General features: G+C 66.9%; 10 protein-coding genes across 14 annotated transcripts; 5 read left to right on the top strand and 5 right to left on the bottom strand.

The window, feature by feature from the left end:
* Positions 1–544: 544 nt before the first annotated feature.
* PCIF1 (phosphorylated CTD interacting factor 1) lies at positions 545–13,602 on the bottom strand. 2 transcript variants are annotated; one of them, XM_084296480.1, is made up of 18 exons: positions 13,489–13,602; positions 13,105–13,213; positions 10,351–10,489; positions 10,034–10,158; positions 9,438–9,575; positions 8,374–8,504; positions 7,981–8,135; positions 7,594–7,741; positions 7,309–7,392; positions 6,443–6,542; positions 6,083–6,245; positions 5,226–5,398; positions 4,641–4,727; positions 3,955–4,139; positions 3,346–3,439; positions 2,959–3,134; positions 1,881–2,121; positions 545–977 (listed from the first exon to the last, which is right to left on the bottom strand). In XM_084296480.1, the coding sequence occupies exons 3-17, from the start codon at positions 10,472–10,474 to the stop codon at positions 1,890–1,892; spliced, it is 2,115 nt and encodes a 704-aa protein (XP_084152606.1). In that variant the 5' UTR covers positions 10,475–10,489; positions 13,105–13,213; positions 13,489–13,602; the 3' UTR covers positions 545–977; positions 1,881–1,889. The 2 variants fall into 2 exon arrangements, with proteins under 2 accessions (XP_084152606.1, XP_084152605.1); XM_084296479.1 differs by lacking the exon at positions 545–977 and having other exon boundaries at positions 1,083–2,121.
* Positions 13,603–15,994: 2,392 nt separating this feature from the next.
* Positions 15,995–19,290, top strand: PLTP (phospholipid transfer protein; the record flags this gene model as incomplete). Its single annotated transcript, XM_084296577.1, has 15 exons — positions 15,995–16,103; positions 16,257–16,356; positions 16,422–16,550; positions 16,660–16,815; positions 16,981–17,044; positions 17,215–17,278; positions 17,370–17,461; positions 17,593–17,769; positions 17,907–17,966; positions 18,063–18,227; positions 18,366–18,433; positions 18,518–18,560; positions 18,759–18,822; positions 18,895–18,971; positions 19,074–19,290. The coding sequence occupies 15 exons, from the start codon at positions 15,995–15,997 to the stop codon at positions 19,212–19,214; spliced, it is 1,509 nt and encodes a 502-aa protein (XP_084152703.1). The 3' UTR covers positions 19,215–19,290.
* A 468-nt stretch (positions 19,291–19,758) lies between these two features.
* CTSA (cathepsin A) lies at positions 19,759–24,041 on the bottom strand. The gene is made up of 15 exons (XM_084296591.1): positions 23,990–24,041; positions 23,682–23,857; positions 23,462–23,573; positions 23,324–23,374; positions 22,937–23,023; positions 22,705–22,860; positions 22,279–22,370; positions 21,874–21,958; positions 21,674–21,765; positions 21,382–21,460; positions 21,095–21,243; positions 20,948–21,023; positions 20,767–20,856; positions 20,542–20,643; positions 19,759–20,380 (listed from the first exon to the last, which is right to left on the bottom strand). Exons 2-15 carry the CDS (start codon positions 23,855–23,857, stop codon positions 20,297–20,299), a joined length of 1,431 nt encoding a protein of 476 aa, XP_084152717.1. The 5' UTR covers positions 23,990–24,041; the 3' UTR covers positions 19,759–20,296.
* A 606-nt stretch (positions 24,042–24,647) lies between these two features.
* Positions 24,648–27,307, top strand: NEURL2 (neuralized E3 ubiquitin protein ligase 2). Its single transcript, XM_084296917.1, has 2 exons — positions 24,648–25,349; positions 27,097–27,307. The coding sequence occupies exons 1-2, from the start codon at positions 24,662–24,664 to the stop codon at positions 27,210–27,212; spliced, it is 804 nt and encodes a 267-aa protein (XP_084153043.1). The 5' UTR covers positions 24,648–24,661; the 3' UTR covers positions 27,213–27,307.
* Positions 27,308–30,150: 2,843 nt separating this feature from the next.
* ACOT8 (acyl-CoA thioesterase 8) lies at positions 30,151–32,504 on the top strand. The gene is made up of 6 exons (XM_084296828.1): positions 30,151–30,259; positions 30,352–30,488; positions 30,826–31,051; positions 31,304–31,461; positions 31,801–31,992; positions 32,089–32,504. Exons 1-6 carry the CDS (start codon positions 30,177–30,179, stop codon positions 32,205–32,207), a joined length of 915 nt encoding a protein of 304 aa, XP_084152954.1. The 5' UTR covers positions 30,151–30,176; the 3' UTR covers positions 32,208–32,504.
* A 119-nt stretch (positions 32,505–32,623) lies between these two features.
* SNX21 (sorting nexin family member 21) lies at positions 32,624–35,025 on the bottom strand. Of its 2 annotated transcripts, none has more exons than XM_084296826.1 (3): positions 34,581–35,025; positions 34,322–34,480; positions 32,624–33,975 (listed from the first exon to the last, which is right to left on the bottom strand). In XM_084296826.1, exons 1-3 carry the CDS (start codon positions 34,858–34,860, stop codon positions 32,948–32,950), a joined length of 1,467 nt encoding a protein of 488 aa, XP_084152952.1. In that variant the 5' UTR covers positions 34,861–35,025; the 3' UTR covers positions 32,624–32,947. The 2 variants fall into 2 exon arrangements, with proteins under 2 accessions (XP_084152952.1, XP_084152953.1); XM_084296827.1 differs by having other exon boundaries at positions 33,167–33,975; positions 34,326–34,480.
* A 1,699-nt stretch (positions 35,026–36,724) lies between these two features.
* TNNC2 (troponin C2, fast skeletal type) lies at positions 36,725–38,637 on the top strand. Its single transcript, XM_084296639.1, has 6 exons — positions 36,725–36,832; positions 37,612–37,663; positions 37,771–37,914; positions 37,990–38,104; positions 38,182–38,318; positions 38,392–38,637. The coding sequence occupies exons 1-6, from the start codon at positions 36,821–36,823 to the stop codon at positions 38,421–38,423; spliced, it is 492 nt and encodes a 163-aa protein (XP_084152765.1). The 5' UTR covers positions 36,725–36,820; the 3' UTR covers positions 38,424–38,637.
* Positions 38,638–38,755: 118 nt separating this feature from the next.
* LOC311215470 (uncharacterized protein) lies at positions 38,756–40,179 on the top strand (the record flags this gene model as incomplete). The annotated part of the gene is made up of 2 exons (XM_084296640.1): positions 38,756–39,587; positions 39,676–40,179. 2 exons carry the CDS (start codon positions 38,756–38,758, stop codon positions 40,086–40,088), a joined length of 1,245 nt encoding a protein of 414 aa, XP_084152766.1. The 3' UTR covers positions 40,089–40,179.
* Positions 40,180–40,349: 170 nt separating this feature from the next.
* UBE2C (ubiquitin conjugating enzyme E2 C) lies at positions 40,350–41,590 on the bottom strand. 2 transcript variants are annotated; one of them, XM_084296373.1, is made up of 6 exons: positions 41,439–41,590; positions 41,258–41,285; positions 41,095–41,181; positions 40,780–40,984; positions 40,639–40,698; positions 40,350–40,545 (listed from the first exon to the last, which is right to left on the bottom strand). In XM_084296373.1, the coding sequence occupies exons 1-6, from the start codon at positions 41,537–41,539 to the stop codon at positions 40,487–40,489; spliced, it is 540 nt and encodes a 179-aa protein (XP_084152499.1). In that variant the 5' UTR covers positions 41,540–41,590; the 3' UTR covers positions 40,350–40,486. The 2 variants fall into 2 exon arrangements, with proteins under 2 accessions (XP_084152499.1, XP_084152498.1); XM_084296372.1 differs by having other exon boundaries at positions 40,501–40,698.
* Positions 41,591–41,802: 212 nt separating this feature from the next.
* On the bottom strand, positions 41,803–45,933 carry DNTTIP1 (deoxynucleotidyltransferase terminal interacting protein 1). 2 transcript variants are annotated; one of them, XM_084296885.1, is made up of 13 exons: positions 45,802–45,933; positions 45,656–45,726; positions 45,453–45,549; positions 45,271–45,369; positions 44,942–45,010; positions 44,574–44,630; positions 44,288–44,349; positions 43,818–43,863; positions 43,324–43,382; positions 43,081–43,141; positions 42,674–42,745; positions 42,411–42,466; positions 41,803–41,997 (listed from the first exon to the last, which is right to left on the bottom strand). In XM_084296885.1, exons 1-13 carry the CDS (start codon positions 45,886–45,888, stop codon positions 41,823–41,825), a joined length of 1,011 nt encoding a protein of 336 aa, XP_084153011.1. In that variant the 5' UTR covers positions 45,889–45,933; the 3' UTR covers positions 41,803–41,822. The 2 variants fall into 2 exon arrangements, with proteins under 2 accessions (XP_084153011.1, XP_084153012.1); XM_084296886.1 differs by lacking the exon at positions 42,674–42,745.
* Between the last annotated feature and the right edge of the window lie 15,015 nt (positions 45,934–60,948).

Here is a 60,948-nt window from a genome sequence, read left to right as displayed (position 1 = left end):
TCTGCCTGCTGAGGAGGCCGAGGGAAATGAACAGCTGCTGGGCTCTTGGTGGGCTGATACAGAAAAGGCAAAGCCAAACCCTTCACAGTGGCAGACAATGAATCAAGAGGGTAACAGGCAGACTTTTAGGAGACTCAGGCTGGCCCCGAGGAAAGAAAAATCACCCAAGGGCAGGGCAGCCCCGACCAGGTCACCCAGAGGCTGCGCCACCTCTGTCCTCGGGTGCTTTCAGCAGCCTGCTGGAACCACAGCACCTGACCCAGTGCTGGTGGTGAACCCACGTGGGATGGCTGCACAGCAAACCTCGAGAGGCCCCTTTCCACCAGATCTCATGAGCAGCAGTGAGAACGGCCGATGACGGTGATCTCTCCTGAAGAGCTGCTCGTCTCTGGCCGGGTATTTATGATGTGTCTCCATCAGCTCGCTGGCTCAGGCAAGAACAATTCTTAAAGCTGTCTCCATCCGGCACCACCTCCCTCTGCTTCTGCCACCTCCCCCTGCCCCCCCCCCCCCTCGGGCCACTGTGGCCTGAAGCTGCTTTTACTCAGGCCTTTGGCAGAGCCTCTCCTCTTCTCCGTGCCATCAGTCCCCTTCTCCAAGGCCTAAGGCTTCTCTACACCGCACAGGTCCCGCTGCCGTTCCTCCAGGTGGACAAAGGTATGAGAAGATGGCATCTTGGTTCTTCCAAGTCCTTGAAAACCTGCCTCCCTTCTGCTGTGTGGGATCTGGAGCTGATCTCCGTTACGGACTTTCTGAGCCATCACGACACCCAGCGTAGTCCTCCCCTCATTGTGGCATTTGTTGTCTTAATATTTGGACAAAGCTGCCCATATTTTCATGACCAGCAACCGTGTCTTGTTACTCAGAGTACCTTCTAACACTTAATGTTCTGGGTCTTACACATTTTCCAGTATTTTTCTAGTGTACTGTAATTCTGTAATTGTATCAATTTGGCAGGGAGATTCAAAGGATGAGTTCTGCAAAAAAAAAAGAACCCAAAACATTTTTCCATTATTCAACCGGAGAGAGACTGAGGCAAGGGCAGGGGCTGACCACAGACGAGGAAAGTCACGGACACGGGGCAGAGCTGTATGCTGGTTTTAATGTTCCTAAGAACTAGGAAACGGAAATCAAAAATAGACTTTGCTCTTCTCGATAAAAGTAATAAAATGGTTAGCGGTGTTAAATTAATCCTTACAAAACAAAACCCAAGGAGGTTAAATACAGCCCGGAGGCTCCGCATAAAAACCACAACGACTACAAAACAGCTGCAAAGACGTCTTTACACACCAAAGAACTCCTCTCCTCCGCTCCTCTCCTACACGGTAACACAGCGGCGGCGAACACGGGACTCACACACGTGGAAAAGAAACGCGGGGGCGATGGGAGCAGCCCTGCCAGGAGCACGGGCGCCACGCACACAACTATTTACACTATGGACACGGAGCTGCGCTGGGGCCAGTCCGGCCGCGGGAGCCCCCGCGCTCTGCCCGCGCTCCTCCTGCCGGCGCCGGGGCCCCTCCGGGCGCGGCGCCACGCGCCAGCCACGGCCGGCCCTCCGGCCATCCCTCCGGCCGGCCTCCTGCTGCCCCTTCCTTCCCTCCTTCCTTCCCTCCTTCCTTCCCTCCGTGCTCGGGCACTCGTCCTGCCGCCCACGCGTGGCTCCCTCGCCCTGCGGCGTGGCTGCAGCCCAGCTCCTCTCCCGGCCGGGGGCTCCGTGGCGCTGCCGGGCGCGGGCAGCGTGCAGTTCGCAGGGCAAGGCGGTGCCGTGGAGCCGCCGGGCAAGAGTCCCCCGGGCCGGTGCTGCGCAGCCAGCAGTCTCTCCGCCTGCCCCGGCGAGCCTCCTCGGGGCCGCCGGCGCCTCCCCTGCTGCCTCTCACCTCTGCACCTCAGTTGGCATTCGGCTCCCGGCTGCCGCTCTGCTCGCGGCCCAGCTCCCGCTCCTTGTCGCAGGAGGACGAGGACGACGAGGACGAGGAGCTGAGGGTGCGGCCCGAGTGCTTGTAGGCCGCAACGAGCTCCTGCAGCCGCTCCGGCGTGGGCTCCCACTTGGCAAAGCCTGCGCTGTTCTGCAGGAAGAGGACGGCGGTGTTGTGCACGGCCTTGTAGTACATCTCCTCCCTGTGAGGAAAGACAAGAGGCGCTCAGCACCTCCCCCTGGCCCACCAAGAAGGCACACGACTACAGGGGAACACCTTTCCTGGCACCTGCCTCTCCTCTTCCTGCGTGTCATTTTTAGGATGACTTTTCCTCCCCCTGTCCTTCATTGTTATGAGAAGTTAGGAAGCAGACTGAATGAAGGCAGAGGCTCGCTGTGTTTCAGAGAAGCACTGAGCCAAGCAGCTCCCTGGCCAGCAGGTGCAGCAGGACACTGCTGTCCCTGAAATACTCAGTGAGAGAATGCATCTCACAGCAACCCTGACCAGATACAGAAAACTTAGCACTCAAGTACTTGTTGCTTAAACCAGCCGTGCCTTGAACTTGTTGCTTAAGCAGCAGACCAGGGGCCACTTGCCCCACTGAAGGCCAAGATCCTGACTGCTCCCTCTGCTTCCTTCGGAGCGGTGCTGAATGACCGAGGCACTACAGCATGTGGTAGCCCAGGAAAGACTCCTCAGCTGTGGCTCACCAGAGTGGAGAGCTGGAGGGACACAGGTGATCACCACAGCACCAGATGGCATGAACCGTTCAGGCTGGACTGAAGGAATACCTCACTCACGAGTTTTTTAGTTAGTGAAATACCTCAGCAGTCATTAAATGTGTGCGAAAATCCACAACACTCTGGATTCCACAACTCCTCCCTTTAAAATCCAGGATGATTACGCATTGCATTTTTCCTTGCCTCTTCCCTACTTTGCACTGATTTCCACTTGGGCTAGGATGTTTCTGTCACACGGCTCTCCTAAGAGGCTGCTCATCAGAAACGCATCCCCAGAAGGACCCCAGAGGAAAGCCTACTTTTTGCAGACGTGCTGAGAGCCGCTGCGGTACTCGTGATCGAAGGCTGACAGGATGAGCTGGTGCCGCTTGAACTTGCTCTGCTCCATGCGGGTCAGGGCTGGTGTAGGAGGGTCCCTCCACTCAGGGATGAAGACAATGAAGGAGAGGGGCTCACTGGAACTCTCCAGCAGTTTCTAGTCCAACAAGAAAACAAAACCCCAGTTAAGCAGTGACATGTCTAATGACTTCTACAGGAAAGCAACATTTCTGCTTCCAGAGCAGTGCAGCAGCAGTCACAATCCTCTGCCTTCCGAGTAACAGCCCTGTCATGAGGGTACAAGAGCAGCGGGGAGCAGAGGACGACTGCACAGCTCCGTTCAGAACAACATGGGTGAGCGAACATACCTCAAAGTGAGAGACCATGGCATCCATCAGCTCCTCGCAGAATGGAGGATTTGCCTCAAAAGACCCACTTATAGGGAAGAAATCCAGGCACGGGCTAGAGGGAAAAGGCAAAGATCCCTGTCAGAGAGGCTAGAATTCTAACTTTCATACCTTAAAAAGCAGCCATGTAATCAGAAAGGACACTCATGCTCTCGGAAGGCCTGAATTCCCAGCAGCATGAGGCCTGCCACTTGTGAATAACAGAACTGTCGCTGGGGACATATTCCAGCTGCAGCTGCTGAGTGCTGACTGCTGATGCAAGCTGATTGCTTTGGGCTCAGTTCTCCCTTTCACCAGAATAAGGGCACGCGCCAACAGGCTCACAACGTGCACCGTGTGGGGACCGGACACCTCCAACCAGACCAGCGGCACGCTCCTGGCTGCCCCACGGACAATCTAGGTCCACTCGCTGCCTTTCAGCAGGCCCAGAGCACACAGCTTTCTGCACAGGCACCACCCAGCCTGCTACAGCCATGAGCTCCCAGAGCTGTCAGCCCTGTCCGGAGCCATCGCACCGCACACGCACCCACACAGGCACACAGCAAAGGGCACTGGAACGTTAAGACTCACCCCCTGGATCCAAAATACCCGTCTGTATCCAAGAAGGCCGAACAGTACTGTTTAAAATAGCAATTCAGAGGCGAGGCAAAGCATTCAAAACTCACTCCAAAGAGCTTGTGGAGGGCTTCAAAGACGTGCACGGGCAGTGCCCCCTGCAGGCCAGTTCCTTCATACAGACCCACACCAAACATCATCTGAGGAGAGCAAATCCCGGTGAGAAGTGCCTGCACTCGCTGTGCCTTCCGTTCCCTTCACTGAACACAGACCAAGGGCCACATGTCCATGCACCCACTCCTCTAGGTATGCAGGGCCTCCTCATCCTTTCTCAAATTCGTGCAGGTCCCCTGCATGTACCCAAGAATGCTTCTTTAGATACTTTCTCTAACTCAGGCCCCACAAAGCAACTGTCAGTTTTTACAGACTCCCCACGAACCTTCAGTTAGCCCTCACGGTGATGCCACGAACTACTGAAGGTTTTTTGTAACCATTTATCTTCATCCCCACCAAGGTCTCCCCTCAAGATCACAACTGCTCCCCAGGCTACACTCCTACCTCAAAACAATGGGGGCAGACAACAGCCCCCATGGGAGCCGTTTTGCACCAGGCTCCCAGAGTTGTGGACCTCCCAGAATAATGACAGCCAAGTCCCCACTATTACTGGGGCTTTTTGACACACAACTGTGATGAGACAGTACCTGGTATCGACGGAGAAGGCACCAAACCCTGGGCAGAAACTTTTCAAAGCCAGAGTCATCAATGCAACTGTACCGATAGAGAAGCCACTGGAAGAGAAAGCCCAGACGTTAAAAAACAGCGGCACCCACAAAGGTCGGACAGCCAGCACACGGACACGTCATGGCATGAGAGACGGTGACGTACAGAGGAGCAGGTGGGGCTCTGCACAAAGGTTTTTCAGCACATCTGCTTTTACTGTGTGAACGAGCCACCAGCTATTTGCTAGCATGCAGGAATGCAGCACATCAGCAAGGGTCTCTCAGCAAGGGCAGCCTTGTTGTGAGTACAACTGTTCTTGCTACACAGCACGCACCCAAAGCACACACACAGCGCCTTTTAAGTGCTCCCAGCAGAAGGCTGCCCCTGACGAAGGAGAAGGAAGCTGTGCTCGTGCCTGCTACTACTCGGGCAGTATCAGGCAGCCCCCCCCAGGTCAGCGCTCTGCCCTGCTGCACAGTCCCTCCGCTCAGAGCAAGAGGAGAAACAGAAGCTCTCACCAAAGAGCGCTTTGCAACGAGTCACGCAGGCCTGCAGCCAGCCCTTACCAGCTTGCTGAAGTAGTTGCGGCTCACTTTCACCATTTCCCCCTTGTACCGCACACACGCCACATTGTTTTCCATGTGCATTTCCACACTGGGGAGTGGAGGGGAGGGGATGGCCAGTCGCACTGGGTAACAGTACACAAGCCTGTCCTGGACTTCAGGAGCTTCTATCTCAGCTACGGAGAATAAAGATCAAGGCAGTCTGTTAGAATCCAAGGACATCTGGAACAGATCTTCCTTCCACCTCAAAACAAGTAGTGACAGGAGTAAGGCTAAAAGAGCAGAGTCCCCCCCAAAACGCAGCGGTGGCCCCTCACACACAGCATGCAGGCAGCCACCTAAGATCAGAGCTGATTCCCCAAATTAATCCTATCACACGCTGCTGGAGCATGGAGAGGATCCATGTCACAGTATTTCTCCATCTGTAACACAGGAGACCTGCAGACTGTACACAACCATGCCAGCATCGTAAGGCACGTTCTGGATGAGTAAGACAATTTCCTTGTCGTTATTGTTATTTCAGTTTGCCCCAAACTCGTTCTAAAAACAGTAAACATTCCCAGGCTGTCAAGTGCAGGAGGCAAAGGAGCCTTTCTGCCACCTTGTGGTTAACTATTTTGGACAGCGACTTAGCCTCAGCTTTGGCAGAAAAAAAAAGAGCTCACGGAAAAGATCAGCTGGAGGGAACCACAATCAGGTGGGAAGACAGGCAGCAAGAACAAGCGGCAAAAGAAAGACACTGGGGTCTGGAAGGAGCGTGTCTGAGGAGAGCTAAGGCTCAAAGGCAAAAGGGAGGGTTAAAGAATGGTGGCGATGAAGGAAGCAAGGACCAAGGAGTAGGAAAAAGGTTTACTGTGTACCAGATATATTGTTCTCTTTGAGGATGGCAAGATGCTTCTCCCGGATGCGCTTGACGTATTCGAGGGATATGTAGTAAATCTTACTGCAGATGCCTTCAACAGAGTCCTTTGCTGCAGCAGACACGTGGGGCCCACACTGCTTGCGTAAGTGCTCCAGGCGGTCCTGCATAACCAGAAGAGCCCCTTGCTCAAGGCACCGCCTCACTCTCCGGAGCTATGCAGAATGACCGTGCCTGTGCCACTTCCACGTCACAGACCAGAGGAAGGCAGTCGCAGCCTTCTCAAGCTCCTTTGCCTGGCCCTGACCACCCCATCTGTCCCTCGGCTCACTGCGCTCAGCTGCACCGGGGGGATACTGACCATGTAATCCTCCTTCGAAGCAGAATGGTCCCGTCGCAGCCAGCTGAAGGTGTCCTCCACGTTCCATTTCACCACCTTCCTGCTGTCTGGTGATGCGCTCCTGCACAAAACAGACAAGTGCCATTTAACCCAGAGGGGCCCTGCGATATATCCATACTGTAACAGTGATCCATCAGTGGGGAACACAGCTGCTGACACGTCCTCAGGGCCCTCGCCTGTCGCTCCCCTCCCATGGAAGTGCTCCCAGCCATCTGACTACGGAGTGCCAGCTCCTGCCAGAACACAGTGCAGCTAGCTGCCTGCTGTCCTCTCTGCGATGGGAAAGGCAGATAAAGGATTTATCTGCGAGAGAAATGGCCCGTTTTCATCTTGCCTCTCATTTCCAAATGCAGCCACTGTTAGGAGCTTGTGATTCCAGTGAAACTTCCCTGTTAACAAGCTTTGGTTTTTCCCAACACGGCTATCTTCCTCAATTCTGTCCTGTGGCAGGCCTCTTCAGAAAAATTATACGTGGTGTAATAAAATACCATTCTAAGTTTGTTTCTCTTTACTATCAGTAGGGGCCCAAGCACTCTTGTATTATCTCAGGAATAAACGACAGAAGGCATTCGGTATTTAGTGTCACACAGCTTCTGGCTCATCTCTGCATACATTCACAGCTTCCCCATGTTTGATTTCATGACAACATCACTAGCAAAAGATGCCTCCACCACCACCGTTTTTCTTCCATGTGTTCTTAACCTTGCTTTTCCTCTCTAAGATAATGACCTGTCCAGAATAAGGCGGGACACTGTAGCTCCTCCTAGAAGTTCCTATAAACTTTTTCCCATTTCTGAAAGTGACAGCACTGCGAGAGGAACTCCCACCTGGATTCAATAAGCCTTTTTGCAGCCTCAGCATACTTGAAGAGCAGTCTCTTGGCTTCCTCCCGGAACTTGATTCTGGATAGCCTGAGGCAAGTATAAATTCACATGCATCAGTTTCACGGCTGCCATGAAGGCCCGATCCAGTTCCCAAACTTTATATAAACAGCACCTTAACCACTTCGTCAGTGAAAGCGAAATACGAAAGCAGAAATCCGCAGCAGGTAAATCACTGGACTAGCCCAAGAAAAGAACAACCCAGAAAGTTGTCCTGTCTTTCATCAGTACCTGATGGGAATGTCATTCATGATTTCTCTGAACATGGAAGGCGACACTACTGGCTCGCAGTCACTCGGTAAAAGAGGGTCTGTCCCTTTATCAACCACCTTCCTCTCCAACATCCAGCGGTTAAAAGACTCCCTTGGGGGGTCAATCCCTGGAGGAGCATAGAAAAAGGGTCAAATCAATATGATGAAGAGATGCCCAGAAGCTCTGACAAGAATCAACACTGGAGGTCAACTTAATGAGTTTACAGCCTTAAAACAACATCAAAGAGAATGTAACCATCACAAAAAGAGGAGACCACAGGAAAGAGACAGATGTGAACCAGACGGAAGAACACCAAGGTACCGCAGGACTGAGAAGACAAATACGGGGAGCACAGCAGGAACTTACCTTCTCGCTGCTGGCAGAGCTCACGATAGTGTTGCCGCAGCTTGAGAATGAGCTGGGAACGAAGCAGCTCCACCTCGGGGTGTGGAGAGAGCACTTCAGACGGTGCCCTCTGCTTAATCACTGCATTTGTCTGAATATCCAGGTCCCAGTATACTCTATGGCAGAAAAAAATGTCAACCTGATGGTCAGATCACTGGCTAATTATCAAATATTGCTTCTAAAGATGCTTCCTGGGGCTGTTTTACCAACCAGGAAATCAAACTATCAAGATTCCTTGCAAAGACACGTTAGACTTGTCACGTCCCTCAGGTTCTTCTTCAAAGGCATTTAGAAAATCAGCCGTCTCTAGCCTACTACCAAGAAAAGAACAGAAGACAAATGGACACAACTCACTCAGTTGGTCGTAAAAGAGCCGCCTGCTGTTTATCTTCAGGTGAAACACACCATGCCTTCAAAACAGAGGTTCCTGGAATACTGGGAGAGATGGGGACTGGCTGAGCGGCTGGGTTCCCCGGAACATCCACCTGGGCATGTAGAAGATGAATTACTGCCCCACAGAGAAAGGTAAAAGGGAAGCGTCCCAGCATACCCAACAGCACCTCTCAGGATACCCAGTTGTCCTGGCTTCAGTTAGAACAGAGTTAATTTTCTTCCTAGTAGCTGGTAGAATGCTATGTTTTGGCTTAGGATGAGAAGAGTGCTGATAACACCCCGATGTTTTCATTGTTGCAGAGCAATGCTTATACCAAGCCAAGGACATCTCAGCTTCTTGCTCTGTCCTGCCAACAGGCAGGCTGGGGGTGCAGTAAGAGCTGGGAGGGGACAGACCCAGGACAGCTGACCCCAACTGCCCAAAGGGGTATTCCATCCCATCTGGGGTCATGCTGAACAATATATAGGGGGGGGCTAGCCAGGGTGTGGGGCCGGACCGCTCGGGGTTAGGCTGGGCATCGGTCAGCGGGTGGTGAGCAATTGCATTGGGCATCACTTGTTTGTACACATTATTAGTAGTAGTACCATTATCATCATTATTGTTATTATTATTGTTATATTTATTTTCCTGTCTTAATAAACTGTCTTTATCTCAACTCACAGGCTTCACTTTCCCATTTCTCTCCCCCAGCCCAGAGAGGGAGGCTGTGTGGTGTTTAGCCGGGTTAAAGCACAACAGCAGTGAATTGCCAGGGCACGTTCTGCCTGCCCTTAGCCAGAGCTAACAGGGACATACAAGTTAGCAGGTTATGACAGAAACGCGGTATCTCTCAACTCCCACACTCCACCTCAGGCTGTCAGAGAAACGGCAAATGAGCAGGACCTGGGTCTGCTTCCACTTCTGTAACTCTGTAATTCTGGAGCGTGAACTGTTACAGCTTGAGTTATACCACAGTGGCCTGATCTCGCACAGTTCAAACCAACAGCTGCAACCTTAAGCATCCATCCCACAACACCAGACCCACCTTGGGCTTTTTCACACTGTTGCCGCTCGGGGCAACCTCCTCAGAGAATCTCCTCTTCCTTTGCTTGCTGTCCAGGGAGGTCTCCACCATTCCACCTTCCAGTGGCATAGGAGCCGCGTTCAGTCCCAGAGGGTCTGACTAAGAGTGTCCAAACAACAACAGCACTTATTAGTTCACCAGCTGCCACTGCAGAGTACCAAAGACAATAAAACTTCTTAACTTCCCTTTTCACTGCCACCAGCTCCCAAGTGGACAGAAATAAGGATACCAATGCACCCGCAGAAAGCTGAAAAATTCCCTTCCATGCTTCTGTCCGCATGGTTTATTTGGTTTGGTTTTTAGTTTAAGACTTAGATGAGAAAAATACCACACAAGTCTCCCAGGTTGAGCATTCTTTGAGCAGTGTACTGCACCTGCAACAGCACTATCAGAGCATGCACCTGGATGAGGAACGTTCCCTCAGAACCAAGACAGATGCTGGACTTGGAGAAGAGCTCTGAAGGTAAAGAGGGCCCTCCCCTCCCACCCAGGTAATCTCAGATCCCAGCACAACACCCCAGTGTCGGCACAACCTCTTGAGGTACGCGGTTACTTACAATGACATCATGCTGTCCCAGAACAGGCATTTCCCACAGAGACTGGTTGGTGAAGCGATTGAAGTAGTAAGGGCGATTCTCCCGTTTGCTCCAGCACTTCTCCCAGCCAGCCTGCACCAGCTCATCTGAGGACAGGAGGGGTCAGGACAAGCCCAGTCCTGAGGAGCAGCCCCACTCCTCACGTCCCCGTCCCTGTCACAGCACACTCCAAAACAGGCACCATTCCTAACGCTCTCGGCAGCCCCGTTCCACCTTCCCTCCCGTTACCCAGGCCCTGCAGAACTCCGTGCCTGTCTTCGCAGAAGCAGAGCCAGTACCTGGGAGGTCCTGCACCAGTCGCATCGGTTTGGGGGAGCTGGGCTGGTTCTGGTTGGAAGTGCCAGGTGAGTGACTCATTAGAGATGCTTCTTCCGCGGGGCTTCCGTGATTCTCATTGGCCATTTCTCAGCAACCACACTAGAAAAAATACACAAAAAGTCCACGTTACAGCAGGAAAGAGCCCAGATTCACTTGGCCCACTCAGCCGGAACAGCCTAAGTTCATTCTCACGATAACACGACTTGAACCAGTGCAAACAGCACTGACCCCTGAGCAGTACCTGCTATACTGGGTACAGCTGGCTGTACGGGATGCTGAGCCATGGATGCTCAGGGAGCTCTTATGGACAGCACTGAAAATGCTCCTTTTCCAGCTAGAGCTCTCCTAGACGTGCAGCATTTCATGCCATTCGGCAGCACTGAATGCTTAAGAAATAAAAAACTCTTCTGTGAACATCTACTGCCCTCCACCATGCCAGCACTGCTATCCACACTGGTCTGTTACCCTTGTAGACAGTTAAAATCACTATTTACGCACACGTAACTGCACGTAATTTAAGCAAAAGATATTAATTAAAAAGCTTCTGCTATACAAAACAACCCCAGTGCTTCGCTAATGATGACTGTGGTGGCTCACAGAACCACAGGCCAGCAGTGAGGAGCTCCTGAGTTATTTTCCTCGTTATGTTCCAGCCCCAGACTGTCAGGCCTCAGCCAGGCTATTTTAGCCTTTGCTATTTTCTCATTTGCATAACAACAGCTATACAAAATAAACTCTGTTGAAACAGTAAAGCTTCTCTCAATCATCATTTAATGTTCCCAGCTGCAGAACAGCCAGGTTTCTCCTCTCTTATTCACCCCTCTTCCCCCAGGGAAGTTTCTGAAGCGGCACTGTTGAGTCAGTCCTTACAGACTGCTCCTCTCTGGCAACCCCAAACACGCTGGCAACAAACGGGGAACAAGGCTTCAAATACCTGCTAGCTCCGTGCTGTTACCCAGCTCTATCCCGGCCTCTGGAGGCCACCTGCACATCAGTCAGGGCTGCAGGAGCACAGTCGTGCATGAAGTGTTTCTAACGGGTCTGAGGAGCAGCACCAGCAGGAGGCCTCCTTGTATTTCACCTCTTAAGTAAAAGTTCTGCTTTGTGCATTGAATTATTTCGAATTTACCCATCCCCACTCCCCATCCCGTCCAGAAACCCCCCCCCAGCTGTTCCAGAAGCGCAGAACAGCAGGAGCTGACAACGATCAGCAATCAGCAGGGAGCTGGCAGGCTCTACAGCACTGACAGCGAGAGCAGCGCGATGCACGGCAGGGCTGAGGAACTCTAGGTCCTTGGAAGATGTTTCCACCTTCCTCAATGTCTCCATCCTGCCCTCAGCGGGAAGCAAGGCAAGGTGCAGGGTGTCGCAGAACCCTGGAGTGGCAGCCTCTGCTCAGAACTATGGAGATAACAACGTCCAAGTCCGCAGGGGAAAGCACCTGCTGCACAGACCGTGCCCCATCACGTTTAATCACCTCAGCTCTGGCGTTGCATAACGTTTGTTTACTGACACTTCCTCCTGAACTCCGGCCCTGCCGTGACCCTGCAGGCACCCTGCAGCTGGCTGCCAGGCAGCACGGCCACCCGAGACAAGGCTCAGAACACGTCCCAGGCACTGGGTGCAGGACAGCTCACCACAGACCATGGGTCCCAGGCTGCACGTTGTGAGCCCCGCTGTGTGTTTCTCATGTCTCAAACTTTTTAAACTGTGTTTAGCCCCTCCTCCTTAAAACCTATTGACACACGCAGCCGTTGCCGTGTCTCAGACATCACAGACAGCACGTTACAACGGATCCGTACGGATGGGGCCAGACCTCCTGGCGTGAGCCACGCACGTACTGCAGGAATTACAGAGTGCTGGGTACCGAGATCTTCCCCGACTGGACAGCACCCACTATCTGCAGCGACTTCCAGTGGTTCTTTACCACTGATAGCTCAAAGAGCTGACAGACAGGGCTCGTGGGGTTTGCCTTCTCCCATTTATGGATAAAGCAGACGAGGGAAAGGGGACGAGAAGCTTTATCACTGTATCAATGTTGATGAGTATTAAATGCAAGCATCCTTAAGCTCAGGGAAAAGGAATAAAGCCAAGGAACACCATGCTGACAGAAGGAGCTCTACTTTTATGCAGCTACCGTGGTGTCTTAGGCAGCGAGAGGGACTGGGCGATCACTCTGTGGTGGTTATGGCATTGTTTTTATGCCCCGCAGCGGGGCACACAGCGCTTCACACGCAGCACGGCACCAACCCTGCCCTGAGAGCTTACAGCCCAGGAGCAGCAGCACGGCCAGAGAGCACGGCCAGAGAGCACAGCCAGGCGGCAGACGACACAGAGCAGAGCTGTACAGCGGGCAGGACCGTTACTGGCATCCACTCCAGCAGGGCAGGACTTCAGGCAGGACAGGAGCAGCGCAGACAAAGGCGAGCGGCGGCAGGCAGCGGGGATGCGGTGGCTCCTTCCCTCAGCCCCGCTCCGAGGCCACCCCGCGGGGACAGGGACTGCGGCCTCCCGCCAGCACCGCTCCCTGCCCCAGCGCTGAGCCCCGTGCCCGGCTGCCCGGGGCCGAGGCAGGGAGCGCACCGGGCACCGAGGGGCCGCGTCCGCCGGGCAGGAGGCGCTGCCGCAGCCCCGGGGCCGCCCCCCGGAGGCGCCGAGGGGCCGGGCGGGAGGAGCGGGGCCGGGCGGCGCCCCAGAGGCCGGGCGGTACTTACGGGGCCGGGCTGCCTGCCGGGACGCGGGGCCGTCGCTCCGTGCTGGCCGCTGGCGCCTCGGGGCCGCATCCTCATAGCGGGGCGTCCCGCGCCTGGCCCGCGGGGGCCGCTGCGGAGACGGAGACAGAAACGGGGACGGGGACGGGGAGGGCGCCGTTAGGGGGCGGGGGCGGGGCGGGGGCCGCCGGGGCGCGCAGGCGCGGCGGCAGCGGCGGGAGCCCCGCACCGGGCGGAGCGGAGGGGCCGGGAGGGGCCGGGCCGGGCCGGGCGGCGTCGGCCGCGCTCTAAGATGGCGGCCGCGGGCCCGCGCCGCCCGCCCCGCCCGCCCCGCGCCGCCCCCCGCCGCTCCCAGCCCCCCGCCGGCCCCGCGGCCGCGCCGCTCACCTGGGCGTGAGGCCGGGGCCTGCAGGCTCCGCGCAGCGCCGCGCTCGCCGCCGCCGCCCCACCTCCGCCTCGCCCGCCCCGCCGCCGCCATCTTGCGCCGGGACCGCGGGCCGCCGCTGCGCAGGCGCGGAGCCGCCCCGCCCTCGGCACCGCGCAGGCGCCGCCGCCGGGACGCGGCCCCGCGCAGGCGCGCGGCGCCCCCCGCGCCTCGGCCCCGCCGCACCGCGCCTGCGCAACGCGCGGCCCGCGCTCCGGCGGCCGGCGGCGGCGCGTGCGCGGTCGGGCGGCGGCCCCGCCTGCCCCGGCGCCATCTTTACTGAGGGGCGGCGGCGCCCGCCCTGCGCTGGGCCGGGCCCGGCCGCTCCCGGGGCCGCCGCGTGGCGGGGCCGCCCCCAACCCCCCCCTCCCTCCCCTCCCCCAACCCCCCCCGGCCGCAGGGCGAGGCCCCGGGGGCTGCCCCCGCCCCCCCCGCCCCCCCCCGGGGCAGCCGCACGCAGCGGGGGGGGTTGGGGGGGGGGCGGTGCCGCCTCAGGGCGGGCGGGGCCCGGAGCGGGGGGGGCGCAGCCGGGACCGAGCCACGGGGGCTTCGTGACCCCCCCCCGGCACCGGGGGCTCTGAGCGGGGCCCGCCCGCACGGGAGCGGCCCGGACGTGGACAGAGGGACAGACACAGAGGGACAGACACAGAGGGACAGACACAGAGGGACGGACAGACACAGACACACGGACACGCGGCCCCCCCCCACCCCCACAGCTCCCGGCCCCGACCCCCCCCCGCTGCCCTTTGCCCCCGCTCCCCGGGGCTGTCCCTGCCCCTGTCCCGGTGCCGCTGGCGCAGCAGTTCTGGGGCCGCGCTGTGTCAGCAGCCCCCGGCCCCCGGCGGGGCCCTGCCGAGCACCGGACACGGCCCCGAGCCCCGGCCCGGCTGCGGGGGAGGGAGGAGGGGACAGGGGACACGGGGGGGGCCGTGCGGGGCGCCGGGAGCGCAGAGCCCAAAAACCGCACGGGGCGTGCGGCAGGGGGAGGCTGCGCCTCGCTGTGTCAGCCCCCGGCCACCCCCACCCTGCAGACAGCGCCTGCTGGGTCAGGAGGGCAGTGGGGGTGCTGTGGGGGTGCTGTGGGGGTCCTGCTTTGTGCCCCTCCCGGTGCTGAGCCCCCCCAGGCAGCCAGGAGCGAGCCCTGCAGCCCCCAGGCTGTGTCTGGGAGCAGCTCCGAGGCTCTGGCAGCTGTTGCAGCCTCCCCGCTGGGCTCCCAGCACGGCCGGGCACACAGCAGTGTCCCCCAGCCCGGGGCCGAGGGTCCTGCCTTGCGCTGCAGCCCAGTGCCGAGCCCACCGGGCAGCGCCGGGGCTGGCAGGAGCCTGGCACCCATGGGACGGGGGTGGCACTGCCCTGAGCTGCCCCGGCCAGGCCCCACGTGCGGGGCTTCACCATGCGGGGCCGGGACGCCCGGTGATGCTGAGGGACCTGGTGGTGGCTGCCTGTACAGGACAAGGGCACACCGGGGGTGCCGTGTGCCCGGTGGGAGCGGGGCCTGGACCTCAGCCCGGGGCCGGGGGGTCCAAGCCGCCCGCTGGCTGCCGGTGCTGGCAGGGACCCGCGCTGTGGGGCCGGCATCCTCCCGTCCCGCTGTCTCCTCCCCGCTGCAGGCCCACAAGGGGTGGCGGCTGGTGGGCTGTATAAAGGCAGGGGAACCTCAGCCAGCTCAAAAGAAACTCCTGGAGCCACTGGTGTTCTCCCTCCCTCCCTCCCTTCACGTGATTCAGCTTCCCCACACCAGGGAAGCCGGGGACAAGTCACTGTAAGTACCCAAACCGAGCCGGCTTTGTGTCCGCCAGGCCCCCCCGGCCGTGCGTGGCCCTCGGGGGAGGATGGAGGCTCCGGACCCCGAGCAGGAGGGGGCTTGCCCTCCTCCGCCGTGCAGAGAACCAGGCAAAAACTCTGTGGGGAAACCCTGGACGGTCCCGCAGCCCTGCAGCAGCCCTGCCTGCCTCTGCTGGACGGGGAGGCTCCAGCTCCTGTCCCAGCCCAGCACCCACAGGGCTGTGGGCGGCAGCACATCTCCTGGGGGGCGGCCGGGGTCTGCTCATGGCTGCCGGGGAGGCCCCAGGGCTGGGCTCCCCGCTGCCCCACCACCCACGGGGCTCGTGCCTCGCCCTGTGGTTTGGGGCCGGGCGCTGCAGCCACCGCAGGAGCCGCCTGGAGCACGCCCTGGGGGTGGGCGAGCCCCTGGGTGCATGGGGGCTGCCGGGGGAGCACCCCGGGGAGGGGGCTGCTGGCCCGCGGGCACTGAGGCGATGGGGACCTGGGGGACCTGGGGGACCTGGGCAGTGCTGGGATTTCGGGGTGCGGGGTGCAGTGGAGCCCTGGGGGAGTCCTAGGGTCTGGGCTGCCCTCACGCCGCGGGCAGGGCAGGCAGCAGCCACGTCTCCCCCCAGGTGCTTGGTTCCGCCGGGACCCCTCCTGGGCCGGCCCGCGCTGCCCCCCTGCTCTGCCTCCAGGTGCGAGATGGCTGCCGGCAGCCTCCTCCTCCTCCTCCTCCTGCCCTGCCTGGCCACAGCCTCGCGCAGCCCCCCCGGCTGCAGGATCCGGATTACCTCCAAGGGGCTGGACCTGGGTAAGGGGCCAGCCGGGACCCCGCTCCCGGGGCCTGGGTGAGAGGCAGGCGGTGGGGGCAGCGGGCGAGGAGCCGAGGTGCGGCCGGGTGGGCGACGCTGCGGGGGCACGGCACAGCCCCCCCGTGCCAGCCCGGCCTCACTCCGCGTTGCAGTGAAGCAGGAGGGGCTGCGCTTCGTGGAGCAGGAGCTGGAGAACATCACGGTGTCGGACCTGCACGGGCAGGAGGGGCAGTTCCACTACAACATCAGCCAGTGAGTGCCGCCCTCGCCCCCCACGCGGCGCCCCCCGTGCCGGGCTCACCGCCCCCTCCCCGCAGGGTGAAGGTGGTGGACCTGCAGCTGCCCTTCTCCGACCTGCGCTTCCAGCCGCGGCAGCACCTCGCCTTCGACATCAACAACGCCTCCATCAGCCTGCGCTTCCGCCGCCAGCTGCTCTACTGGTTCTTGTGAGTGCCCCCCAGCTCCTGCCCGCCGGGCCACAGCCCCAGGGGGGCCACGGGCACCTGGAGCTGCTCAGAGCTCCGTGCTCCTCCCGTCTCTTCCCCTTGCTTCCAGTTATGACATCGGGTCCATCAATGCCTCTGCTGATGGCGTCCACATCCACACGGTGCTGCGGCTGGCCAAGGACGAGGTCGGGCGCCTCAAGATCTCCAACATCACGTGCAATGCCTCCATTGCCAGGATGCACGCGGGCTTCTCTGGCACGCTCAGGTACCCCCGACCCTGCCGTGGCAGCCGTGTCCCTCTGCTGGGCCGGCTCTGCCCGCACCCAGCTCACCCTGTGCCAGCCCCCTGCGGCCAGGCCGTGCTCTCTTTGAGGCACAAGGGGTGAGGGGACAGGGCTGGAGGCTGCTGCAGAGCTGTTGTGTCCTGCAGGAAGGTCTACGAGTTCCTGAGCACCTTCATTGTCACGGGGATGCGCTTCCTCGTCAGCCAGCAGGTAGGGCTGCGAGCGGGGACGGGGCACGGAGGCGACGTGGGGCCTCCCCCGGCCCCACAGCAGGAGGGGCTGCCCCCAGGGAAGGTGCAGGAGGGCCCGGGTCCCCAGCCAGACCAGGAGCCCTGGCCCTGCCGCCGTGGTTCCCCTCATCCCAGCCACGTCCCTTTCAGATCTGCCCGTCCCTGGAGCACGCCAGCCTGGTGCTGCTGAACTCGCTGCTGGACACGGTGCCAGGTGAGCGTTGTTGTGCGGGACGGGAGCGAGCCGAGCACAGCCCTGCGGGGCGGCCTGCAGGCTTTGCCGTGACAGCGCCTCTTCCTGGCAGTGAGGAACTACGTGGATGACCACATTGGGATCGACTACTCCCTCCTGCAGGATCCGTCCGTCTCCCCGGACACCCTTGACCTGGACTTCAAGGTGCGCACCGCGTCCTGCCCTGCCTCCCCCCGCTTCCCTCGGAGCCGCCCCGTGCCAGCGCGCACCCCGTGCAGCACGGCGCCGGGCTCGCTGCGCTACGGCTGCAGAAACCTCTGCTGCTCGCGCCCCAGGGCATGTTCTTCTACCGTGCGAGGGAGAGCCAGGAGCTGGAGAACCACGCGGTGGAGCCGGTGATCAAGGAGACCGAGCGCATGGTCTACGTCGCCTTCTCCGAGTACTTCTTCGACTCGGCCATGCACGCCTACTTCCAGGCGGGCGTCCTGGCCATAGAGCTCGAGGGGGAGAAGGTGCGCAGCGAGGGTCACCGCTGGGCAGGGGCTGGGGAGGGGGGAAGCACCCAGCGGGAGGCAGGAGGTGCTGCCCGGGGAGCAGCTCTGCCGGGGGCAGCAGTAACAGCTCTCATCCAGGTTTCTGCTCCCTGCAGGTGCCCAAGGACCTGGAGGTTTTGCTGAGAGCCACCTTCTTCGGGACCATCTTCATGCTGGTGAGGGGAGCTCGCCCCTGGGGCAGGCGAGGCACAGGGGGGACCCTGTGTGTGTGGGGACACGGCCGTGCCCTGGCTCACCCGCTGCCTCCCCAGAACCCTGCTGTGGTGGATGCGCCCCTGCGCCTGGTGCTTCAGGTGTCGGCCCCCCCCCGCTGCGTGATCAAACCCTCGGGCACCTCCGTCTCCGTCTCTGCCTTCCTCAACATCTCGCTGGTGCCTGCGGGCCGCCCGGCTGTGCAGCTCTCCAGCATGGCCATGGTGAGCGCTGCCCCCCCCCAGCACAGCCCCTGGCACACAGGGCAGGAGCGCTGCCCCCCCCGGGAGGGCTGCAGGTCCCAAAGCAAGGGGACAGCGGGGCCCAGGGGCAGCAGGGCTCCCACACGTCTCTCTCCCTAGGAAACGAAGCTGAGCGCCAAGGTGTTCCTGCAGGGGAAGGCGCTGCGCGTGCAGCTGGACCTGCGGCGGTAGGGCCTGCGCTGGGGTCCTGAGGGGGGGCTGCAGGGCCGAGCCCCCTCCGCCCCGGCTCACGGCAGCTTTCCCTCCCGCAGGTTTCGCATCTACTCCAAGCAGTCAGCTCTGGAGTCACTGGCGGTGAGCAGAGCTGCTGACAGCCCAGGGGGGGTCCAACCTCCCTGAGCAGCCCCCAGCCACAGCTGGGAGCAGCGGGGGGGGGAAGCCCAGGACCCCCCCTTCCAGCCCAGCCCCTGGGAAGCGCAGGCACAGCCTGTCCTGCCAGGCAGCCCCCCCGCTGGGCGCTCACCCTCCCTCCTGTCCTCTCCTCTCCCGCAGCTGTTCTCGCTGCAGGCCCCGCTGAAGACCCTGCTGCAGCTCACAATCATGCCCATCATCAACGGTAAGCAGCCCCCTGCCCGCAGAGGCTGGGCTGGGGCAGGGGCACGCTGCTTACTGCGCCTCCTCCCCGCAGAGAGGACGAGGAAGGGGGTGCAGATCCCGCTGCCGGAGGGCATGGACTTCACCAGGGAGGTGGTCACCAACCACGCGGTGCGTGAGCACGGCCGGGACAGCCCGGGCCCCGCAGGAGGCACCGTGCCCGGCGGGGCGCAGGCACAGGCGGCCCCGGGCTGATCGGCTTCCCCTTCGCAGGGATTCCTCACGGTGGGAGCCGATCTCCACTTCCAGAAGGGGCTGCGGGAAGTGATCGAGAAATACCGCGCCGTCCCCGCGACCCCCGCAGCCCCCACCTCGCCCCCCGCAGCGCCCAGCGCAGGGCCCCGCCAGCCGTAGCTCCCCCTCGCTCCTTCGCGCTGGACAGATCCCGGGCTGGACCCGGAGGCTGTAGGTAGGAAGCGGCCCCCCCGGCACCACCAGAACACCCCGCAGGGCACCCCGTGCCCTGGTGGGTGGCAGCAAGGCGGAGACAGCTGCTCTGGGAACCCCTGCTGCACCCCTCTCGTTACACTAATAAACCACTCGACGCCAACCCGCGCTGCCTCGCTGCTTGGAGGATGGGCCCACGGCTGCCAGCCCTGGGGGAGAGCTGAGAGAGGCAGCGCTGCTCCCCCCGGGAGGCAATGCAGCACCAGAAGGGCCTGGAGCCACCGTGCGTTCCCTGCTCCTGGGGGTGGCTGAGTTCTGGGGAGCCCCATTGCCCCTGCAGGAGGAGGGTGCAGAGCCCACAGGCCCCAGCTCCCCAGGACCCCGCAGAGCGCAGCAGCACTCAGCTCTGCTGGATGCTGGGTGAGGAGCAGAACGCCTGAGAGAGCAAAGGAAAGCAAAGCGAAGGGGAGCAGAGAGGGGGGAGCAGCTGGTTAATGAGGAGCAGAACAACCTCGTTCAGAGAGTTTATTGTGAGGTGCTAAGAGCACTGCGTGCCCCAGGCAGGGGGATTGTCTTCACTGTAAGTCACCTTTCGCTGAGATCTGAGAGTGGGTTCAGGGGAGCAGAAAGCCCCTGGGGGGCAGCCCCCACCTGAACTGTGCTTAGCAGGGAGCAGCTGGCTCAGAGCCCGCCTGGGGCAACGCGCGTGCAGAGGCTGCAGTGCGGAGGGGAAGTGGCAGGGACTGCTCCCAGCCCAGAGGGAAGTAACTGCCTCGAGAGACAGACAGGAGGAGAGAGGAAGCCACAGCGCGGAGGCAGCTGCAGGGCCGGGCAGGGAGGGAGCCCCGGGGACTCCTCTCCCCCCTGCCCGCAGGCAGCCCCCCTCCACGCCGCTCGCCCCGGCTGCTGTCCTGCCAGGCTGAGCCGAGTCCCGCCAGCGGCCAGGGCCTCATTCTGTGGCACAGCCAAGCAGCAGCGAGGCCGAGCCATGCAGGAGGCAGCCGGCGCGTGCAGGCAGCTGGAAGCACCACGCGCAGCCGGGGCAGCTCCTAGAAAGGCTCATTCTTAATGAAGCGGCTGAACATGGTGAAGGCAGCGAGGGGCTGGTCCGTGGGCACCATGTGGCCGGCTCCCTGCAGGGAACAGGCAGGAGGAGGGGGGTGTCAGTGCCCCATAGAGCCTCTGGCTGCCCCACGGCAGCGAGCGCCGCTCCCCCTCCACCTCCACGCTGCCTTCCTCAGCGCCGGCCTGCCCGCAGCACGGCCAGCAGCCCCGTGCCCCAGCTCAGCCCTACCTTGACAGTGAGGAAGGCAATGTTGGTGAACTCCTTCACAAAGCCCCCGATCTGGTTCTCGCCTCCTACGGTGTAGAGCCAGGGCCGGCGAGCCACCTGCACCTGGGGCCGGAGGCAGCGCCGTCAGCACCCGGCCCCGGGGCTCCCCCCGCTGCACTGGGCCCTGGGCAGCCCGGAGCTCCCTGGGGCTGGTGCTGAGGCTCAGCCCCTGCTCTGCCCGGTTACCTTCTGGCACAGGGAGTCCACAAACCACTCATCCCCCAGGAAGTTGCAGGCCATGTCGACGTCCCCGTTGTACACCAGGATGCGGTATTTCTGCGGAGCAGGAGGAGCTGAGCACTGCGCAGGGCAGCGGCCCCGGGCAGGCAGGAGGCCCCGTGGGCAGAGCTGCTCCCCCCGCACATACCATGGCTCCGAGCAGCTTCAGGTACTGCTCGTTCATCTGCATGTAGAGGCGCTTGTAGCTGCGGTTCACCTCGAAGCTGGGGAAGAAGCGTCAGCACCAGGCAGCTGCTCGCCCTCCTGGCCCTGGCCCAGCCCGCAGCTCACTCACCTGCACACCTGCCACTCGGGGGCCTCCGGGGGGATGTGGAGAGCCTTCCGCACCTCCGGGGAGTTCAGGTACATGGTAGGGGCTGTGGAGTTGGTGCACGGCGGGTCCATGCGCACCTTCTTACGGGCTACAGGCATCCGGAACAGGTTCTGGAAGGGGCAGGAGAGGCCCTGCAGCAGCTGCAGCTCCGCGCTGCTCCCCGGGAGGGGCTGCTCTGCCCGCTCAGCCCCCAGGCAGCACGGCCGGGCAGAGGGTGTCACGGGCCCCTGTCACGGCACCAGGCTCACCTGCCGCCAGGAGAACTTCAGCGGCATCCGGATGAAGGAGTTTCCCAGGTCGTGGGTGACGAGGTAGTCGCCCTCATACCTGCAGGCAGACCAAGCACGGAGTCAGGCTGAAAGCTCTGGAGGAATGAGGGGCTGGGGAACAACCTGGGGCCCCCCAGGGAAGAGGAGGCCCTGCCAGCAGGCAGAGGCAGCAGGTCCCTGCCCGCCCCACCACGTCCCCCTGCAGGCAGGGAGCCCGCACACTGCAAACCAGTGCCCAAGGACTTGGCTCCGCTGCTGCGGCCGCTCTCACCTCATGCTCCCAGGGACACCGCCAGCACACGGGGCGTAGAGATTGTAGATGTTGAGGCCGGACTCCTCTACAATCTGGATCATCTCCTCCATCTGCAACGAGCCGCAAGAAGGGCTTGGGACTGAGCAGGATGCTTGAGGGACAGGAGCCACTCACAGGCACTGGAGAGGGGCACACGCCTGGGGCTCTGGCTCCCCCACCTTGAGCGTGCAGTTAAGGTTGGAGTTGTCGTGGAAGTTGCACTTCCCCTGGGAGCAGCAGAAGGTCTGTAAGTCCTTCCACAGCCTGTGGGCAGAGACCAGAGAGCCTGCAGTGAGCTGCCAGAGCTAACACCAACACCGACCAGCAGCCACGGCCATGCTGCAGGACCTCTGCCTGCCCTGGGGGCTGGCAGAGCCCCGAACAGCCACAGCCCTTGGGGCCATGCAGGACAAGGGGCCACCCCCACAACCCAAGGATCAGCCCAAGCCAGGCCAGGGATTGCCCAGAAGGCAGGGAGCCAGCCTGTCCCCCACACCGCTCACCCAGCCGGCCCTGCCCCACGCTGTGCCCCCCTCCTGCTCTCCCAGGGACAGAACCAGCGCCAGCGCTCCCCCGGCTCTTACTGGGTTCCCAGCAGGCCGTGGTAATAGGCGAAGTAAACCAGCGAGTTGTCATTGATCTCATAGGAGGAGAGGCCGTTTCCCACGGCGATTCCCTGCGAAGCAAGAAGGAAACAGCTCTGCGGCGTCCCAGCTCCCCGCAGGGCGGCCACAGCGGCACCAGCGTCAGGCAGGAAGCAGATGTGGCTCCAGCTGCGGCCCTGTTTACTCCACGGTGAGGAACAGGAAAGGTTGCGGGTGCCTGAGCGCTGCCCCAGTCCCACGCAGCAGGGACACATCCGCCGGCAGCCGCTGCCAGCACCCCGGGGGAGATGAAAGGCGGCGGGGCCAGGCCCTGGAGCGGGCCCCACGCTGCAGCTGCCGGCCGGGCCCCGTGAGGCCGTGCCGAGCCCCCCGCCCCCAAGCCCCGCGCAGAGCGGCGCCGCTCACCTTCAGGTTGAGGCTGGGGTCCTGCATCACCCACTCGGCCAGCGTGGGGATGTAAACCCCCCCGTAGCTCTCCCCCGTGAGGAAGAGGTCGTTCTTGGAGTACTCGGGGAAGAGCCGGAAGAATTCCTTCAGCGCCAGGTAGTTGTTGTGAGCGACCTGCAGGCACAGGGGGTGAGCACAGCCCGCGGGGCAGGCACAGGGCCGGGTGCTCCCAGCAGCCAGGGTCACTCGCCTCAGTGTCGTTCGTGGCGTACTTCTTGTCATCAGAGTACGAGAAGCCAACGCCAGCAGGGGACTCCAGGTAGAGCATGTTGGCAACCTGCGGGGACAGCGGGGAGCTGCAGCACAGGGGAAGCCCTCCTGGCTCCCGGGGCGAGCCGCTGAGGCAGAGGGCTACTGGCCTTCATCTACAGCAGTGTTTGTGTCTGCTGCACCAGTGCTGCACTGGAGGGCCGCGGTGCTGCCCCACTGGGAGCGGGTTTCAGAGCAGGGGGGGTCGGGCAGAGGAGGCTCAGCCCCGCTGGAGGGCAGCAGGAGCTGGCCCGGAGCCGCCCGTGCCCCTTCAGGAAGCGGCTGCTCAGGCAGACGGGGCCACTCCCTGCCAGCACCCTGCCCCTACCTTGTTCCAGGCGTAGTCGTTGTACTTCAGGCTGACCCCGTCGGGCTGCACCTGCGGGGGGGGGGAGACGGCAGTGGCCACCGGTCAGCGGGCACGGCCGGGACGGAGCCCCCCCAGCCCCCATCCACCAGCACTGACCAGGAAGGGGCCGTGCTCCTTCAGGAAGCCCTCCATGGAGCTGCAGCCGGGGCCGCCGTTCAGCCACAGCACCACGGGGCTGCCGCGGGGGTCGCTCTGCGCCTCCACGAACCTGCGGGAGAGCCCCGGGAGGGCACCGGGACGGCCCCGTGAGCGCCCGCACGGCCCCGGCCCGGCCCGGGGGGGGCCGCCGGCGGGTCCCGTTCCCCCCCCCACGTACCAGTAGTGCAGGCGGGCGGTGGGCCCGGCGCGGAGGTGCCCCGAGAAGTGCCGGAAGGCCGCCTGCTTCGGCAGCCCGGGCAGGGCGCCCACCTCGTGCTCGGGCGGCGCGGCCAGGCCCGGCCCCGGCCCCAGCGCCAGCAGCAGCGCGCACAGCACGGGCACGGCCGGCAGCATCTGCGGGACGGGGACAAACACAGCTGGGGGCGCGCCCAGGGGCCCGGCACGGCCGCGGAGCCCCCCCCCGGGCCCCGAAGCTGCCCCCGGCCCCGCCGCCCCCCCCCGGCTCCCGGTGCCCCCCCCGCTGACCCCGCTCCCGCAGCGGCTCCCGGCGGCGCAGCGCCGCGGGCACGTGACAGCCGCCCATATGACCCCCGCCGGTCACGTGCACGGGGAGTTGGGGCGGGGCTCCGAAGGGGGGCGGGGCTCGCGGCGGCCAATCGGCGTGCCGTCCACCCGCCCGGCCCCGCCCACCCCCACGCCGCGCGCGGGTCCCGAGCCCGTGGGCACCGCGTGACGGGGGGGGGGGGGGGGAACCGGCACGGAGCGGGGCGGCCCCGACCGGCACCGGCACCGGCAATGCACAGCCCGGCACGGCCCCGCACGGCCCCCCCCATGGCAGCCCCACGCGTGGGCTTCGCGCCGCGGGACCGGGCCCAACCCCCCCCGGGCCGGTGCCCGACCCCATCGCTCCCGGTGGTGCCGCGGCCCCGGGACCGCCGCCACAGCGCCCCGGGCAGCAGCAGGGCCATGCCCCGGGACAGGTGGCACCGGGGGCGGCGGGGCACGAGTGGGGAAGCACGGAGGGGTGGGGGGGTGGGGAGGGGTGGGGGGAGCACCCCCGGTCCTGCTCCCGCTCCCGGTCCCGCTCCCGGCCCCGGCCCCGCCGCCCCCCCCGGCCCCGAGCACTAGGACCCCCCGGCCCCGGCCGGCAGCAGCTGCCCGGAGCCGCCCGGGCCGGGTAAAAATAGCGGCGGGGCCATGGCGGAGCCCGCGGCCCCGGGGCGCGCCCCCGCCCGCTTCCACCGCGTGCACGGCGCCAACGTCCGCATGGACGCCGCCCGCACCCGCGCCACGCGCGTGGAGAGCTTCGCCAACGCGCTCTGCTTCAGCCAGGAGCCGCTGGCGCCCGGCGAGATCTTCCTGGTGGAGATCGAGGAGAAGGAGCCGGGCTGGTGCGGCCACCTGCGCGTGGGGCTGACGGCCCGCGACCCGCAGAGCCTGCCCGCGCTGCCCGAGTACTCGCTGCCCGACCTGGTCAGCCTGGGCGACTCCTGGGTGTTCGCCATCACCCGCAGCCACAACCGCGTGGCGCCGGACGGCGAGGAGGCGCCGCGGGAGCGGGGCCCGCTCTGGGCGCCCGAGCTGCTGATCGAGCGGCTGCGGATCCCCCGCGACAAGCTGGTGGGGCGCAGCCGGCCCGGCCGCTACAGCCACGTCCTGGACGAGCTGTACCGCACCAACGCGCTGCCCCCCACCGCCCGGCGCAGCCGCATCGGCGTGCTGTACGCCCCGCGGCCCGACGGCACCGCCGACATGCACATCGTCATCAACGGCGAGGACATGGGGCCCAGCGCCCGCGGGCTGCCCGCCGCCCGCCCGCTCTACGCCGTGGTCGACGTCTTCGCCTCCACCAAGAGCGTCCGGGTGATCCAGGTGGAATACGGCCGTGGGTATCTGCCCCCGCGGGCACAGAAATGGGGGGGAAGGTGGTTACCCCGCAGCCTCATGGGCAGTGTCTGAGCGGGGCACGGGGTGTGGGGCACAGGGAAGCAGGCGGGGGTCCCTGCAGAGCACAGGTGGGACCCCCGGGGACCACTCCTGGGCAGCTCCCGTGGGCTGTGCCGCACCGTGCTGGGGTTGGGGGCATGGGAGCAGCTCCCCCACGTGTGGGCATGGAGCTGGCGGCACTGGGGCAGAGCCAGCCTGAGGGTCTCGTCCCGTTCCATCCCACGGGCACGAGGCAGCCGGGGCCGTGCTGCTGTGGCACGTGAGCTGACAGCCTGCGGTGCCGCCCGCACTTGGGCAATGTCCGGGCGTTCCTGGTGGTGCCAGCGAAGGCATCCCAGGCAGGGTGGGGAGGGGAAGCCCAGCGCGGTCACTGGCTCCTGCGAGCACTCAGGTGCTAATTAGCACCACGCTGGAAAAGCCAGCACGTGCTCAGAATTACGGGAGACGTGAGCCAGAAGGAAACCGAGCTCCTGGCTGGGCCGCCCTCACGCTGCCTACCCCCGATGTTTTATATAAGTGGGAGATAATGAGCTGCCTGCATCACAAGGCCAGAGACAGCTCAGTGAGACACCGGCCCCGGGGCAGGCGGCCTCCTGCACCCAGCGCCTCTCCCACTGGCCCAAAGTTCAGCCACTGCTGTCCCAAGGCTGGAACCCGGCTGTGCGGGGGATGACCGGCACCCAGCTCCCTGCCGAGCTGGGCAGGCCGTGCTCCCTGCCCTCCGCAGATTGTGGCAGCTGCTCTTGCTGCAACACTTCCTCTGGGTTTACAAATCAGTTCGGGGGCAGACAGCGAAGCGAAACCCAGAGGGGAGCAGCCGGAGCGCAGCACTGCGAGGGGGAAGGGAGAAGGGAGAGGGCAGGGAGCTGCCGGGGCCCGGGGCGGCTGCTGCTTCTCACCGAGCACTCAGGGCGCCGCAGCCTCGTGGCCCTGGCACGCAGAGATAAAGATAAGAGCTGCAGACGCCCCAGAGCAGCACAAGGCCAGGAGCCGGCGCGGCGTGCTCACAGAGCTCGGCTTTGCCTGCTGCTGTCTCGAGGCCCCAGCGGCCACGTGAGAGCGAGGGCAGCGTGACACCGCGGGCAGCGTGACGCCGTGGGCTGTGCTCCTCCTCGTGAGGAACCACGACCCGCAGGCAGGGAGCCAGCTCCGGGCTGTGTTGGCGAGCGGGGGCCACCCCACACCCACACTGCTGGGGGCCGCCGCGAGCTCACAGAAGAGGAACGGCCGTGTCACAGCACGGGGCAGGGGCCGAGCCCTGCGGGAAGGCAGGCGGCCCAGGAGCATCATGTGAGCCCTCTCTGCAGCCAGAGTGCTGGAGAAGTTGCTCACGCAGTCTGGCAGGCGTGCAGGCCACCCGGGGGACGGGGATGAAAGGAAAACACCGCGTGGGCATGCGAGCCTCGGGGGGCCCACGTGGCAGCCCGGAGAGAAAACAAATGCAAAACAGCCGGAGTCGGGCAGCAATTTGGGTCAGAACTGTGGAGCTCTCCAGCTCTGCCCCCGGCTGGAGCACCCGGCACAGCCCAGAGCCCTGCACGGCGAAGCTCTGCGGGCGAGAGCTGCCCAGCGGCACCCAAACTCCCCAAATGCTGCCCGAAACCATGGGGCCAGCAGGGAGCCCCCCCCGCAGCCCCCTCGGCACACGGCAGCCCCAGCCCCTGCCTCTTTCTGCTCTCTCGCAGTGCCCTCGCTGCAGACGCTGTGCCGGCTGGTCATCCAGAAGCACATCGTGCACCGCCTGGCCATCGACGGCCTGGACCTGCCCCCGCCGCTGAAGCACTTCTGCAAACACGAGTGAGGCGCCCGCGCCCCGCAGGGACCTCCCCCCCCTCTCCGGGTACGGCTGCGCTCGGGGGCACCGCGGGGCAGAGCAATAAACGCCTCCAGCCACGGCCCGAGCAGTGCTGGTGCGGGGGGCGGCGGAGGGGGAGCGGTGCCGGGGGGGGCCGGGCAGGGGGTGCGGGCGCTGTGTGCTCGAGCAGCTCCTCCTGGAGCCCCGGGCGGCTCAGAGCACTGCTGGGGGCCGGCACCAGTGGCCCCGGCGTGGGGTCCTGTGTATGGTGAGAGCCTGCGGCGCGCACGGGGCTGCCCGGGGAGGCGCGGGTGCTGCCGCAGGGTGTCCTGCCCGGCCCCGCTGCCCGGCCTCACGTGGAGGTAAATTACAGCCGGGCCCTGTCCCGGCCACGCAGTTTCGCTCTTGGGAAAGATGTTTACGCTGAGAAGGGGATGACTGATTTCCTGTGCTCCCCGTGAAGGGTGGGAGGGCCGGGCGCTGCCCCACGTGCAGGGAGCAGCCCCTCGGGCACACGCCGTGCAGCAGGAGGTTGGTGCCCGCTGTGGCCCCGGCTGCTGGGTGCTCCGGGGGCAGCCCAGGGCCCAAACCCATCCCAGTCCGCACCGCGGGCTCTGGCTGCGGGCCTGCACAGACCTTACAGGCTGCTCCCGACTGCAGCCGGTGCTGCCTGCCCAGAGCCACACGGAGCCATCCCCAGGGGCAGGGGGTGCGCAAGGCCGGCAGGGCGGCAGGCAGAGCCTCCCAGTGGAAACGCAGCTGTGAGCTTAGAGAAAGGTGTGTTAGGAAACACGGCGCTATGTTTAGACAGCCAGATTTGATATTATCAGATTCTGTTACAAAACCTCGACTGGGAGGAAATCCCCGGCCACGCGGCACTTCCACCCGGCCAGCTCCGAAGCCGAGGTGTTTGCGGGGCGCTGCCGGGGGCAGCACGGGGTGAGAGCCCCACAGCACGGTGCTGCTGCTCCCCGCTGCCACCCAGACCCCACGGCCACGGGATGCCACCCGCTGTGCCCACAGCCTCGGGACGGCTGCACTGGGGGGAACCGAGCTCCCCCGGCGCAGGGCAGCTGCCTCGGGCCGGGCACAGCCCCGCGTGCTCTTTTCGGTGTTTTTTTGTCCCCCACCCCCGTGTTCAAAGCTCTGCGCTTCGCCGTGGCTTTGTTTGCACGGCTGTGACCCCCAGCGGCTCCCTGCTTCCACCCAGCGCGGAGGCGGCCGTGGGAGGGAGGGCGGGTTCCATTTCGGTTCCATTTTTGGAGGAATTAAGAGCAGCTGCCACGGCCAGACAAACAACTTCCCCGCCCGGGCAGCGCCGCCAGCAGCACACATTGCCACCCACAGGATCCTGGGCACAAGGGCTCACACCTAACTGCAGGGCAATGAAATTAAACGAGAGATGAAATTAGAGAGGCAGGAGGAGGTGTCAGAAACCCTGCCGCAGCGAGGAGAGGCCTGGCTGCCCCGCTGGCAGGGGAGGGGCGGCCACGGCAGGGACACGGCAGCTCCCAGGCCGGTTTATTGGCATTGCACAACACCTCGCAGCTGGATGCTGGAGGACCTGCAGGCGCTGGCCACGGATCACTCAGCTCTATCACATGCTATTATCCCATCACCTCCTGCCCCACGCCACCCTGGGCTCGCTGCCAGCCACGTTTCCTGCTGTCGGGTCAGCAGCTCCTTCCCCGTTATGGTCCGGTCAGGGACTTGTGGAGCTCCTCAGCTCCCCCATGCAGGAGGCAGCGCTCGCCCATCTGATAGAGCAGGCGAGGAGCCGGCTGATCCCTGCCGTGGGGAAGAACCCGGGCAGGGACTCTCCAGGGACTCACCCCAGGAGGCTGCTGGCACTGCCCTCCCAGCCTGGCCGGCACCACGTCCCTTGTGCCACCGCCTGCCCGGCACCTCTGGCTGCGAGGCGTTTCTCCCCGAGCCCAGCACAGCCAGGACGTGCCGGCCGGGCAGCAGGAACGCAGGCTGGGCTGCCCCGTGGCCATCCCCAGGGACCTGCCCGGTGCCAGCCGGTGCCTGTCGGCTGTGCTGAGCCGCCGCGGGGCCACCCAGGCTCCGTGCAGCCATCAGGGGCTGCCTGAGGAGCTGGTCAGCGCCTCGCTTCCTCCCCTCGTCGCCCCTCGGGCGTTCCGCAGCCCCGTCCGGCTGCAGCCCAAGGGCCCGGGAGCACCGAGCGCCCAGGGACCGGCCCCGGAGGAGCCCCCGGGAGCTGCAGCCGCGGGCGGGCCCCGAACCCCGCGGGACTCCCGGCGGCTGCGGCCGGGGCTGGCACCGGGCAGCGCTGCCGGGCTGGGGGTGCCCGGGGGGGCCGGGTGGGGCCGGGTGGGGCCGCTCGCGGCGCACCGCCACGGCAGCGGGGAGCGCGGGGCAGGCCCGGAGGAGCCGCGGGGCGGGCGGAGCGCACGGCACCGTCGGGGGCGCTGCGGGGCGGCGGAGCCCGGCACCGAGCCGCAGGGGGCGGCCCCGGGCCCCTCGGACGGTCCCGTCCTGCCCGCGGCGCTCCGGGAGCTGGCGGGGCCCCGCGCCCAGCCGCAGGGCACCGGAAGCGGAACCGGAACCGGCACCGCCCTGCGCCGCGGCCGGGCCCCAACCGGAACCGGAACCGGCATCGGTACCGGGTCCGCCGCGGGGTGTCCCTATCCCGCCACGCCCCGCCCCCTCGCGGGGAAGCCGCCAATCACGGCCGGGCGCGCCGTGACGTCACGACGCCGGCAGCGCCCCCCTCAGGCGCCCAGCAGAGCCCCCAGCACCGCCCCCGGTCCCGGTCCCGCCCCCCTCCCACGGGCTGGCCAATCACGGCCGTGCTCTGCGGATTGGCAGCTGTCCCGCCAACCGGCGCCGCGCTTTCCTCCGCCCTCCCGCCGACCGACGGCTCGACGGACCAATCACCCGCCGCTCCCGCCGCGTGGGCGGTGCCTCCCTCCCCGCCGCCCGTGCCGGTTCCGGGTGGCCGCGGGGATGGCGGAGGCGGGCGGGGACCTGCGGGGGGCCCTCAGCGACACCGTGCTGAGCCTGGAGCGCCTCGACACCGACCTGTTCCGGTGCGCGGGGCCGGGCCGGGCCGCACCCCCCCCGCCGCCCCCCTGCCGCCGCCCCCCGCCGGCCGCTGACGGCGCCGCCGCTGTCCCCCCAGGGGCCGGCACCACTGGGTGCCCGCCACGCGCCGCCTGTTCGGGGGGCAGATCGTGGGGCAGGCCCTGGTGGCGGCCGCGCACGCCGTGAGCCGCGACGAGCAGGTGCACTCCCTGCACTGCTACTTCGTGAGGGCAGGTGGGCACCGGGGGGACAACCGGGGGGGGAATGGGGGGCACCGGGGGGGAACGGGGGGCGGTGGGGGGGAACCGGGGGGGACGGGGCAACGGGGGAAACGGGGGGGGGAACGGGGGGCACCGGGGGGGCTGGGGGGGAACGAGGGGACACCGGGGGGCACTGGGGGTAACCGGGGGGGAACGAGGGAACCGGGGGGGGCAGGGGGGAACGGGGGGACACCGGGGGGAACGGGGCCGAGCCCCCCCGAGCGGTGCCGCTGCCCGGGGGGGGCCGTGCCGGTCGGGGTGCCCCGAGCTGCGGCCGCCGCACGGTGCCGGGGCTGTGCTGTGTGTGCCAGGGGACCCCGCGGTGCCGGTGCTGTACCAGGTGGAGCGGACCCGCAGCGGGAAGAGCTTCTCCGTGCGCTCCGTGAAGGCCGTCCAGCACGGGCAGCCCATCCTCATCTGCCAGGCGTCCTTCCAGCTGTCCCAGCACAGCCCCCTGCAGCACCAGTTCACCATGCCCGCCGTGCCGCCGCCCGAGGAGCTGCTGACCCAGGAGGAGCTCATCGCCAGGTTCCTGCAGTGAGTGGGGTGCTAGGGGCGCGTGGCGCCTGCTGCCTCTGTGCTGGGCCTTGGGGAGGCGCGGGGACAGAAGCGGATGGGAGAGGATCGCGGTGATGGCCTGCGGAGTTCTCAAACGCGTGGGACAGGGCCGGGACCGGGACCCTCCTGCCCCTCTGGGGGGGGCCCTGGGCTGAGTCTGCTGCCGTCAGCCCTGCCCTGGGCCTTCCCAGGACACGGGGCACTGAGTTCACTTCTCCGTGTTGTCCAAAGGAATCCCAACTTGGCAGAGAAATACAGAAGGCGCCTCAACAAGATCCAAGCGGAAAACGTGCCGATTGATATCAAACCCATCAACCCACCGGATATATTCACCACGGAGCAGCAGGAGCCGAAGCAACTCTTCTGGGTGCGAGCCCGCGGCTACATAGGTGGGCACTGCCCCGAGGGGCTCCCGCTGCTGCACGAGCCGGGGGCTGGGGCTGTGCCTCACCCTGCGGCTGCACAGCACGCTTGTGACAGGGCTGGGGGGGTCACAGCTCCCTGCTGTGCCCCAGGCCTGTGGGATCTCGGGGCTGAAGCACCACGGGGCAGAGCCTGACACGGCGCCCGTTTGGCACATTCAGCCAGGGGCATGGCGAGGGCAGTGGGTATAAAGCTGCATGGTTCTGTTGGGTAACAGCCGGCCCTGGGGACACGGAGCTCTGGAGCTCAGTGCCACAGCTCCTGCCCAGGGGTGTCCCGCAGCACCCCGCGCTGGTTCCTCGCAGGAGACGCCGACATGAAGGTGCACTGCTGCGTGGCCGCCTACATCTCGGACTTCGCCTTCCTGGGCACGGCCTTGCTGCCCCACCGGCAGTACAACGTCAAGTTCATGGTGTCTCTCGACCACTCCATGTGGTTCCACGCTCCCTTCCGGGCTGACCACTGGATGCTCTACGAGTGTGAGAGCCCCTGGGCGGGTGAGTCCTGCCCGGTTCCTGGGCACCGCGTGGCCGAGGCCGGCCCTGCCCCGGCGGGGACTGGAGGGCTCGCGGTCTGACGGGCGCTGCCTGCAGGTGGGTGCCGAGGGCTGGTGCACGGGCGCCTGTGGCGCAGGGACGGGGTCCTGGCTGTCACCTGCGCGCAGGAAGGAGTCATCAGGGTGGAGCAGAAACCGACCCAGAGTAAACTCTAGCCAAGGGCGCCGGCGGCAGCGGTGGCACCAAGCTCCCTGTGCCGGGGCTGAGGCCTGTGGAGGAGCCTGCACCAAACTGGCCGTGGGCGAAGGCAGAGCCCCGGGCAGCAGAGGAAGGAGCAGCAGAGAATGGGCTGAGGGGCCCGGCCTGCCGGAGTGCTGGTGCCAGCACCTTGGCGCTGAGCTGGACCTGCACAGGCAGCAGTGATGCCCCCTTTCACCGCCTGTCAGTGCATAATGGTGTCCTGAGCTCAGCCAGCCTTCACCCAACGTAAATAAAGCCATCACGTGAACGGGCGAGCCGTCCCCTGGAGTTTGTCCCCTTGGCTCTGGGCGGCTGCGTGACTCCGAGGGAGCTTCTCGTGGCAGGGCAGCGTCAGGGCTCTGGGGGCGGCTGTGCCCCACGGCGGATGGGATCAGAGGAGGGGAAAGCGCTACCGTGACAATCGTTAGCTTCCCCTTCTCACTTCTCCTCACCTCCCCGTGCCCTAATGGATGAGCTGCTGCTGCTCCTGCTGCTGCACCTCGGCCTCCTCCTCAGGGCTGGGCGGGAGAGGGGCCCCCAGCAGCTGCAGTGAAAGGGAACGAGGCCGTTCCCAGCTCCTGGCCTGGGAGCCGTGAGAGCTTCCCACTGATGGGTGCCCCCGTGCAGTGCCGGAGGGGGAAGTGAAGCTGAGCAGACACAGCAGGAACCCCTGCTCTTTTTCCTACCAAGACTTTATTAAATAAAGTCCTTTTTATTATGTGTTACTGGAAGCTCCTGGCCAGAAGCCTTCCTGTCCCTTTAACACGGTGCCTCTGTGTGCTGGCTGAACCCCATCTACCTCGGGAAGCCCCCGCAGGGAGCAGCTGGCTCCCCAGCAGGCCGGCAGTGTGGGCAGTGAGCACCCGGCGCTGGAGGAAGAATTGACACAGAAAGTGCATTTTCGAGGGGCAGCTCCCAGAGGGGCTGGCCCCGCTCCCAGCCACCACGCGTGGGTTGTGCCGACACCGCTCTGCCTCCGTGCCCCATCCTGACCCTCGCTGCCCCGGCTCCCGCCCTGGTGCTGCCGCCGTGCTGCCCCCACGGACCCTGAGCCCGGTGCCGGCCGGGGCCTCACTCGAGAGGCTCCTTGATCAGACACTCCTTCAGGCTGGGCTGCTGCTGCAGGGGCAGCCCGGCCTCTTGCAGGCCCTGCAGCCGGGCCTCCGAGCGCCGCTTGTCCTTGCCCACCTTCCAGGCCAGGTGGACGTGAGCCTGGAGGAAGGGCCCCAGCAGCGGGTGGCTGTCCTGGGCCTCCAGCAGCTGCAGCGCCTGCTCGCAGCAGCCGTGCGCCTCGCCCAGCTGGTCCAGCTCCTGGTGGCACACGGCCAGCCCGGCCAGCGTCAGGAGGAAGCGGCCGGAGCCGCAGACCCCCAGCCGCTCCTGCAGCCGGCAGGCGTTGGCCCAGGTGGCCAGGGCCTCGCGGTACATGCCGGTGCAGGTCAGGCGCTGGGCGGCCCGCAGGTCCTGCAGGAAGAAGAACTCGAGGAACTCGGGGGAGCGGCGGATCTCGGCGATGGAGTGCAGGTGGGACAGGAACTGCTCGAAGGCTCGGCTCCGCTTGGCGATGGTCTCGGCCGTGAAGTTGCGCCGCAGCCTCTTCCTGGGGAAGGCGATGCCGGCCATGTCGCAGCCGAAGCGGCTGCGCAGGCGGCGGTTCAGCCGCTCGAAGTCCGAGTAGCGCCGGGCAATGGTGGCGGGCGCCTTGTCGAACTGGCCGGAGCGGATCAGGTAGATGGTGTAGAGCTGCAGGCAGGGAGCCGGGGGTCAGGGGGGCGCCGTGGAGGGGGACACGGCCTCCCGGTGGGGCCGGGACACAGCCAAGCGCACGCAGCAGAGGAGCCGCCGGGACAAGGACAGGGACAGGGACAGGGACAGGGACAGGGATGCAGTGCCCCGCGCCGCCCTGCCCCGGGGCAGGGTTTGGCCCAGCAGAGCGAGCAGGCCCAGCCGGCTGTAGTTACCTGAGGCTCATCTGAGCCGCCAGCACCGTCAGAGCAGCACAGGGAGAGACAGAGAGAAATCAGCGCCCACCCGCCCCGGGACGCCCGGCCGCAGGGGGCCCCGCGGCACGGCCCCGAGCGGGGCGCACTCACCACGTACTTGGAGGAGCGCTCGCTAACCACGCTGGCGCTGGTGACCTCGAAGAGCAGCCGCTGCGGCGCGAGGCTGCTCCGCGACTTCCTCCACAGCTCCTGCAGCTGGCGGGTCAGCAGGCTGCCGCCGGGGGGCTTCGCCGCCGCGTCCCACCCTGCGTGGGGACAGGGGCTCAGCGGGGGCACCGGGCCGCCCGGCCCCGTCCTGCCCATGGGACACGGCCGCTCCCCGGGGCTCCGCGTCCCGGCACCTGCCTCCGTCCTCTGCGCCCGCGGCCTCCCCCGTGGGCTCCGGCGGCTCCCCCGGCTCCTCGCCGGCGCCGTCCTCGTCGTCCTCGTCCTCGTCCCCGTCCTCGTCCTCGTGGCTGGCGAAGCTCAGGGTGCCGCTGAGGCGCGTGGACAGCCCCTCGGTGTCGTCCTCCAGCTCCGAGCTCTCGGGGCAGTCCTCGGCCTCGCCACCGTCGCGCGCCCGCTCCTCCCTGGCGCCCTCCGCGCCCAGCGCGTGCCGCAGGCGGTGCAGGATGCGGGCGGCCATGCCCACGGCCGGGGGACGGCGACGACGGCTCGGCCCCGGCCGCCCCCGCCCGCCGGGACGGGCACCGGGCACCGGGCACGGGGCGGCTCCGGAGCGGCGGCGGGACCCGGCCCCGGCCCCGGCCCCCCCCCGCCTGCCCGGAGCCCCGCTCCCGGCGCGGTGCGGCCCCGGCCCCCCCCCCGCGGTGTTCCCGGTGCCCCCGGTGCCGGTCCCGGGGCCGTGCCGCCCTCCCCTCCCCTCCCCTCCCCGCGCCGGGCGGTGCCGTGCGATGGCCGCTCCGCCGCCCGTCCCGGGATCCTCCCTGCGCGGCTCCGCCTCCGCCGGGAACCCGGATCGCGGCGGGGCTGGCACGGCCCGGAACGGCCCCGAGCAGCACCGGGGCCCCGCTCCCCGCACCGCCACGAGCCGGGCACAGCTCCCCCGTACCCCAAATACCCCCGGTGCCACAGTGCCCCGGTACCCTCACACCCCGGTGTCCCGATGCTCCGACGCCCTCGTACCCCGATGCCCCAAATAGCGCAGTGCCCCCATGCCCCCAGTGCCCCCATGCCCCCAGTGCCCCGTGCCCCGTTCCCGGGGTCCCGTCCCACGGTGCCGTGTCCCCAGCAGCCCCCGGGCTGCCCCGGCCCCGCTGCCCTTGGCCCCCGGCCGGGCTCGCCACGCGCCCCCACGGCTGGGCTGCAGCCACGGCCGGCGTCAGGCGCTCGCCCGGCCTTATTTAGCGCCATTCCTGCTCCCTCCTCGCCACTTTCTTGGGAACGTCTATTAATATCGAGGAACCGGCACAGCTGCTGCCATCGCTCTGCGCCCAGCGCCAGCACCCCGCACCCCGCCTGGGTCTGCTGCAGGCCCGGGGTGCCCCAGGGCCGCCCCCGGTACCCCATGTCGAGGGGCGCGCCGGGGGGCTCGGCTCCTGTGGGCAGCGGGAGGGGTCCCGGCAGCACCCTCAGCCAGGGGCCTCCCGTCCCTCCCCAGCACCAGGGAGTCCCCCGGGCCTGGTGCCGTGCTGCCTGCGCTGCCCTGAGCCCTCCTGGAGCCCCACGGGGCGAGGGCCACTTGGCCAGCGCGTCCCCCGAGCCGTTAGCCCTGGCAGCGGGACCCTGGCAGGGGCTGCGGCACTGGCGCCCGCGCTCTGGGCTGTGCTGGGAGCCTTCGAGGAGGCCCCGGGCAGGTTTCCACCCTGCCGACGGCACGAAGCGGTGCTGCCTTTTCCAGCCCCGTCTGGGATGAGGGAGATGGGTGCCAGCAGCGCCAGCACCCACCGTGGGGGCCGGGCGCTCCTCGCCCACCCCAGGGCTTCGCAGCCCTGCCACGGCCCGTCCCTCATCGGGGGCTGGGGGCTGCAGGGGGCCTGCCCAGCACCAGAAACGGGGGTGAAGGGCAGGGGTGGGGGTGGTGGGCAGGGGTGGGCAGCCGGGGTGCTGCGGGGGGCGAGGGAGGGGACGGAGCCCGGCCCCTGAGCTGGCCGCCTGCCCCCAGCGGTGCCGCGGGCTTGGCGGGGGCACGTGTGGTGCCATCGGGCCGTGCCCGTGGTGCCGGGTCCGGCACGGCCACGCCGGGGAAGCCCCAGCCCCGGTGTCGGGGGGATGCCCCCGCTCGGGGGCTATTTTTAACCCCCTCCTTGCTGAGCTGCCCCGGGGCAGGGGGGGGGCTGAGCAGGGGACGGAGCCACGTTCCTGCCAAGGCTCCGGTGTCCCTCCCCGCAGGGCTTGAATTTCTATCCCGGCTTCAGACCCACGTTTAATCCCCAGCTCTTGGCCAATAACGCTTTGGCTAAATTAGGTAAAATGAGCCCGTTGCCAATGAGCGGGGCTGGATTTGCACCGGGGAGCTGATAGGCTGCCGGGCTGGGGGGCCAACGGCTGGGGGCACGGGGACACTACAAATTGGGGAGCCAGGGAGCTTCTGGGGGCTTCTGGTGCGTGCGGTGGTGACACCCTAGGGGAGGAGAGCAGCAGAGATGGCGTCAATGGTAAGAGCCTCGGTGGTGCCGCGTGCCGGGGCGAGCTGCAGCTGGGCCGGGGGCACCGCGGGCACTGGGAGATGCGGGGCTGTGCCAGGGCACCCCTGCGGGAGGGACGGTGCCCACGGGCTACAGCTCCGGGGCTGGCCAAGGCGGGAGGTGGCAGGGGACATTGGGGCAGCGCAGGGCCCCCGCGGGACGTGCACCGGGGAGAAGAGGGCACTCGTCTGCCCGGGGAGCGAGCGGGTTCCTGGGGACGTCGGAGCAGCCCCGGCTGGACCTGGGTTGTGCGAAGGCGCTGAAAGCTGAGCGCTGGGTCATGCGACACCGCCGCGGCCCCGCGCCGCCCGCGCCTCCAGGAGAAACCCGATCCTGGGCTGACAGGTGCCCGTGGATGCAGACCGCTGCTTCCTAAAAGGGGAGCCGAGGAGATCCCAAAAATAGTGCTGCGTGCCTGGGATGCCAAGGCAGCACGGGGGGGACGGTGGCCCCTGCGTCATGGAACCCCCAGCGAGCGGCCCTCGGGGTGGCTGCGTGGATGCTGAGCCGTGGGGGCTGCCCAGGGCCATGGCTCACCGCGGGCATGGGCAGCACCACGCACACCACTCACCCCACTCACACCTCCACCCCAAGTGCCGTAGGGTGACGCTGTGCGAGGGCTCCACGGGGAGGCCAGGGGGTCCAGGACCTGAACCTGGGCAGGGCCCTGCTGCAGAGCCCCTCGTCCTGCTGCCCCCAGGCAGGGGCGTGTGAGGCCCGCGCTGACCCCTCCGCCCCTTGTCTTGCAGACGGACCAGCAGGCGGAGGCCCGCGCCTTCCTCAGCGAGGAGATGATCGCTGGTGAGCGAGGGCAGCGCCAGGGAGCGGGCTGGGGCCCGGCGGATGCGCAGGGCCAGGGCCCACCCCGGTGCCCGAGGCCCCATCCCCGACCCCCCCCATCCCCGCAGAGTTCAAGGCTGCCTTCGACATGTTTGACGCGGACGGCGGCGGGGACATCAGCACCAAGGAGCTGGGCACGGTGATGAGGATGCTGGGCCAGAACCCCACCAAGGAGGAGCTGGATGCCATCATTGAGGAGGTGGACGAGGATGGTGAGCGGCGGGTGGTGGTGCTGGGGCGGCTGCCGGGGCCGGTGCCCTGACCTGAGCCACGCTTCCTCCCCGCAGGCAGCGGCACCATCGACTTCGAGGAGTTCCTGGTGATGATGGTGCGCCAGATGAAAGAGGACGCCAAGGGCAAGTCCGAGGAGGAGCTGGCCAACTGCTTCCGCATCTTCGACAAGTGAGTGGGGCGGCGCTGCCCGCGGTGCCTGCCCGCGGCGGGCGAGCGGGGCCCATCCTGGCCATGCTCTCCCGCAGGAACGCGGACGGCTTCATCGACATCGAGGAGCTGGGCGAGATCCTCAGGGCCACCGGCGAGCACGTCACCGAGGAGGACATAGAAGACCTGATGAAGGACTCAGACAAGAACAACGACGGCCGCATCGACTTTGATGGTGAGCGGTGGCCCTGGCTGCAGCGGGCTGTGCGTGCAGCACGGCGGGGGCTGACGGCGCCGCTCTCTTGCAGAGTTCCTCAAGATGATGGAGGGCGTGCAGTAAGGGACCAGACATTCCTCGGGCCAGCCGCTGCGCCCAGCCCCGCTCCGCCGCCGGGGGAGCAGCCCCGCCGCAGTGCCTGGCCCCGGCCGCCCGCACAGCGGGAGCCCTGCCCGCACCGGGGCCCTGCTCTCGCCCTGTGGCCAGCGGCTGAGCTTTTCCTCGACGCTGTCAGATGTGGTTTATGGTTGAGCCTCATTAAAAGGGGAAAGGCTGAGCTGCCGGTACAGGATTACGCTGGGTTTGCACGGGGAGGGTGCTGCGGTGCTGTCCCCAGGGCAGGGGGGCGCAGGGATCCTCACGGAGGGGTGCACCGTGCCACACCACGCCGTGCCATGCCCCACACCACGCCGTGCCGTGCCACACGGTGCCGCCTGGCTCACCACGAGGCCCTCATGCAGCGGGGCAGCGCGGGGCAGCGGTTCCCACGGGCTGCTGGGCAGGCGCCAGCGCTGAGCTCAGAGTTTCCATGCAGAGCGGCCGCTTCCCACAGCAGCGGGACGGGGAGTGTGGCCCCGTTCCCACAGGCTGGGGGTCCCGGCCGGCAGCGCCTGCGGGGCTGCTCCTGCCTGCTCCGGTGGGAGCGCGGAGGATGCAGGGGGGGCAGCGTCACCCCGGGGCCCTGTGGGCCTGCAGGGAAGGAGATGGGGGAGCTGGCAATAAGGTGGGGAAGAGCAGCAGCCCCCCCGGCAGGGGTTAAGGCGATGCTGGAGCAGCTCCGTCCAGGGAGCCCGTGCCAGCCCAGCCCATGCCAGAGCTCCCTGGGGACCTGCAGCCTCACGCAGCCTCTGCAGCCGGGGAGGAGCGCAGCCATGGGGGCGCCAGGGGCGAGGGCAGAGCTCCTGGGTTCAGGAAGCGCCCAGTGCCCGTGGGGAGAGCGGGACCGGCCCCATGCAGGGCCCTGGTGCAGAGCCCATCAAATCCCTGTGGAGCCAGGGGCCACCGCAGCCGGGCTGCGTCCAGATTCCTCCCCTATGGCACCGGGACGAGGGGCTGCATGCGGGGCACGGGGGGCAGTGGGGACGTGTGTGGCCGCCCAGGCTGCCCTCTGCAAGGCGGCGGCCGGGCACCGGCAGCTGGTGCTGCAGCTGGGGGGCAGCGCCGACGGCCCCCGGCTGCGCGAGGAGCGGCACGGGAGGAGCGCGGAGGCGCGGGAGCTCAGCGCCGGTAAGGGACCTGCACGGCGGGCGGGGGGCACGGAGGGGGCGCCCCAGGAAGAGGGGCAGGGACCCCCTCAGCACCCCCCATCCTGCAGGGCTGCGGAGCGCGCTGCTGGCGGGGCTGCGGCAGGCGGAGAGCCCCGAGGAGCGGCGGGAGCTGGAGCGGCTGTGGGTGCTCTTCCTCTCCGCCCTGGAGCTGTTCCTGCAGGACCTGCGCCAGGCCCAGCGCCTCTGCCGCCTCTTCTCCCTGCAGGGGGGCGGCGCAGCCCTGCTGCACACCGGGCTGGGGGGACGGCGAGGGGGGGGCCCCGAGCAGCCCCCGGCCCCGCCGTGCCTGGAGGAGGAGATGGAGCAGGTGAGGGCCGTGCTGGCGGAGATGGAGAGCACGGCCAACATCCCCCTCTGGACGGTGGAGGCCACGCAGGCGGCAGGGGCGGGGGGGCTGGGCGCAGCCCCCACATCCCAGGGACCGGGGCCTCGTTCGGGGCCCTGCTGCAGCGTCCTGTGAGTTGGGGCAGCAGGGCCAGCCCCCCACAATGGAGCCCCGTGTGTCCCCACTGCCCCAGGAGCTGTCCTGGGGAGTGTTAATAAAGCCCCCCCTGACCCCACGGGTGTCCGTGTCCCTCCCTCTCCCCGCCACGCTCACAGGGGGGTGCAGGGCTGCTGCCTTGGGGACGGGGCAGCCCACCCGCAGCAGCCCCCGCACCCAGCGCAGCTGTCCAGCACCGCAGGACCTCTGAACGCAGCAAAACCTTTAGGCAGACGGGGGAAGAGTTATAAACGTGCGTTTATTTATACATTAACCGTAGCTCGGACTCCAAAATTAACTTAAAAACAGCCTATGATACAGAACGGCGGGGGGGAGACAGGGACAGGGGGCGGCGCAGGGAGGCAGTGCAGCAGGGGTCAGGTTTCCTTGCTCTTGGCCTGCTTGGCGTACGTCTCCCGCAGGTACTTCTTGAAGGCTGGGGAGAGAGGGGAGAGGGGGCTGGGGGCTCAGGGCCGGGGGGCAGCAGGACAGGGCCAGGGGCCGCGCCGCCGCCCCCGGGGGCACTCACCCGCTTGGTTCTTCCACAGCTCGGCGGCGTGCGTGTTCAGGGGGCTCTCGATGTTGGGCTCTGGGGACGATGGCTGGGTGAGCGGGGTCCCCGTCGCGGGTGGCCCCGTCCTGTCCCCGTCCCGTCCCCCCGCGGACCCACCTGCCAGCAGGCTCTGGATGGACAGCAGGATGGTGCGCACGTCGTACAGCGCCGACCACTTGTCCTTCAGGATGTCCAGGCAGATGTTGCCCTGGGTGTCCACGTTGGGGTGGTAGCAGGGCGTGAGGAAGCGCACGGTGGGCGCGTTGTAGGGGTACCCGCTGGGGAACTCCAGAGACAGCTTGTAGCGCAGCTCCTCATACACCTGCGGGAGGCACTTAGCGGGGACGGGGGGGACGGGGGGGAACCGGGGGGGAACGGGAGGGAACCGGGGGAGGACCAGGGGGTCCCGGAGGGTCCCGGGGTGCCGCTCACCGTGCCGGCCGCGCCGTCGATGGTGCCGATCCAGCGGAAGAGGTTGTCGGACTCGGGGAAGGCGGAGATGCCTTTGTCCCCGGACATCTGCGGGACAGCGCCGTCAGCAACCGGCCCCGGGACCGGTACCGGCCCCGAGCCCCGGCCCCGGCCCCCCACTCACCATCAGCGCCATCAGCTCCTGCTGCAGCCTGAGGGGGAAGCGCGCGGGTTACCGACAGCGGCACCGGCACCGGGCCGATACCGGGCCGTTACCCGGCACCGGCAGCCAACCGTTACCGTTACCGGGCCGTTACCGTCACCGGGCGGCCCCGGCGGGCAGCCCCGTCCCGCCCCGGCCTCACCTCTTCCCCACCGAGCCGCGTGCAGCCGGGGGCCCGGCCTCGGCCCCTTTCCTGGCGGCGGCTCCGTGCGTGGCGGCGGGGTCGGCGTTCTGCGAGGCCATGGCGGCTCCGTGCGGCTCCGCGCGGCCCCGCTCGGCTGCCGGGCCCGAGCCCCGCCCCCTTCCCGCGCCCGTTTGAATGTTTCAAACCGGCCCCGCGCGGACCAATCGGCGCGCGGCCGCCCCGGCGCCGGCCAATGGGCGCCCGCCGAGGACGCGGTTGCCGGGGAGACGGCGGGAGGCCGCGCCCCTCCCCGCGAGGCGCAGGCGCGGAGGCGCGGCGCGGGTCCCGCCCCCGCGCGCTCTTAAAGGGGCAGGCGCAGGAGGCGGGTGCGAAGCAGCGGCTTTATTGGGGGGGGGGGGGGAGGGGGGGGCTCAGGGCGCGGGGGGGCCGTCGGGGGGCGGCGGGGGGGGGGTCGCCCCCCTCGCGCAGCGTCTCCATGTACTTCTGCATCTTCTCCGTCATCCACAGCGGCGGCACGAACGGCTTCAGCTCCTCCAGCCGCAGCTCGCCCGAGTCCCTGCGGGCACAGCACGGGGTCAGCGGGAACGGGGGGCACCGGGGGGGGCACCGGGGGGGACACCAGGCTGGGGACAGGCACCAGGCTGGGGGGGACACCGGGCCAGAGGGGCACCGGGCTGGGGGGTATGGGGGTGAGCGGGCACTGGGGGAGACACCAGGGGGGCATCGTTAGTGGGCACTGGGCATGGGGGGGGCATCAGGGTGAGGGGGCACCAGGGGGGGCATGGGGCACCGGGGTGAGGGGCAGCAGGAGGGACACTGAGCTGGGGGGACACTGGGGGGGACACTAGGCTGGGGGGGACACACTGGGCCAGAGGAGCACCAGGGGACACACCGGGTCAGAGGGGCACCGGGGGGGGCACGGTGCTGGGGGAGGGCACCGGGGGGGCGCCGTGCCGGGGGTGCCCTCACCTGTAGTCGTCGCTGGCAGCCAGGTCGCGGATGTCCTCCTCCAGCAGCAGGTAGGCCTGCGCGGGGCGAGACGGGCGCTGGGCACGGCGGGGCGGGGGGGGGGCAGCGGCACCGGGAGCGCCCCCCCTGCCTCCCCGGCCCCCCCAGCAGCACACCCAGCGGGTGCCCGGGGTGCCGAGCACCCGGCAGCGCCCCTGCCCCTGCCCCTGCCTCTGCCTGTCCTGCCGGCGGCCTCCCGCGGCGCGCGGCCGGGGCGTACTCACCATCTTGCCCCCAGTGGCCCTCATGTGCTGCTGCTCTGCCAGCCAGTGCTTATCCTGCGGGTCGGCTGCGTACTGCAATAAAGCAGCGAGGGCCTGGCTGAGCGCGGGCGATGCTCCCCCCCCTCCAAGCTCGGACCCCCCCCACTCCTCCTGCCGGGACGGAGCCCAGCCCGCACTCGGGGGCTGGCGGAGGGGGGCAGGGCCCTGCCTGCCCTCGCCTCGGAGCGAGCCCTGGCTGCGGGCGGTGGCAGCTCGGAGGCCGTGTGGCCGCGTGCCGGCCCGACGGTGTGCCCTGAGACGAGACGGGGCCGTGGAGGAATCGCCCAGCGAGACAAAGCTCCCGGCTCCCATCACCGACAGCTGCCGAGCGAACCCCGAGGAGGAAGCGTCCCGCCGCGGTGCCTGACCTTAAAGAGGTGGGGATGCTTGATGTAGAGCCGCCCTCTTGTTCCTCCCATCCCGAGAGCTCTGAAAGAGGAACACGAGGGGGGCGTTACAGCCGGGCGGAGGGGGGCTGCACGGCACGGGGACACCTCCTCTCCTCCCCAGCCTTTCCTACTGCTTCCGAGGCAGAGAAGTGAAGTGACGGAGGAGTCTTACGGGCTCCTGCCTTGGAGACACCACCCTCCATCAACAGGGCCGTTCCTTACTTGTTTGCTCGAGATCCCAGCACAAAGGTTGTGGTTTCAGTCAGTCGGGATGGATCCCACTACAGAGCAATTGGAAAAGGGGCAGCATTAGAAATGAAGCTGGTGCCGGCCAGTGCTCCACGAGCCTCGGCGCTCTGATGGGGAACCTCAGAACCGCCCCTCGGCTTGGGAGGGAGCCACAGACCTCTGGATTGCCTCAGAGGAGGGAGTCTGCTGCTATCACCCTGCGCTGATCTAAGCGGTTTCCCCCAGGGGAAACACTTGTGGGATCCTCCTGGCTACTGCTACGGCTCGCCTGGGTCTCCTAACAGCTGCACCACACCACAGAGCTACGGGCTACAGTGTCTGGAGGAGGCAAGCAAAGGCTCCCAGGCACTTCTCTTCTTGCTTCTCTCCCGGCACTGCAGCGGCCCGGCAGGGCACAGCCCCAGGGCTCTGCTGGCGGAAGCGAAGGGGAGGAGAGGGTGAGCCCAGCGGCGTCGGCCAGCCAGTACCTTTGGTCCATCCCTTCTCACGGGCTCAGAGACTTTGAGCTTCCACCTACGGGGAAGGAAAACGAAGTAAGGGTGGGTCCCGGGGGGGTCAAAGACACCGCGGGCTCCCAGCAGCAGGGGTCTGAGCTCCAGCCCTTCCAGACCCACTCCCACCTCTCTGCAGTGCCCGCCTGCGGACCCTCACCTCTGCTGCACATTCTCTCTCTCCCCCCAGCTGCCAGGGTCCCCTCTCTGCCCGTGACCCACCGGTCTCACAGCCCCCTGAACCGCCCGTCTGGACCCGTCCCAAACTGCTTCCCGGCAGGGCAGGCCTCTGCCTCCTGCAGCTCTACCTCAGCCCAAACCTTGCCCTCTCACGCCTCCCGCACCTCCCCGTGGTGCCGGGCAGGAGCTCCCAGCAGGGTTTCCCTGCTCCCTGTCTCAGCTGGTCCCGCTCCCCCCCACCCCCTGCAGCTCGGGGCCGTACTCACGCAGCCATGCCCGAGACCCCGCGATCGTTCGACAGGCTCTGTCCCGGAGGCCGTCCCTTTCTCTGCAGGGAAGAAAGCCTCTCATCAGCACGAGGGGAGAGAACCCTTTCGTCTCTCTGTCCCCTCTTTGGGAAGCTGCTCTTTTAACCATGTGCACTAATGCTGGCTGGCACTAGAGCAAGCTCCTCTGAGCCATCACAGAAGCCGCTCACATGCAGCGAGGAACGGCCAGGAGCGAGGCACTGCCCTTCCCGAACATCAAGTCCCTTGGGGAAAGCTCTCCTACCTTTTTGGGAACGGGGCTTCCGCGACGGTTCAACTCCTCATCCAACTGCCGGGCACGCTGGAAGAGGAATGGTGATAACAGGGGCTGTGCTGGGGGCTGCGGTGCTCTCTGGGCTCCCCCTCCCGCCCCACCCAACGCTCCCAGCTTCAGCTCCTCGCAGCTGCTGGGCAGGGAGGTCTCGGTGGCAGAGCCCCACTTTGCTGCCCTGCAGCTTTCTAAGACAGAGCTGCGCAGCCCACCTAAAGCCCACCCCCACTCCTCTAATTTGACAGCCAAGGAACAGGCAGAGAATGGAGCAGTTCCAGCCCCTTCGCCCGCTCCTCCCAGCTCCTACACATCACTGAATCTCTGGGAACAACGACTTTTACCTTTGGTCCTGCCTGCTCGTGGGGCAGCCTGGGCACAACCTTTTTGCCGTCAGAGAACAGCAGCTTGGCCTGCAGGAGGAGAAGGGGGGGTTACCTGGTTGTGGGGACCCGGCAGCACCCCCTGCTCTGCCCTGTGAAGGAGATCTGCGTGCAGAGGCACTCGCTCTGAGCAGAGGATCCCAGCCAGGAGACGTTCCAAGGCTGTGGCCGGGGATCTCGCACCCAGCCGACCACAAGGTGGCCACCACAGAACCCAACGCCCCGGGGGTGGCCGCCCCAGGGCCCCCCCCACCCCGTTCTCAGCGCGCTGCCTCGCTCACTGCGCCCACCTGCTCCAGGCAGCTCCGGCACGTCTCCTGGATGAGCTGCTCGGGGTCCACCTCCTCCCCGACGTTATCGCGCACGTTGGCGGCGGCCTTCTGGAAGAACTGGGGGGGGTGGCACAGGAGGGGTGGGTGAGCTCCCAGCGGCCCGGCCGGGCCGGCAGCACGCAGCCCCCCGCGGCTCTCACCTTCATGTACTTGTTGAAGACCCCCCGGATCTCCTCGTTGATGCTGGGCTGCAGCACGGCCCGCAGCAGCTCCATGGACACGGCCGGGTCGGTGAAGCTGCGGGCGGAGGGGGGTCAGGAAAGGGGGGCGGGGTGAGAGGGGGCGCGGGGCCCGGCCGGGCCTACCCCCCCCTCGCCCCCCGGTGCCGGTGCCGGTGCCGTACCTGGTGGTCATCTGCGAGCGCCGGCCGCGCCGCTGCACCTGGCGGTGCTTGATCATGATGTTCCAGGGGCTCTGCGGGACACCGCCGTCAGCCGCCCGCCCAACGCCGCCGCCCCGCCGCTCCCCAGCGCCCCCCGCCCGCCTCACCGAGCCCCCCGGCTGCTCCTCCGCCTCCCCCGGGCCCTCCTCGCCCGGCGGCCCCGGCTGCTGCTCCGCGTCGCGGGCGGCGCCCATCGCGCCCCGCTCCCGGCCCGCGGCCGCGCGGCACCCGGAAGGCCCCGGCCCTGCCCCGTGACGTCATCGGGCGGCGACGGGCGGAAGCGGCGTTGCCATGGCAACGGCACCGGAACCGCCACCGCCACCGGGACGGGCCCCGAGCGCCGCCTGCACGACCGGCCCCGGCCCCGGCCCCGGCCCCGGCCCCGACGCCCGCAGGGTGTCTTGGGGCTTCCGAGAGAAAGAAAATAAATAAATAAAATAAAATATAGAAAATAAATAAATAAATAAATAAATACAGAAAATCAAATCAAATAAATAAATAAATGAATAAATAAATAAATAAATAAAATCCGATAAATCAGATAAATCAACGAGACTCGGAGACACAACGCTGGGGCCCTCGCACCGTGTGCCCCAGGGCTGCTGTACGGCTGCTGAAGCCCCGGCTGTGTTTCGGCACCGTGCTCGCGCTGCCACTTCCAGCAAACCGGCCCCAGACCCCCGGCCGTGCGCCTCCCCTGCCCTTGCGGTCGGGCTGCTGTGCCCGGTGGGGTCGGGCTGCACAAACTGCCCCTGCCGTGTGGCCGTGCCAGTCACCGTGCTGCCGCGGCTTTGTTTTTGTCAGTATCGGGCTTTTTACACGCAATCCTGGTTGCTCCAAGTTATTAGCAACTTTATTTGCACAATCAGTGAATGCACAAAAGATTCTGTTCTTCCCGAGTACTTCCTGAGCTGGTTGGCTCTTGCTTGGTAGTTTGTGCTTTGTTCCTTTTTTTTTGTTTTCCCTGCAGTAGATGAGCAGCAGTGGATTTGTAAAGGAAGAGCAAGGACGGTGCCAATCGAAGCAGTGCCCCTGGGAGCCCTCCTCAGGGAGCTGCTCTGCCGCTCAGGTCACACCGTGAGTCCCGGCTGCTCGCACCGGCCGGGTTTCACCCCACACCTTAGTCATTATTTGAGGTAGGGAGGAAGTAGATAGGAATCTGTGGCTAAGGAGTAATGGAGATAATTGCAGAGTTGTCATTACCAGGCCCTGCAATGTCTCATCCAGGGTGCTCGGAGGCCGGTGTGTGTCAGTGCCGGCTGAGGCCAGTGCCACCACTGGGTGCTCAGCTCCGGCAGCGTGCCAGGTGGAGACCGGGGAGCTGCAGCCACCGAGGGGCTGCGCAGGGAGCGACCCAGCGCTCTGGAGGCTGGGGAGAGGCTTTGGGAGGCAAATCTGGCACGCTCTGTGTAACCTGGCTGTGGAACTACGGCAGCAAGACCTGCAAAAGGGGCCTGTGGATTTTTGGGGATGGATTTTCCAAGGCTCCCTGCAGCACCTGGGCCATGCTGGGGGTCCCTTGGCAGCACCACGTGCCCGTGGGTGGTGTGGGAGGCAGCAGGGCGCAGGGGTGGCACAGTGCAGGGTCCTGCTCAGCACCGCCGGCTGCAGCAATGTGGGCACCTGCCCGGGTAAGCTCTGGGGCTGTGACGCACGGAGTGCGGGAAGGTGGCAGACACGGGAAGTTTGCAGGGAAATAGCACAGGAATTGAGTCACAGCCACAAGGAGAGGAGGAAGCCTGCACTTAGAGCAGGGAGCTGTCCTCCCACGCAGGTTGGGCAGCACAGGCCCTGCACCTGCCCACTTCCCGCACTGCCCCACACGTCACCTTCTGCAGCTGGCCATGCTGCGGCACAGCGTTCTGTCTGACAAGAGAACTTTTTCCAGCTGTTTGTAAAGCATAACAAATCACAAAGCCAACAGTGCAAATGTCTGTGCATGGAGTGCTGAACTCCTCGGGGCGATGGGACACTGCTTCACGCCTTCCAGGGCACTGCCTGGAGCCGGGAAAGTGCCCCAGGGGGAAAGCACTTTTGGCATCAGAAATGCCCTCAGAGGGGAAGACGCCTGCGAAGAACGGACCAAAGTGAGCCTGGAGGGAGGGCTGGCTCACAGCCTCGAGCAGCAGTAAAGCCTCCAGGGGCTGCCTGCAGTGCGTGGCCGTGCTGCCCAGCATCCTCTCCCACTGCTCCGCGGCAGTGCAGCCGGGGTGCTGCCGGTGTCCCGAGCGTCTCTGCAGTGAGCAGCGGTGTTGTGGCGGGACGTGGGAGGTTCCCGGGGCCGCCTCCTCGGCCCTCGCCGCCTCTCCCGGGGGGGAACCTTAAATCCCCGCCCGGCGCCACCCGGGCACTCGCGCCGGCAGCATGTGGGCGAGCGGCAGCCTCCTGCTGGGGCTCCTGGCCCTGAGCGCCCCGCTGCACGCCGCGCCCGCCGCAGGTGAGCACCGCACGCCCCGAGGAGACAGCCTGGGTCTTGGGAGTTGTGTGCCTTGGTGTCTGCTTTAACCCTGGAGTTCAGGAGAGCTTTCTGCTGAGGCTTGCAGCCCTCGTGAGGTTTAACCCTTGCTTACATCTTGGGATCTTTGAGTTCTGCCAGGTGTTAAAGGCCAGGCAAGTACTGCTAAGGGTGCCTGCTGCGCTCCAGCCGCCAAGGCTCTTCTTGCATTCTCTGACATCCTCCTGAGGCTGCTCCTGGTGCCATCGGCTGGGATGGGTACCATGCTGAGCACCAGGAGGGTGCAGCCTGGTGCTGCCCAGCCCCAGCAGCTGTGGGGCTGGGGGCTGCTGGCACCGGGGATCTCTTTTTTGGGGAGTGCCCAGATGGGGGATGGAGCCTGCAGCCACGGCAGTGCTGGGGGGCTGCTCCCCGTGTCTCGCCGGGCAGAAGCAGCTCCCGTGGCAGAGCCCAGGGCTGCCGTGGGCTGGACCAAGCCAGAGGCAGGAGCAAGATGAGACCTTGGCTGGGCAGGGGGCAGCTGAGGGGGCTGTCACCCGTGGGGGCCCCAGCCACGACTGCTTTGCTCTGGACATTTCTGCATCCGAATGGAAGCAGGCAGCTGCCAGAGCCTGCGTGGGGCAAGTGCTGTGTCCACACACGCAGGTGTCCCTGGGCGCTGGCTGCACCTTGGCTGCCTGCTCCCTGCTCATGGCGCGCTGCAGGCACGATCACAGCCACCCCCCGAGGGGAGCACGCGTCTGGAAGGGGAAATTCCCTCAGAACAATTATTTTTCATTCCTTTTTTTTTTTTTTTTCTTTTTCCTTTTTGTCTCTTCCCCTCGGGTGTAATGGCGAACTTCCAAAGAAATGAAAATTGCATTTCTTCCTGAGTGAACAGTGAGCTGATTTTTAGAGCAGTGTTTAAAATTCCGCTGAGCCTTTTCTTCCAGAATGCTCCCGTGCTTGCTGCCACTTGGGCTGTTTTATTTTAAAGCTTAAACGACCAGGCAATAACGGCTCAGCGTGGGCCAGATGTGCTGCTGCTCCGTGATGAGGTGCTGGGGCCATTGCACTCTAATGGAAACGCGTCTGCAGAAATGTCTCCATCGTTTTCTGAACGTTCTTCTCTAGAAACCCAAATTTCTTTTGGTCTCGGTTACAGGCTGTTTTAAAGCTCATGCTCTAGCTTACCTTTTTCCAGCAAGCCGGTGGTTTTGATGCCTTCATCCTAATACTTTGGTCCCGTTCCCTGTTTTAGAGATCTGCCAGGTGATGCACGGCAGCAGCGAGTTGTGCGCTGCGGCTCCGTTTCTGGGCTGGCCCGTTGCTGCTCAGCAGGAAGGTGTCCGTGCTTCAGAAGCACGCTTAGCAACGTGCCCGTGCCCTGGCTGAGCACCTCGCCCCCTCATCCTGTGTCTCTGTGTTGCTGCTGTCCGCATCTCACCCCCTCCCGTTTCCCCCACCCCTCCTGCAGGGGCTGCCTGGGTGGCTCCCGCTGGCACCTGGGTGCTCTCCGTGTGCTGACGGCCCCGTTCTCTTCCCACCCAGGGGTGCCCGGAGCAGCCTCCGCCGTCCCCGCGACTCGGCCGTGGCCGGAGGACGCCCTGCACCGGGAGGAGCCCGGCCCCGCGGCCGGGGGGCTGCAGCCGGGGGCAGAGCGGGGCAGCGCGGAGCAGCCCCCGCGTGGGGCATGGCCAGGGAATGGAGCCGAGAGCAGGGGGAAGCCCACGCCGGGGAGCAAACCTCTGCTGCGGGAGAAGCCGGAGACCGGGAGGAAACCCAGTGCGGGGAAGAAGCCGGCGTGCGGGGGGAAGGCGGAGGCTGGGGAAAAGCCAAAGACTGAATCAAAGCCAGGGGCAGGGGGGGGAACGCAGAGCACGGAGAAAACGGAGAGCAGGGAAAAGCCGGAGGCTGGGGGGAGGCCGGAGGCTGGGGGGACAGCTGTGGTGGCAGAGAAACCAGAGGCGGCAGGGAAACCAGAGGCTGGGGGGAAGCCGGAGAGTGGGGAGAAGCCCGAGTCGGGGGAGAAGCCCGAGTCTGACCACGGAGACAGTGAGGAGGGCGACGACAGCGACGACGATGATGATGACGACGACGATGAGGAGGAGGAAGAGAAAAAGAAGCATGAACATGAGGATGAGGATGATGATGACTACGATGATGATGATGATGGCTACGATGACGATGATGATGAAGATGAAGGCGAGGGTGGCAATGCCTATAGAGAGGATGACAGATACAGTGACGATGATGATGGTGAAGAATACGGTGGGGGTGACGGCAGTGACGACGCTTGGTGACCGATGCTGCAGGGCCAGGAGCGCCTGTGGTGGGTGGGCGCGTGGGGCAGCAGCCCCCTGCCCCCTGCCTCCGCCTCTGCCTCGCTCTGCCAGGGCTGGTCCTGGGCACCAACGTCGCCTTGGACAGGACCTTCTCTTTCCTAATAAACCCCCCTTGGGCCACTGGCTCAGCACCTCAAGCTGTCCCTTGTCACAGTGCCTGCATGGCACGGCCACCTGGGGCAGCCCCAGCCCTGCCCAGGGGATGCCGGAGCTCCCACACCGGGGACACTGAGGCAGAGCCCCAGGGGCAGCGCAGCCCAGGCTCGCGTCTGGGACCAGCAGAGCTTCCCCGGGCCACGACAGCCCCCTGTGGGGTCCCCACAGCCCCCCGGGGCTTCCTGGCCCCAGGGCACCTCCCAAAGCAGCCGTGCTGGCAGGGCTCAGCCAGGTCTCGGCACAGGCTCGTGTGCCCCTTGGAGCCTCGCTGTGCCCGCAGCACCGTGACCACGACTCGCAGCGGGGTCAGGAGCTGGGGGAGCACTGCTCACAGTGCTCAGGTGTGGCTCCGACACGGCCCCTGGTGCCCGGGGGCTCTGAGGTCCTGCCTGCAGCAGCTGGAAGCCGGCTGGTGCTGCGAGTGGAGCCGTTCCCAGCTGCATCCATGCAGACCCAGAAACAGCCCTGGTATTTCACAGCCCAGGCGAGCAGCAGAGCTGAACCAGGGAGAGGTTGGGGCTGGTCGTGCCCCCTGGGGCCACCCAGGGCCCGGGACAAGCTCCAGGGACAAGGCCGAGTCCTGTGTGGGGACACAGCGGGGTCCTGCCGGGCATCTGCTCCGGGGGGGCTCTGGGAACAGAAACGAGACTGACACAGCAGGAGCCACCAGTGCTCATTGCGGACTGGGTTTACTGGCAAGGAAGAGGCAAAGGGACAGCCGTGCCTGGTGCTGAGCTGAGCGCGGCGGGAGGGGATGGGGGTGGTAGGTGCTCGTCCTGCAGCCCAAGGATGGCTCCGTGTCCGGCTGTCCGGCTGTCTGTCTGTCCGGTGCCAAGCAGCTGCACAAGTGGGGTCCTCGGGGGGGTCCAGGCAGGATCTAGGTGAAACCTGGGGAGAGGCAGGAGCGTCCCAGCCCTGCGGCATGCCGGGGCCCTGGAGGGCCTGAGCCCGCTGGGCTGTGAGGTTTGGGGTCACACAGGGAGGCAGCACCGCTGTGCGGGACGCTGCACCCCAGGCATGGCCGCGCTCAGCCCCCTGTGTGGGCACCCCCCATGGGTCTGTCCCCCACTCACCTGAAGCCACCAGCCGGGCCCAGAGGCAGCAGAGCCCCAGGAGCAGGAGCAGCGACAGCACCCGCATGGCGCACGGGGCTGGCAGCGCCAGGCTGCTGCGAGGTGCAGGCAGGGCTTTAAATCCTCCCCGGGACGGAGGTTGGTCCCCGTGACCCCGTCCCTGCCCCAGCTCCATCTGAGCGTGACCCCCCCGTCCCCTCCCTCCTGTGCCGGTGCCGCTGGACGAGGCTCAGAGCTGGGACCATGGTGCAGCTGCGTGCCCCCGGTGCTTGGCAGGGGGCTCTGAGCAGCCCCAGGGGCTGTGCCGTGCCGTGCCGTGCCGAGCTGTGCTGCAGCACCCACAGCACCCACGAGCACCAGCACAGCCGTGAGGGCGGCTGGGGGACAGGACAGGGCCGGGTGGGCAGTGGGGGCCGGGGGGACCCCAGTGTGGGGCTGGGCTCTGCAAGGCAGCTGGAGGTGGCTCCCGGGCCAGGCGGTGTGGAGCAGCCCGTGGTGCCCTGGCAGCTCTCCGGGCATTGTTCTGCCACCGGGAACAACAATAGCTGGCTCCCGAGGGACGTCCTGTGACTGGACATGGTCCACAGCCCCACAGCCTGCATCCGTGTCTGGGGACTGAGCCTGGCCCAGGAGGGACGGTGGCCACCAGCCCCACACCTCGGTGGGGCAGCAGGAGCGCAGGGCAGGGAGCTGGAGGCTGCGTGGGGACAGGGGCTCTGCCTGGGCACCGGTCCTTGCCTGAGTCCCTGTCACGGTGCCCGAGCTGCCTCTCGCCTCCCGCTCCCGTCCATGGGATCCCGGGACCGGCCACAGCTCGGCCACCCGGTGCTGCTGTCCCCGGGGCCCCAGCGAGCATGGGGCTGCGAGCGGCCTGGTGGAGCAGCAGACCCCAGCGGGACGTGTGTGTGTGTGTGCAAGGTGTGCTGTGTGTGTGTGTGTGTGTGTGTGTGTGTGCGCACAGCCCTCACCGTGTGCGTGCCCACGTGCCCAAAACCGAGGCTGTCCGGGCAGTGCTGCGCTGGGGCTCTGCCCTTGGCTCTGCCAGCCCCATCCTGCCTCGTGCCCGGGCCAGGCAGTGGCAGCACCGCCGGGTGGCACAGCCCCAGCCCCAGCACCGCCGGGTGGCACGGCCCCAGCCCCAGGCCCTCCCCGGGAGGTGCCGCATTCCTGGGTGCTCCCCGTGCCGCCCGGTCACTGTTGCTGCCGGGGCGGAGGTCCGGCCACGCTCGCCCCGCGCTGCCGCCCGTGACTCAGGCTGAGCGTCCCCAGGGCCAGGGCAGGACGGGGCCCTCCACGCGGCTCCGTGGTGCTGGGCCTTTGGCTGTGTGGTTCCCCCACGTCTCCCCCAGGCTGACCCCCGTCCTGTGCCCCAGCTCCTCCGAGCATCGCCGCTGCTCGGCCCCGGCTCCATCACCCCTCAGGGACTGCAGTGCAGCACGATCGCAGCCGCTGCAATCATCACCTGGCTGGAGGAGATACCGCAGGGAGATAGCAGCAGGAAAAATGTAGCCTGGTAGATTTTGGCTTCGTGACCCTGCCCTCCTGCTGGGCGTGGGGCTGGGGGGTTCTGTGCAGCCGGGGCATTTCCTGGGCAGCTCGGGGCTGTGAGAGGTGTGGAGGGCAGCCACCGAGCTGCAGCCCTGGCAGCACCAAGGTGGGCGCTGGCACGTCCCCACTCGTGTCCCCCATCCCCGGGCTGTGGCCGTGGTGAGGCTGGGCTGGGCTCCAGCCCCACTCAGGCTTTGCTGTGCCTCTGGTGTCTGAAGCCTGGGATGCTGTGGGGGGGTCTCTGTCCCTGGGGTCTGGGGGAATGTTACTGAAAAGCTGCAGGGGGTGAGGACAGGTCGGGGGCACCTCCCTCCGCACCCCACCCGGCTCCAACTTTCCTGCCTCTCCCTGCAGAGCTTTCCTCTCTCTCTGCTTCCCCGTGGGACAGTAATTACAGCAGCAATTAGGAAGACAATTATTCCTGCTGAATGGGAAGAGCTTAATCTGCTTCTCTCTCACTTTGCTGGTTTCACCCCACGCCCGCCCACGTGCGCCGGGTGCTGGGGGCCCGCCTGCCCCATGCCCCACGAGCCCGGTGCCCTGGGCAGCGGCCACCCCGCCGCCAGCACCGCACCCGGCTGCGGGGCCGCGGGAGAAGGAGGGGACCCGAGGCCCGGAGGGGCCTGTCCCTGGCTGACGGCTGTGCCAGGGCCGCGAGGGGCTGCGGGCGGGCACCGCGTGTCCCCAGCCTGGCCCTGGCGCCCCGGGGCCGGGTGCCCCGCGGGCTGCAGCAGAGCAGCCTTCCCGTCCTACCGGTCCCCCCGGCTCCAGGGCTGCGGCCGGGATGCTGCTGGGGAGGCCGGGCCCTGCCTGGGTGCGGCTCGTTACCCACGGCAGGAATTAGCAGGGCTCGGGCGCCTGCCCTGCTCCCTCCACCCTGCCGGCACACCTTAAATCCCAGCCTGACGCACCCGGGGCCCAGAGCCGGCCACGCAGGGCACCATGGCGCTGCGAGCCTGCCTCCTCCTCCTCCTCCTCGCGGCCCTCATCCCCCTGATTGCACGGTCCGGCCCGACCCCGCGTGTGCCTGGAAGATCGGAGCCGGCGATGGGGATGGGTGAGTGCTGGGGCACGTCCCGGGGGCAGGGATGCTCGGGGTGCTGCTGCTCCCCGCTGCCCAGGGCGACCACGGGGCTGGGGCCATTGGGGTCCTGCTGGGGTCCCGGGGGGCTGCTCGGCCCCTGCTCCTTGCCCCTCCCCAGCATCCCGGCCGCTGTGTCCCGCAGAAAAGCCTGGGTACTGCTACCACATCCCCGAGGTGGAGAACCTTCTGGACAAGGACTGCAGCTCCTGCCGCCAGGACACCTCGTGCTCCCACTGTGCTGGTGATGCCGACTGCCCCGGTGCCACCAAGTGCTGCCCCAGCAAGTGCGGCTACACGTGCCAGGAGCCGGTGCTCGGTGAGGGCTCAGCGGCGCGGGGCGGGCGGGGGGCTGGTGCTGTGCCCAGCAGGGTGGGAAGGGCTCCCTGGTGAGCGGGGCTCACACGGCCCTCCCCAAGGGCTGCCCCTGAGTGGGTTGGGGGATGCGGATCCCTGGGGATGGTGGGCGCAGACCTGGCTCTGGGAGGGGATCGGTGCCGGGTGGGGTGGGACCCACGCACAGATCGCTGTGCCGGGCTCCTGGGGGCTCAGAGCAGACCCTGCCCCGCTGGGCAGTGCTGAGCCTGGCGGGGTCCCCGTCCCCGGCTCACCTCGTCCCCTGCGACCGCGCAGACTTCTGCTACCTGCCCTCCGTCTGCGGGAACTGCAAGGCGCTCTTCATCCGCTTCTTCTACAACGCCTCCAGCCAGCGCTGCGAGGAGTTCATCTACGGCGGCTGCGGCGGCAACAGGAACAACTTCGAGACCAAGCGGGAGTGCTTCCAGGCCTGCTCCCACGCCGGGAACCGGCCGCACCGGCAGAGCCCCCCCCGGGCTGCGGGGCCGCTGCTGCCCCCCGGGGCGATGCTGGGCCCGGCCCCACTGCTGACCCCGCGCCTTTCAGCCCCCGGTGCCCGGTAGCACCTCCTTGCCCGCGCCCGGCCCCTGCCAGGCAGATGCTGCTGCCTGCGGGCACGGCCCCGTCCCCATCCCCGTCCCCATCCCCGCAGGGAGCTGTTCCCCGCGGGGCTGGTGGCAGCGGGTGCTGCTGCCCGCGGTGGCCGTGCTGGGGACCGTGTCCTGCCCGGGGACAGCTGCCTGCCCGAGGGCAGGGCCGTGGTGCGTGCAGCAGCCTGGCTGTCCCCTCCTGTGCCACCGTCATCGTCGTCATCGTCATCGTGTCCTGCCTGGAGGAGCCCAGCCCGTCGCCCGGGGCTGTGAAGCTGTCAATACAAGGACAGGTCCTTTGATGAGCAGGTCTGGGTCTTGTCCTTCCTGCCGCAGGTCTCGGACCCAGCCACCCCAGCACAGCTCCTGCTTGCATCTAAATTGGTTTCCGCTCCCAGTCCTGCCCTCAAGCTGCAGATGTGACCCGGCTGGGCCCTACAGCAAGCTAATGGTGGAGAAACTTCCCCACCTCGCTGCGGGGTGGTCCCCGTGCTGCCCCCAGCTCCGGGGCCGGCCGGGCAGGGCTGTGCCCACGGTGCATCGCCGAGCTCCTGCGGCCCCAGGGGGTTGTGCAGTGTCCCCTGCCCTGGGTGTGCCCCAGCACCAGGGGGGAGAGCCCCAGCCCGTGCCCCTCCGTGGCAATGCAGGGGCTGTGCTGGGGGCTGCCCCGGGCCAGGCCTGCAACGCGGAGACGTGGAAGCAGCCGGAGATGGCGAGCACGTGCTTTATTGCTGGCAGCGGCAAGAAGGGGACAGGCCAGTTTGGGGCTGTGGCCGCCCAGTGTCCCGGAACAACGGCACCTTCCTGCCACGGAGCTGCTGCTCTCCCCTCACGCAGCATCTGGAGGGGAGGATGTGTTTTAGGGAGCCCTGAGGCTGCAGGGGTGAGAATCAGCAGCCAGGGTCATAGCCCCATGGGGTCTGGGCATGGCCAAGAGAGCTCCCTCCCTCCTGCTCCATGTCCCTTTGGGTCCCCTGGCCCCAAAGGAGTGCTGCTGCCCGGAGCTGGCTCTTGCTGCCCCCACGGTGACACTGAGCTGGGCCCCCCAGGGCTGTGGCCCTTTCTGCCTCCCCCCGGGGGCCGATGGCCCGCTGTGCCTCCTGGTGACGGCACCTGCACCGCAGCCTCCTCACTGTCAGGAACCCGCGTGCAGACGCGGCCGCAGCCCTTGCTGCAGCACTTGTGGCCCCAGGGACACTCCTCGGCAAAGCTGCACAGGTCCAAGCACGTCCCACCTCCCCTGGGGATGGGGCACGCTCCCACCCTCCCTGCAGGGCAGAGCGCCTTGGGCTCTGTGGGGCACGGCACTGCGGCCCCCAGGGGTGCCAGCTAGCACCCACCTCCAGGGACGTCCCTGCAGACACGGCCACAGCCGGTGCTGGTGCACCTCTGCCCCTGGGGGCACTGCAGGTCGGTGTCACACTCCTGCACGCACTGCCCGGGGGCTCCGTCCCGGCTCTCTGCGGGCACAGCCGCCTGCGGTCACCCCCAGCTGGCTGCAGGGCCGGTGTCTCGCTGCCCAGCACCAGAATGCTCCCCGCTACCTGCGGGCACGGCCACGGCCACGCACGCCCAGGCGCAGCCGGTGCTGCAGCACTTCTCGTCCCGCCGGCAGGCGCTGTCGTCCAGGCACTGGCTCCTGTGCCTGCGCCGAGGGTCCCAGCACGGCTCAGCCCGGGGGCACTCCCCGGGGTGCTCTGCGGGAGGGGGCAGGGTGAGGGCAGCCCCCCCGGCTCCAGCGTTGCTCACGCTGCTGCCCCGTGCCCTGTGCCCTGTGCCCGGTGCGGAGCCGGGTCCTGGCTGCTCGTGGTTACCCCTGGCAGGGCGCGTGCAGCGCATGGCGCAGCCGTCGAAGCAGCACTTCTCCTGCCGGGGACAGTCCCTGTCGTGGCCACAGGCGTCCTCCTCCATGCGCGGCTCCGGTGCCTGCCGTGGCCTCACCTTTGGGCACTGGCCAGGTTTGTCTGAAAGAGAGGTGGGAAGGGGGCAGCAGAGCCACGGGAAGCTCTCCCATGGGGAGCGGGCTGTGGACATCACTGTCCCAGCCCCATGGGGCCACTCCGATGGCTGTAGCCCCGCACACCGTGCCCTGAAGAGGTCTGAGCTGGGCCCAGGCCGTGGCAGCAGCTCCCCACGTGCTGCAGGAGGCTGGGCAGAGCCTGGGCCCCGCACCCGGCCCCGTGGCCGTCCCCTCACCTCGTTCAGGAGCCAGGCAGACCCGGCCACATCGGCGGCTGCTGCAGCACTTCTCGTCCCCCGGGCACTGCCCGTCCTCTGCACAGGAGGCCTGGCACGGGGTCCCGGTCCGCGGCGCCACCTCGGTCAGGGGGCAGATCCCCGGCTTCTCTGGAAGGCAGGAGGCAGTGCGGCTGGGGGGGGGCCTGGGGGCCGTGATGGGGGCCCAGCAGGGTGCCTGGCGGCTCCAACCTCGGGCCGGGCGCAGGCACATGGAGTCACAGCCGCGCAGGCAGCACTTCTCCTCGCCGGGGCAGTCGGCGTCTCGCTGGCACCATTCCCTGCAGTCGTAGCTGGGGAACAGCCCCGCGCTGGCTGGGCAGAAGCCGGCCTTCCCTGCAGGGCGAGGAACGGCCTGGCAGCGGCACGGGGTCCTGTCCCGTCCCGTCCCGTCCCGTCCCGTCCTGTCCCATCCCATCCCATCCCATCCCATCCCATCCCATCCCATCCCATCCCATCCCATCCCATCCCATCCCATCCCATCCCATCCCATCCCATCCCATCCCATCCCATCCCATCCCATCCCATCCCGTCTCACTGGCCGGGGCTGGGGGCAGGCACTGGTGCCCGCAGCTGCTGTTGCAGCACTTCTGTGAGCCGGGGCAGTCGCTGTCACCTCCGCACTCCTCCCGGCATGGCCCTGGCAGCCCCACCGGGCACTCCCCGGGTTTGGGTTTCTCTGGCAGAGCAGAGTGGGTGTGAGGCTTCAGCACCCCTGGGTGCTGGCAGGACACAACCCACTGCCCTGCTGTGCCCAGGGTTCTCCGGCCACACACCACTGTCCCTCCCCATCCCGTCCTGCAGCCCCCAGCCCCACCATGCCCCACACAGCCTGGGGCTCCCCAGCCCCTCACCGTGTCCCAGGCACGCCCGGTGGCATGCTGCCCACGTCCTAAAGTTGTTGGGGTTGCCCCCGCAGCCGCCGTAGAGGAACGTCCCGCAGCGCCCGGAGGTGACGTTGTAGAAGAAGCGCAGCTCGTGGCCACCGCAGGGTCCCAGTGTGGCAGGGAGGTGGCACGTGTCTGCGGCACCGCGCCCTGAGCCCTGCCCGGGACCCCCGGGGCAGTGCTGGGAAACCTGCCTGTGCCAGACCCTCCCCGGGCCGTGACCTGGACCCCTCCTCGTGCCTCATCCCAGCCCCCCCCAGCTGCTCCCTCCTGGTGCTGGGGCCATGGGCAGGGGGCTGCCAGCGGGGTGCGGGGAGCTGCAGGGACGGGGCAGGGACAGGGCTGGGGCTGGGGGCCAAAAGGGGCCAAAACTTCTGCAGCAGGACGCTGGGGGCTGTGCGGGCGATGTACCTTCTGCAGGAGGGGTGCAGCGGAGCCGGCACCCATGGGGGCAGCACTTGTGCCAGCCGGGGCACAGCGAGTCGTTGGTGCACAGGGGGGGCTCCAGGCGGAGGCAGTGTGTGAAGTCCTGGGGGCACGTCCCTGGCTTCTGTGGCTCCCCTGCGGCGGGACAGGGGGTGTCGGGGCAGCACCAGCTGGCTGCAGCCCCCTCAACCCCGCTCTGCTGCGGGGCGGGCGCTGGGTCCCCTCCATGGGGGACTGGGGAGGGGAGCGAACCCGGGGGGGGGCTGCAAGGGCTCTGCTGCAGCTCAGCCTCTGGGGGGTGGCAGCCGAGCTCAGGGGAGGCTCTGCATGGGCTCCATGCAGTGGGGCCCCCCAGGTGACAGTGAGGGACATCCCTGAGCACCCCAACCACCACGTACCCCCCCTCTCTGCCACCTCTCCTTCCCACGGGACAGCCCCCATCAGCAGGGGCTCTGAGCCGCCCACGCTGCACGAGGGGGCCAGGGACCCCCAGCACTCCCCCCTTGTCACCTCGGTGCGTCTCCTCCGCCTGGCTGAGGCTCCAGTCCACCTCCCCGGGGGGGGGGAAGTCGCTGCTGCCGCTCCCCAGCGGCGTCACGCAGCCGAGGCCGCAGCCGGTGAAGCAGCATTTCTGCTCCGGGGGGCACCCTCTGTCATCGCTGCAGGCGTTGGGGCACCGCACGCGGCGGGGCCCGGCCGGGAACCGGGGGCAGACACCGGGGTGGGCTGGGGAGTGGGGCAGCCTCAGCAGGGGGGGACCAGGTGACACCGACCCCCCCGGCTGGCTGTGGAGCTGGGCACTGTGCCGGCCCTGCCTGTACCTGGCAGCGCCGCGGTGCACCGCTGGTGGCAGCCCACGGTGCAGCACTTCTCACCGGCTCTGCACTCGCTGTCGTTGGCACAGCTCCGGTGGCACCGTGCCGCCCCCGCTGCCCCCGCTGCCCCTCGCCCCGGGCAGTACCCGGGGTGCACTGCTGGGGAGCGGGGGTGTCAGCTTGGGGCCACGTGGGGCCACCCCGTGCCATCCTGTGCCCACCCGCCGAGGTGCTGCCGGCCGTGGGGCAGGGCAGGGATGGGGAGGGGGCGGCAGCCTGGTTTCCTCCACAGCACCGGGGACTGGGAGAGCTGGGGAGGGTCCCCCAGGAGCCCCCCATGCTGCGGTGAAGCCTCCCCGCGATGTGGCCATGCCCCCGTGCCCCAGCCGTGGTTGGTGTGTGGGGGGTTGGCGGTACCTTTGCTGGGGGTGGTGCAGGCTCTCACAGCCCCATCGCGGCAGCACTTCTCGGCCCCGGGGCAGGACTCGTCCGCCAGGCAGAACACCCACAGGGCCTCCCCCGTGGCCCCCCCTGGGCACACGCCGTCCTTGGCTGCAGCGGGGCAGGACAGAGCCCGGTTCACCCCTCGGAGAGGGAACCTGCCCCCCCCAGGCAGTGCCCCTGCCCCCCAGGCTGCCGGGTGCTGGGGCACGGCCACGGGCTCGGGGCACCCTGCGCTCCCCTTGGCTGTGCCGGGAAAGCCCCTGCCCTTGGCCGCGGCTGCCCACGCCTGTGCGGGGCTCCTGCCCGCTGTGCCGGGGGCTGCCTCGGGAGCAGCAGTTTTTGCAAACATCCCTCGCCCGCTCCTGGCAGCGCTGCGCTGTTTGGGTTGCAAACAGAGACGCTGCTGGGAGGGTTTCACTGCAAACAGCAGCTGCTCGGCCCAAACAAAGGAAACCTCCCATTGTCCTGAGGCGTCAGGAGAGCGCTGCAGCTGGGCTGCTCTGCCCCGGCTTCGTCCCACGCAGGGCAGGACGGGGGCACCCGGGGGGGCTGCGTCCACCGCGTGCTACCTGCAGGGCTCCCCGAGGCAGCGGGGCTGTGGGGTGGGCTCTGCAGCCACCTGGGCACAGGGACCCCCTCCCCGCGCTGTCGGGATGAGGGCTCACGGCAGCACGAGGCAAGGAGGGACCCAGGGGACAGGGGGCAAGGGGAGCCGGGGTGCGAGGAGCCAGCCCCGGGCTGCCCCTGCCCGGCCGCTGCTGGGTTTGCCGGTGGGCACTCACCTCCCTCCTGCCCTGCTGCGGCGCCTGGCTCTGCCCCGAGGACGAGGAGGCCCAGGAGGAGGCAGAGCCCCGGGCTCATGG

Source organism: Netta rufina, assembly GCF_964035555.1.
Source record: "Netta rufina genome assembly, chromosome: 16".
In the NCBI taxonomy this organism is placed as follows: Eukaryota; Metazoa; Chordata; class Aves; order Anseriformes; family Anatidae; genus Netta; species Netta rufina.
The sequence above is the reverse complement of the archived record's forward strand: the minus strand, read 5'-3'. Positions and strand labels throughout refer to the sequence as shown.

Bases quoted from the DNA above. Each gene is read 5' to 3' on its own strand.
- ACOT8 (XM_084296828.1), top strand. From the start codon at position 30,177: ATGGCGGAGGCGGGCGGGGACCTGCGGGGGGCCCTCAGCGACACCGTG. The intron at 31,462-31,800 runs GTGGGCACTGCC...GGTTCCTCGCAG, and splicing joins GCGAGCCCGCGGCTACATAG to GAGACGCCGACATGAAGGTG. The intron at 31,993-32,088 runs GTGAGTCCTGCC...CGCTGCCTGCAG, and splicing joins GTGTGAGAGCCCCTGGGCGG to GTGGGTGCCGAGGGCTGGTG.
- SNX21 (XM_084296826.1), bottom strand. From the start codon at position 34,860: ATGGCCGCCCGCATCCTGCACCGCCTGCGGCACGCGCTGGGCGCGGAG. The intron at 34,481-34,580 runs GCAGGTGCCGGG...GTCCCCACGCAG, and splicing joins CGCGGGCGCAGAGGACGGAG to GGTGGGACGCGGCGGCGAAG. The intron at 33,976-34,321 runs GTGCGCCCCGCT...CCCTGCCTGCAG, and splicing joins CTCCTCCAAGTACGTGGTGA to CTCTACACCATCTACCTGAT.
- TNNC2 (XM_084296639.1), top strand. The intron at 37,664-37,770 runs GTGAGCGAGGGC...CCATCCCCGCAG, and splicing joins CAGCGAGGAGATGATCGCTG to AGTTCAAGGCTGCCTTCGAC. The intron at 38,319-38,391 runs GTGAGCGGTGGC...GCTCTCTTGCAG, and splicing joins CGGCCGCATCGACTTTGATG to AGTTCCTCAAGATGATGGAG.
- PCIF1 (XM_084296480.1), bottom strand. From the start codon at position 10,474: ATGGCCAATGAGAATCACGGAAGCCCCGCGGAAGAAGCATCTCTAATG. The intron at 7,393-7,593 runs GTACTGATGAAA...TACTTGCCTCAG, and splicing joins ATGAATGACATTCCCATCAG to GCTATCCAGAATCAAGTTCC. The intron at 5,399-6,082 runs GTACACAGTAAA...TATTCTCCGTAG, and splicing joins CAAAGAGAACAATATATCTG to CTGAGATAGAAGCTCCTGAA.
- UBE2C (XM_084296372.1), bottom strand. From the start codon at position 41,539: ATGGCCTCGCAGAACGCCGACCCCGCCGCCACGCACGGAGCCGCCGCC. The intron at 41,286-41,438 runs GTGAGGCCGGGG...CTTCCCCCTCAG, and splicing joins CGCGGCTCGGTGGGGAAGAG to GCTGCAGCAGGAGCTGATGG. The intron at 40,699-40,779 runs GTGGGTCCGCGG...CATCGTCCCCAG, and splicing joins CATCCAGAGCCTGCTGGCAG to AGCCCAACATCGAGAGCCCC.
- CTSA (XM_084296591.1), bottom strand. From the start codon at position 23,857: ATGCTGCCGGCCGTGCCCGTGCTGTGCGCGCTGCTGCTGGCGCTGGGG. The intron at 23,375-23,461 runs GTCAGTGCTGGT...CCCCCCCCGCAG, and splicing joins AGGAGCACGGCCCCTTCCTG to GTGCAGCCCGACGGGGTCAG. The intron at 21,766-21,873 runs GTGGGGGAGCCA...GGCTCGTTGCAG, and splicing joins ACCTTAACTGCACGCTCAAG to ATGGAGGAGATGATCCAGAT.
- DNTTIP1 (XM_084296885.1), bottom strand. From the start codon at position 45,888: ATGGGCGCCGCCCGCGACGCGGAGCAGCAGCCGGGGCCGCCGGGCGAG. The intron at 45,727-45,801 runs GTGAGGCGGGCG...GGTGTCCCGCAG, and splicing joins AGGAGCAGCCGGGGGGCTCG to AGCCCCTGGAACATCATGAT. The intron at 42,467-42,673 runs GTGAGTACGCCC...CGCCCCGCGCAG, and splicing joins GGGCCACTGGGGGCAAGATG to GCCTACCTGCTGCTGGAGGA.
- NEURL2 (XM_084296917.1), top strand. From the start codon at position 24,662: ATGGCGGAGCCCGCGGCCCCGGGGCGCGCCCCCGCCCGCTTCCACCGC. The intron at 25,350-27,096 runs GTGGGTATCTGC...GCTCTCTCGCAG, and splicing joins GATCCAGGTGGAATACGGCC to TGCCCTCGCTGCAGACGCTG.